The sequence below is a fragment of the Blennius ocellaris genome (assembly GCF_963422515.1).
Source record: "Blennius ocellaris genome assembly, chromosome: 12".
Taxonomy (NCBI): Eukaryota; Metazoa; Chordata; class Actinopteri; order Blenniiformes; family Blenniidae; genus Blennius; species Blennius ocellaris.
In genome coordinates, this window is record NC_137661.1 from 5,049,359 (window position 1) to 5,108,879 (window position 59,521).

At 43.5% G+C, this 59,521-nt stretch overlaps 2 protein-coding genes across 4 annotated transcripts; both read right to left on the bottom strand.

Annotated features, from left to right (window-relative positions):
- Positions 1 to 5,707: 5,707 nt before the first annotated feature.
- On the bottom strand, positions 5,708 to 8,710 carry gfi1ab (growth factor independent 1A transcription repressor b; the record flags this gene model as incomplete). Its single annotated transcript, XM_080506014.1, has 6 exons — positions 5,708 to 5,886; positions 6,020 to 6,185; positions 6,270 to 6,407; positions 7,258 to 7,694; positions 7,997 to 8,185; positions 8,599 to 8,710. The coding sequence occupies 6 exons, from the start codon at positions 8,708 to 8,710 to the stop codon at positions 5,708 to 5,710; spliced, it is 1,221 nt and encodes a 406-aa protein (XP_080362140.1).
- A 4,182-nt stretch (positions 8,711 to 12,892) lies between these two features.
- evi5b (ecotropic viral integration site 5b) lies at positions 12,893 to 58,345 on the bottom strand. 3 transcript variants are annotated; one of them, XM_080506007.1, is made up of 20 exons: positions 58,138 to 58,345; positions 57,582 to 57,786; positions 44,347 to 44,603; positions 35,445 to 35,634; positions 32,308 to 32,532; positions 32,139 to 32,213; positions 31,770 to 32,039; positions 31,509 to 31,598; positions 30,401 to 30,498; positions 29,404 to 29,464; positions 29,259 to 29,312; positions 28,291 to 28,323; positions 26,344 to 26,505; positions 25,531 to 25,662; positions 24,746 to 24,886; positions 24,506 to 24,664; positions 24,214 to 24,360; positions 24,002 to 24,097; positions 17,946 to 18,041; positions 12,893 to 14,750 (listed from the first exon to the last, which is right to left on the bottom strand). In XM_080506007.1, exons 3-20 carry the CDS (start codon positions 44,520 to 44,522, stop codon positions 14,394 to 14,396), a joined length of 2,562 nt encoding a protein of 853 aa, XP_080362133.1. In that variant the 5' UTR covers positions 44,523 to 44,603; positions 57,582 to 57,786; positions 58,138 to 58,345; the 3' UTR covers positions 12,893 to 14,393. The 3 variants fall into 3 exon arrangements, with proteins under 3 accessions (XP_080362133.1, XP_080362132.1, XP_080362134.1); XM_080506006.1 differs by lacking the exon at positions 57,582 to 57,786; XM_080506008.1 differs by lacking the exons at positions 26,344 to 26,505; positions 28,291 to 28,323; positions 57,582 to 57,786.
- Positions 58,346 to 59,521: the final 1,176 nt, after the last annotated feature.

Here is a 59,521-nt window from a genome sequence, read left to right on the forward strand (position 1 = left end):
GACAAATCATTTGATCCCAGCTATTGGCTTTGGTTTGACGTCGTTCTGTTCACCATCTCAAACCCAGGAAGTTTGTAGGACGTGTGAGACTCGAAATGAAAATATAAAAAGCGCAGTGAGCGTGTCACTGTGTTCAGTGTCCCACTGCAGTTGTCTGAGCAGTGTGTATAAATAGTGTGGAGGAAGTGTGATGCTGCATGGAGGAAGCTTGTTCTCCTCCCGCACATGTTCAGACTGCCGGCCGCCTCGCTGGTGTCTCTTGTTATTATTTTCCTCTCGTTCTGCTGCCTTTTCTTTGCCGAGTCATGAATAATTTGTGTCTACGTCTTGTTGCTCCATGACAGCTGTGCAGTTGGTTTGCAGTCTGTTTTTCAGATCAGGTGAATAATGAATAAGGCGGTGCAACAAAAGAGCCGCGTCCTATATGAGTTCCTTTCCTATGCGCTCCGCTGTTGCGTCCTCTGGCCAGGAGACAGGTGAGCAGTGGACGTCACGCCGAAGGAGGAACTTTTCAACGTTTCCAAATGAAAATAAAAGCAGTTCACTAGTCTGTGTTTTAACTTTCCTGTTGACATGTTAATCTGTGCTTCGCTTGCCTTCAGAAATCCTGTATCTCTGATCAGGGCGTCTCACTCTGCAACTTGTCAAACCTGTGTGAAATCTGCTGAACACAGCACCAGAGCAAATACCTCATTATTATTACAATATACACAACAGGGCTGTGCACCCTCAGGCCAATAATCACATTTGCCTTCTTTCTCTCTATCTACCCACTCACAAAAAAAAAACGTTTGCCAGATGTTTTCTACAAATTGATGCCTGTCAGGTGTGTGTTTGTTTTGTTTTCGTTGGTTCACGACATGTTGGACTCATTCTGCTGTATGAGGCCACAGTTGTAAATCATCAGGGGTCATTTTGAGAGCTGTTCCCGATTGTCTCCTGTCTCTTGAACCTTTTTAAAGCTTCATTCAGGAGTTATTTTTAATCTTGATATACAGTAGATATGTTAAGAGTTGTTTCATATCCATGTTAAGCTCTTGCCCTAAAACTCGTGTGTCTTTTAAATATGGCATCAGAGTAAAAGCGGATTGAACAGGCTTTTCCATAGTATCCAATTTATAGATTTGTCCTTATAACATTAAAATAAAAAACCTTTATTAACACAAATGACTTTCTCTACTTTGTTGCGTTGTTCGGTTTGTTAAAAAATAAAGTTTAATATTGATATTCTAAATTCTTGTACAAATGTTGATGCTGTTTCATTAGCCTTATTTAACGCACAGGTTCAGATAATTGGGTGCCTGAGGCCAAATAAAATGTTATTTTGGCCTTAAGGAGCAGAAAATTGTAATTTGTCGTGGCCTTTACATCTTAAGACACCTTTGAGTTTGAGTGATTTTGTGTAATTGTGGTTTCATAAAAAACTATTTCTGTGTGTCATCTAGAGGTTAGTGTCGTTTTCTGTCATCACATTTCTCACAGGAAGCATATATACAGTGAAAAGCATGGGTTCTAACACAGAACCTTGTGGAATTCCATGACCCGTGTCATTATGACCATTGACCATTGAGTCATTGTCAACATGAATAAAGTATTTATTGTCTGATAGAATGCTCTCCAGTGCAGCACTGAGATCTAACAAGATGATCCTGAAGCCATGAAGCCATGAAACCATCACCATCACCAGTGCTGTTCCTGCACTCTGGATGAAGTTGGTGGACAACAGTTTCATGTTTTCTTATTATAGCTTGTTTAAAGATATGTCAAATAGAAAGTATATCTAAATTTGCAGCACCACAAATCACATCTGTGTTTCAAGTTAATGATATGATACACTAAATATTGCCACACTATTAGGTACATTAATTAGGTTCGTTTTTGGAATAAATATGAAAGGAAATTAAATTTCAAAATACTGAGGCTAAAAATGGTGTTTAAGACCAATAGAAATGTTTATTTGTGGTTAATTTCTTCACTTCAAAACCCTAAATAGAGAGAATATGAGCACAATTCAGACTGAAAAATGGAAAAAATCTAAGCTGCCGACCACCATGTTTTAATTATCTAAAAGTAACCTGAATGTTTTATCATTTGAAAATGTTTCTACTGCTGGTGGTACACTGGAGTCGCAGCGAACACACAGCACATGTTTCTAACCTGCAGAAATATGTTCAAATGAAGCTGTCTTTTTGTGGGAAACTTTACCTCCATTTCTTTACTTACGATATTAGTTTAGAAAAGATCTTTTCTTCTTTGGGAATTTATTTCATGGCGAAAAAGAAAAAGATCATATTATCAACGGGGGGAAAAAAAATCAAAATCAGACTGTGTCTGTAAAGTTTCTGTTCTATAATTCAAGTTCTAATTCAATAATACATCAGCCCAAACCACAAACCCCTCCGCCCTTGAACTTTCTAATTGCACAACTGTGTCTGTCAGGAAAAATGGATGCACTCATACCTCTGCATGTGCAGCCCGTGAATACTCAGCCGTTGTGCGGCGGCTTGTGTGAGCGCCGAGTCGTCAGGCCTGGATTTAAGCCTCAGACTGCATTGCTCTGATTACTCGCCCACTCGAATCGATCGAGCCATCTTCTATTCATATTTGATATGCCTTGGGGCAGTAGGGTAATGCTTTAAAAAGTAAAGGGGGGCGGGGGGGGGGGGGGGGGGGGGGGGGGGGGGGTCCAGCCATACTCTAGGAGGAAATGTGGTCAGTCATTAATGGCTCGTTTTGCAGATTTGATTCTTTGACTGTGCTGGAGCAGCCGTGAGATTAAACCCCCGTCCAATGTTTGTGCTCATAAAAAGAAGGGTTGTCCACTACGGTTGGCCTGAGCTGGCGTCCACCTGCTCTCCGGTTGGTTCGCCTCTCAGGTCAAAGGTCAGGCTGCCAGCATGAAGCGTCCTCCTAGTGTAATGGCACTTAATGGCAGCGTCATTCCAACAGGAGAAACCTCCCCAGTGGCCACCCTCCATATCACACAGTCTCAGCACACAGCCTTGCTTTTTCAGGGCGTTTACTATCACAACGTCCAACATTAAAAAAAAATATATATATATATATATATATGTTTTATTTGTAAATTCACTTGATAAGAGTCACGTCTGGGAGTTACCGGGAGGACGTGAGTCACCGTTTGGCACACAGCAGCAGTAAATCCTCTAAATGAATACTCCTGTTCTCCCCCAGTCTGTTCGTCTCTGCCGTTGAAATATTCAGTGTTTTCACAGGCCTGGCTGTTGTACGATTTTGGAGGAAGTGAGGCATAAAAAAAAATCCTTGAGAGTCAGTGATTTCAATCACGTTTTGGTTCCTCCTTCCTCTCCTTCTCTTTTGGCTGGAAGGTGATGGGGTGGTGAACAATAAGGCTTGTAATGTGATTCACAATATCAACTGACTTCAGCATTTTTCCAGCTAAATCTGTCTGTCAATAATACAGACAGATTTAGCCGTAATACCGTGAAATTAAAGTTCGATTTATGGAGTAAATGTACATCAAAATGAGCACAAAGGACAGATAACAGATTGTGACACCTCTGAGGGACTCACTATTGGAAAGATTCAAGTTTTAAGATTGACAGGGAATCAAAATGATTAATTCATGTAAAAAAAAAAAAAAGGTATTAGTTTTAAAAAAACACATTGTTGGTGAAAGTTACAATTACTAACTAATTATTATATGTTGTTTAGTAATAAACATGTTCTTTAAATGTGCTACTCCCATTATATTGACTGGCTTCATTAAGATTGTGCAGCAGGACTTTATTTATATTGATGGAATGTGCTGAGATGTTAAAAGATCATGAGAACAATAATAATAATCATAACTTGTGATTTAATAGATAGAAATAAGAGTTGAGGATCTTTCAGACCTACGATAAAGTCAGATGATTAAATGTTGTTGATGAGTAACAGTGCTGCTAAATTTCAGCACCAATAATCACAATGTGATAAAACGTTCTAACTGGATAATTTGACATTATTGCTTGTCATAATCTGTTTCCAGTTTTATTCCAGTTTTATTTTCAGATGACGTTGAATTCTTCTCCTTTGGACAGCGACACAATAAGATTACAGCCATAATCTCACTTAGCCTGGTTTGTATTCACTTCGAAGATTCGGTTTATTTTCTTCTTGAAACAAACATTGAAACTCTCCAGTGCTCAGCCCAATAGCAGAAAACTCCCACTTTGTTGGTAGTATACTAATTTGATGTATCGCTTTGACTTGATTAAAAAAAAAAATAATAATTAATCGTTTGTTTTGTCTCTTCTGACACAAATAGTAAACCACAAAGTTTATTTAACCATATTTATTTATAGCCTATTATATATGCAACAAGGTTTTAAAAAAACAATTCCTGTGTCATTCGTTTGGTTGATAATTTGCTATTATTGACTGTTTTTTTTTTAGGTGAAAGTCATCACAAACTGATTCTTCTCATTTATTAATTGATACCATGAATGTGTCTGCCCCGGTAGGTACTAATATTAAGAAGACCTTGTGTTTAACCAGTCCAGCGGCGCCACTGCTCGTGACGTCAGCGTGCGTGAAGCGGAGGAGATGAGGCTGCTGCGTCCCGGGCCCAGCTCTCCTCCACCAGCTGCCGCCTCCACCAAAACCCGTTTCTCCGCCTCTCCTCCAAAATAACAGCCATGAGGGTAAAACATTTGGTTAACGGTGAATCTGCTCAGATTGTTTAAGGTCCAAACACGCAGCTGTGGTGGCCACAACAAGAAGGAAGAGCCTGCGGGCGTTTTCCCAATCACGGCAGCGAGATGCGCAAACGCCCGACTTCTCTGAGTTTAACCTTTAGTTCAGTTTGAGGAAAAGTCTTCCAGCACGTCAACTTGACTTGTGATGCCCATGAAAAGTCTGTTAACGAATAACTAATATAAATCGATCAGCATTGATATTAATAAAGTCAACATACCAAAAAAAAATTTTTTTTTGTTGTTGTTATATTTAGAATTTTACGTTTTGACATATATTTTTTTTACATTTTGATGATTATACTCCATTTATCTTCTCTCGTCCAACAGGCCTCCTCTCATCACTCCACTGTTTGATATCGTGGCAACTTAAATCAAATCAAAGCATCCACACACTCGAACCGCAGGAAAAAGGCAAGATGCATTTATTTCGTGACCGGCAAACCGTTCATTTCCACGAGAAAATGTGCAAAACGAAAACGAAGGAAAGGCGGTTTTCCCCAGCTCCATGTAGAGGAGGGTGTGTGTGTGTGTGTGTGTGTGTGTGTGTGTGTGTGTGTGTGTCTGTGTGGAGGGAGGGGGGCAGTTCTGATCCATGCTGATGGTTTGAGAGAAGTTGTTTTGCCAGCATGTGCAAACAAATTCCCTCCGGTGTATTGGATAAGCACAGATTTCCATCTTCCAGCTGCCTCTCATGACTTACGGTTTGTTTTAAAAACCCTCACAATATATATATTTTTTTCCTAAATATACATAAACGTTTGCTTGGAGAGTTCACAGCTTATCTCTGGTTTTCCCGGGGCTTTGCTCAGTCATTAGTGTTGCTCGACCCTCCGAAGGTTTTCTGTAAAACGAGAATCTTCCTCAGAGCGGAGAGGACAAACTTCGTTTTGTTTTGTTGTTGTTTTTTTCCTTCTTCTCTGTTTTAGGACAGACTGAACGCACACAATCTGGTCAGATAAGCACCAGATGACTCGTCCGCCTCTCCGCTTCTATTTCAGCCCGTGCTGAGTCTCCTTGTGCCGCCGCAGGTCCACCTTGCGCTGGAAGCCTTTGCCGCAGAGGTCGCAGCCGAACGGTTTGTATCCGGTGTGTTTCCTGCTGTGCGTGATGAGGTTGGAGCTCTGACTGAACGCTTTCCCGCACACCTGGCACTTGTGGGGCTTTTCACCTGCGGGAGGGGGGAAAGAAGAAAAAAAAACAAACAAACAATGAGCGCAGGAAGAGCTTTTACGCACAAGCGCGCGCCATTACGCACCAGTTTTGAACGACGGCGCAGTTTCCCACCAGGTGTGTTGTTGTACCTGTGTGGATGAACGTGTGTTTCTTCATGTCGGACTTCTGGTGGAACCTCTTCCCGCAGTACTGGCACGGGTACGGCCTCGTGTCGGAGTGGATGAGCAGGTGAGTGGATAGCGTGGACGAGCGCTTGAAACTTTTGCCGCATATTTTGCAGTCGAAGCTTCTTTCCTGCGAGGTGAGCGACAGGGGTCAGTTTGCAGTCGTTTACAACCACTGAGGTGCGGGATGTGCGCACTGCGCCTGATCTTTTACCTGAGAGTGGACGGCTTTGTGCTGCTCCAGACTCACCGCGTGCCCGAAGGTTTTACCGCAGATTTCGCACGCAAACGGCCTGGTGCCGCTGTGTGATCTGCGGACGTGCACCTCTAACCCATGTGGAGTAGAAAACACCTGAAAATTAATAACAATAATTATAAATAAATTAAATGGCTGATTCGTTTTATATTTGGGGTTTTTCAGTTGGATTTATGCAGCCTGCGTCATCTTCCTAATTATTCGTATCAAACTACGACAAATATTACATTTAAATTATTTACAGCGATTGATGTGAACATTAAATATTTGCGCATTTTGAATATTTGGTAGATTCTTATTTGTTTCCAGTATACAAGCCTTAATAACGTTTTCTATTTATGTTTGTTCTTTTTGTTGTGGCTGATTGTATTTTCAGAAATGTCCAAAGAAAATGTAGAATTTACATGTAAATGAGGTATTTAGTTTAGAAGGAGAACGAGTTTTTAGGTTTAATGTAGGCTTGATAGAAGCATCCTCATGCCTCACAAGGCCGAGTCGATATGCACACACACGTTGATGACGTAAAATGTCAACAAATAAAAATGCGTACAGTGAAATCAAGATTAGTCAATTACTTTTTTTGCGTGTGTCTGAACAACAACAACAAAAACTGTGGCAGGTACTTAAAAAAAAAAAACATTATTTAGTCCATGATTTCACGTTCTACAAGGATAGCACCATGGACAGATTATCACTCACTCACTCACTCACTCACTCACTCACTCACTCACTCACTCACTCACTCACTCAACGTCAGAGCCGTCATTTAACCACAAACCCATATTTGAGAAGACTCAAAGAAAAACGCTTCCAGGGCATTCAAACTGTGGATTTTCTCACCGAGACTCTGAGGTGCTGAGTGACACTTGGTTTATAGAATATCATTAAAACAAATCAAACCTCAGGGAGTCTTTCTGAGAATAGACTGTCTGTCCTCCGTCCTCACCTTGCTGCACTTCACACACTTGTAGGCCCCGTTGAGGACGAGGCTGGAGCACAGCAGGTCGGACTGGGCCTTGGCCTCTGGACTCTTCACGTGCAGTCCGGCCTCTGGAAAAAGCAGCGCGGCGGCTGCCGCTGCTGCGGCCGCAGCGTGTCTCCGGTAGTCCCCGTACGAGTCCTCCAACACGAGAGCGCGCTCCGTGAACAGGGCCGGGTGCGCGCTTCGGTCCCCGTAAAAGGCCATGGCTGCCGACGCTCCTCTGCCGCCCGAGTTCACTGCAGGAGGAGGATGATGGTGGTGGTGATGGTGATGGTGATGGAGGAGGCCCTGCTGCGGCCTCACCCCGGGCCCCGGGAAGCTGCTCCATGCGTATGGCCGGAACGGGACCGTGAAGGGCTGCGGCTCATCCGCCAGAGGAGAGAGGGATTTGTCCGAGTCAACTTGGAGAGGAGAAAGATGAAATTTTAATGACGAGCCCGGGGCCGGAGGGCAGGGAGGAGGAGGTATTTCCAGGAGCCCACGATGGAAGGAGTCATGCAATGTCCTCGCAGGGAATTCCCGTGTGACGATTGTTGCGCAAAACTGATATCAGATTATAAATGATGGAACAGTAAACACGAGACAGAAGCAAATAACAAGAAGGAGGGAGATACACGTGTGAAATAATCTCTCTGAAGCGTGACATAAAGTTACCATCGTCATTTGATTGCGTTTAAAGCACAGAGACTGTGCGCACTGGTACCTGGAGAGACGGAGGGGGACGGGGGCCTCCAGAAGTCCTCGTATTCCGGGGAGCGGCCGCACACGCTGTCGCCGCAGCGCAGCGGAGACTTGGAGGGGAAATCCGTGATGTCGTCCAGGTGGGAGTCCGGGGAGAGGTCGTACCGGTCCACCGACGGGTTTGCGTCCTCTTCCGGGAGCTTATCAGCCTCTGAGAGCGGAACCAGGACAGTAACTCACCCTGCTGGACCTTTGTTTGTATTTCTATTAAAGTGATGCTGAAGGTGTTTCTACATTATTACTACTGGACTGGAAAATTAACTTCACATATAAAACGACAATAGTAAAATGTATTTTAATGGGAAACGTTCTTATAGCAAAGTGTAAATATTCCCATGTTTTAATACATTTCTTCTCGGCACGTAACGGATAGATAAATACCTCCCCTTTAAAGGATTTTCAGATTATTTCCTTCTCAGTTAAACGGTGAAATTGTATCACATCGGCAGCGTTTCAGATGATATTAATTTCAAAAGCATAATGTTTTTGGATGGAATAAAATAATATCGAGAAACGAATATTTAAAAAGAAAAAAGGTCTGTGGAGAACATTAAAAAGAATTACCTGAGCATATTTGCGCGAGTATCGTGTCCAGCCTGCTGTGATCGTCCTCAAAAGTTCTGGGTTGGTGGTAACTGTGCGCCTTTTTACTCTTCACCAGGAAGGAGCGCGGCATGTCTGCGGCACCGGAGGACCTGGTGCTGGTGAGGGTATAACAGTGATAAACAATAATCCTCCAGCCGCGGGGTTTCTCCTCCGTGTGACTCGCTCCGCTCTGCACGAGAGAAGTCAGTACCACAATATTTAAACGCCTCAACCTGACGCACGGAGTATGCGCAGAAGGCGCGCGGCCCGCCTCCCAGGTGTCCGCGCGGACAGGTGCACCCACGAAACCAAATCGTTCCACGTTCATGAACTGATTCGTTCCTGTTTCGTCTGCGTGTTCTAAAGAAAATTCGGATGAATTGAATTTAGGCTTGTATATTGATCTTTAGGGAAATCACTATTGAAGCATTTCAACCACGAGGGACTTCAAAAGGTGAACATTTTAGCCGAGAATTTTTAAAGTCCAAAAATTTAAATATTTACACCTTTTGATTTCAGTGAAACCTATATAGGAAACATCATCAAATCAAGCCGAAGTCTGGGTGCAACATCAGAGCTGAAACTAAAGAACCACATTAAGACAATTACAAAAACGAGCTGATCGCCATTTATAAAATATTGAAAAAAACGAAAGGATCTATTTTTAAGCAGGCTGGAATATGGTGAGGGTGTGATTGCAGGTCTCAGCTCATTCAGAGTCACCGACACAAAGAGGGTGCAGCACATTACTGCACCTGAGCTTCAATCTGGATCCACTTCTAAACTTCTGCTCCAGAAAACTTTGACTGGTTTTGGGCTTTAATGCATCACAGACTTACTAGTAGAATATTAAACATCCAGACCTCTGAGGTCCCCAAGAGGAGGTTTACTAAATGTTTATAGAGTCAGAAGAAACAAGGTGAAGCAGATTTTAGTTCCTACTTCCTCCAGACACACTCACTTCCTTTAAATCAGACCTTAAAACTATTATTTCTTCAGGATTTCTATGAAACAATAGATTGTACTTATTATATTGTCTTTATCTTGAAAAAAAAAAAAGCTTTGGCTTTATTAGTTCTTGTTTTTATGCTGTTCTTAGTCACTTTGTTTGGATATTTAATAAGCACTTAAGATTATAATTCTTAGTAGCCTTGTTTTAATGTTTTTCCTTTATTTCTATTCTGTGATTTGTTTTGTGTCTGAATGGTGCTGTAAAACCAAACCTGCCTGGCCTCTCCTTCCCTCGTGTGGCGTGCAGCGTCTGGTCCTCAGTCTGTCTCTGCTGGTCCATTTCCTCTGTGGATGTCTGCTTGGTTCTGTGTTCTCCTGCATCATTCCCTCTATTTTACGTTGTTTTCTGGATTATTTTTTTTGTGCCATTTGTTTTAATAAACTTTCCTTCACATCTGGCAGCTCTCATCCATCCTCCTTCTCCACTCTGTAGCACACATTTTAAATTATAGTGCTTCAATCTCATTATTCCTCGTGGATTTCTGTAAGAGGTTAATAAACCTCTTTGACCCGTCTCATTCAGGATTACTACTCCACATTGTTGTTTCATTTGTTCTTAAACGTGCCCCCGCACTGGGATTTTCACATGTTTTACTGCTTCAATATGGAGTCACCATTTTCCATAATAATCCCACGCTCAAACTAAAACTATCGATCAGGTCACTAACTGAAAACATGATTACGTTTCATGAAGTAAAAAAGCTCCACTGTATTTAATAACAAAATAAGTTCATGCAGTGGATCAGTGATGGAGGGCCTGTTAAGGGCTAAACGTTCCTGGAACCCCCGAACGTGGCAGAGACCAAGAAAGACCATTGCTGATGAAAAAACGTGAATAGGAAAAGGCTCGTCTTTACCACAGAGTACCTGGACAAATCACATCCTTCTGGGGAAAATATGTAGTCGATGCAACAAAAATACAGCGTCAAATAAACCATTTTCATTGATAAATGACTCCAATAAAAAGATCTTGATTGTCTGAATTAAAAAGATATTGTGCAGGTTGAATAAGAAATGAAGGTGGGCCAGTGGTGGTGAGCAGGACTGTGTATTGTGGGACGACCCAAGACTTCAAGAAGACTGGCAGAAGAAATGAAAAGAAGTTTGGACAAATCACTGCCAATCTTCTGGGCTTCACGACTTCCCCCGATCACATAACTGAGGAAAAACAACTTCTCTACATGAGATGGTGGAAAAGAACAAGTTCCTTTTAGCAGCAAGAAACCTGGAGAACCAGAGTCAAAGGTGGAGACTTGCTGTCGTTCTGGTCCGGGTCGGACCGGAGGAGAGGAGGAGAGGAGGAGAGGAGAGGAGAGGAGAGGAGGAGAGGAGAGGAGAGGAGAGGAGAGGAGAGGAGGAGAGGAGAGGAAGAGAGGACAGGAGGAGAGGAGAGGAGGAGAGGAGAGGAGGAGAGGAAAGGAGGAGAGGACAGGAGGAGAGGAGGAGAGGAGGAGAGGAGAGGAGGAGAGGACAGGAGGAGAGGAGGAGAGGAGAGGACAGATGTATGTTAAAAAAAAATAACATTAATATTAATATGAGTCAAAAGGATGTTTTATTTCTCTATGGCCTCACTGACAATGAGACGTGTTTACAGTCTGTGTGTGTGTGTGTGTGTGTGTGTGTGTGTGTGTGTGTGTGTGTGTGTGTGTGTGTGGGTGTGCGCGAGTGTGCGTGTAACCAGACCATCACCTCCACTGTGCAGTGTTGAATATATCAGGACGTCTGCATGACACCAGGTGATCCAGTGTTGTTGTTTACTATTGCAACATGATTTGTGAGAAACATAAACACGAGCAGATGTTTTCTTTGCGTTGTGAGATTTGTTATTGCAATTTTCTTTTTTGGACAAAGTTTATCTTGTTTATCTCTATGAAAATACTTTCGATGGATTCAAATCTTTCCTGCATTCATAAAATTCTGCCGTTTTAAAATTGCAGGACAAGAATCCAGTGCATTGAAGTGATGTGTGCACTGCTACGTGTTGATATTGTGATGATGATACAATGTGCAGCCTCAGTGAGAACGCTTCCTCTTCAAACGCTTTTCTTCATGAAAAGATGGAAAAAGACTTTTTAGATGTAAAAATACCAACAGTGAAAGAAAGTGGAATCCCTCTCAGTCATTCAAGCTGCAAGAACAAGTTTCACCTCATGGAAAAATCAAAGTCAGTAAAAAAAAGCATCACCTTTAATTATGTAAAGCTTTTCTTTTTTCCCCACAAACATTTGTTTTCTGAATCCATGCTGGAGCAGCTGTGGTGCTGCTCTGTGGGACACAATCATAAATCAAACAATGAACTTGAGGTGATCCAACAGAATGAAGGTCGTGTGTGTTTGAGTGTAAACTTTGTGTTTGTTTCCTCCCCCAGAACAAAAACATGTCTGAATCGACGATGGATGCAACTTAAGCAATCGCAGCAGATTTATTCAATCTCCACAAAGGTCGATTTTACTGACGGTGAACATTTGTATTTTTCCTTTCAGAAAGTTGTACTGCAGCTTCATTATGCCAATAAATGTGTGTGTTTCCAACGTCTGAGTAAATAACTGGCAGGAAATGTTTGATTAGACGCTTGAATCCTGCATCTTCAGTATTTTTGATTATAATCTACATACATCCAACACTGGAGCAACAAATCCTGCCAGTCCTCACAGTCAAATACGCAGTAATTCTATTCACATGTTTAATAAGCACAGGACCTTCACCACCAAAACAGCCATTTGTACAAACTTCCCCAAAGAAGACACTTGCAATATGTTTTGCTAGTTTTAGCAAATAAAACAAAACTGCATTGAAGAACTGATCACATTAGTTCATATTTTAGTTTTCAAATAGTTCAAGGTACATTTACTGAATGGAGCAGACTTTTAAAATTCGGGATCAAACCTTTTCCCAGCACCGTTTTATTCCCTGCCCCTTGTGGAAATAAATGATCGTGAGAAACCTTTCAGTTGTGTTATTAAAAGCACTGTTTTATGACTGAACCTGTACGTGTAACTGAAATATTGCCACATAGATCTTAGTGCAACACCAGAAACTTACCAGTTCCACATTAGATTAGAAAATCCAACAATTTAACTAAAAGTTTGCTTCTCTCGCATGAAAAGATGAGTTGCTGAGGCAGAATCTATAAGCGGCCCAAGAAATCACTTCCTGAAACCAAATAAAGCTCAATCTAAGCAGCTAATCTTCAGAGGAAGGCAGAGCGAAGGTTTCTGTCGGAGCTCTCGATCGTTCAAAGAGACGTGAAGACGATGGTTCATCAATTTATTGTGAAGTTTCTCTCTCTCCCTCTCTCACACAGACAAACAAACACAATCTCATTTAGTTTTCCAAAGTACACCGACCGCTCCATAGTGTTGCCACGTGTCCCTTACTGCACTGCAGGCTCAAAAAAAGAAAGTGCCAGAACATGTTTGTCTCCCGTTACTTCATCAAAGGGACGCCGTCGCCTCAAAGTCACAATAGTTTGGCGCCCCGAGGAGTTTAGTGTTCAGCCCAGACCTCCGGAGCACGAGGAGGAGTGGAACTGCCTTTTGGAGGGAAGTGGAGGAAGGAGCACTTCGCTTTGGTTGAACTCGACGACTCCTGATTTGTCTTGGGGTGGCGGCCATTTTCCCCGCGTTCCCTCCCCGGCTTTGTCATCCGTTCGTGTGCAAATACGTGGCGGGAGGAAAATATTAGTCATCGGTGGATCTTCTCACCCTGAAAGTAAAGAGTCTGTACAAGAGCCACGGGTCAGTGGCCGGCCCTGCTCGGCACTTAGCGGCGCCCTCAGAGCGGCGAAGCGACGGCTCCTGGCGAGAAACGGCTCGCCTTCCGACCGGGGCGTCGCGGGAGCAAAGCCCGTCACTTGTCTTAAAGGGGACCCGCCGTGTTCAAAACCCATCGTTAAAAGTAACTTTGGCGACTCCCCAGTGTCATTTGCAGTGAGACGTCGAAAGGATAGGTGGGAGGCTGGCGTCAAACTACACCAGAGCCGTCGAACAAGACGCTGGTACCTACAAAAGGTATGAGCTTTTCTTTTTGCACGACAAGTCCCCTTTAATGCAATAAACTAAGTCCCTTTTTGTACAACATATCATCGAAGACGCAACAAATACATATATTCAAGTTCAAAAGCCAAAAAACCCAAAACTAAACACAAACAAAACAAATAAAGAACAAGATACACATTTACATATCTACATGTGCGCAGACGTCACATTGACCTCGAGGTACAACAGCTCCTGGTGGAAGGCATGCGGCTTGTGCTAATAGAAGGCCAAAATACTCACTGCTGGCTGACAGAGGCTGCTTTGATACCAGGCTCCGACCAAGATAGAAATATATTCATAGATATAAACACACACACACACACACACACTCACACTCACAATCACACAGCTGTGCCTCCGCCGCGGCGAGTAACGGCATCGGTGCGTCGTCTCATCTTTGTTTATAAAATGCCTTTAAAAGAATAAAAATGAATGGTTTTATTGCTCTCTCTGTCTCTCTCTCTCTCTCTCTCTCTAACGGCGCCGCCCTTCTCCTGTCCTTCACCTTGGCGTCGACAGTGTCTCTTCATCCTCTGCTTCCAAACGGCCCCGCCAAGCAGGACCAAAGAGAAAAAAAAAAAAACCCCAAATCAAACGGAAAGTAAAAGAAAAGAAGTGTGATTCTCAAGATATGAAATGATGATTCCTCCACTACACGCCGACACGCATCCTCTGAAATGGCTGCGAGAAGAGCCCCGCCCCTCGGGGCTCCACCCCCCCTCGCTCTCACACCGTGGTGGACTTGCTGCTTTGAGGCACGGTGAGCCTCAGGGCCTCCCCGTCCTCCTCCTCCTCCTCCTCCTCCTCCTCCTCCTCCTCCTCCTCCTCCTCGTCCTCCTCGTCTTCGTCCTCCTCGCTGTCCGTCACCCGGAATTTGGGGCGCAGTTTGACGCGGCCGCCGTTGCCTCTCGTGCACGGGGCCTTCTGGAGGGCGGGGCTCTCCACGGCGGTGGCGGTGGCGTCTTCGTCCGAGGACTGGTAAGCCTCGGCCACGCCGGCGTAGTGGTTGACGATGTGGATCCCGTCAAACGAGTCAAAGGCGGCCTGGTTGGCTAAAGACCTCTGACCCTTCAGGCAGCAAATCTGTCAGGGAGCAGGAGAAACGTTAGGAGCAGTGTGTGTGTGTGTGTGTGTGTGTGTGTGTGTGTGTGTGTGTGTGTGTGTGTGTGTGTCACACATGAAATACACCGTCACAGGTAAACGTTGATGAAGTTGAGATCAGGATATGATTCGATATGAATACAAACACTCACAAGATGATGTTCAAGTTTTTGTGCTTTGAGTTTTGTTCCGTTAAAGAAAAACTCTTTTTCACCTGTAGCGTTCATCGTTTTTGATCATTTCCGGGTTGTCGTTTGGTTTTTTTCCTGACTTCTGCTCACCAGGAAATAATGCCGCAGTAATAAAGTGAAATATGAGGCATTTTGTTTTGAAAAACCACCAGAATCATGATTCTCTTTACAACTGGACGCCGCAGCGATAAATGATAAACTAGCATGGCGCCATGACACCTCAGACTCAGGTTACACGCTTACAGCGGAAACGCAAAACCATGGTTGTAATTTGAGTGTTTGAAAAGACTCAGACTCCTATTATTCTCTGTGCAATTGTGTGTTTCCATTACAAAAACAACCAACAGCACCCACTAGTGGCCCGACGTGAAAACTACATCGTTTGCGGTGTTTCTGTCGTTGTGGTGTATACAGTCACCCGGGCTCATTTTCAAAACCACGTTTTTATTTGAAGCGTTCTTAATGTATATGAAACCCTGTACATTTCCTGCAGGAATCCTCCATTGTTATTATTATTATTGTAGATTTACTCACAAATATACAGAGAAGCTAACGACTGTGTGGCGGGACTTAATGTTTCAGAAAAGGTAGTGTGTATGACTGGTAACGCCGATGAGGAACTCCAGAAAACACACGACTGACGACAGAGGGAGGCAATGTTTTCACGCGACGACATTTCAGGTGAAAAACGCACGGGTTTTTGTATTTTTGTTTCGTGCTGACACAGCAGAAACTCTGAAAACAATGTAGTTTTCCTGGTGGGCCACTAGTGGGTGCTGTTTTTTTGTTTTTTTTTAATAAATGAAAACATGTGCAGAGAAAGAAACGCTATAAAAATCAACGATGACGAGTACGACATTCGTTTGACAACAACGTTGGATTATTATTCCTGTGGCATCAACAACAAAACTACCAGGAGAACATGGACTAGTTGTTATTGTCCATCTTCTCGCCATTTGCAGGACTGTGGGAAAGAACATGCACAGTAGCAGCGATTCCTCCGTCGACACCGGAGCCTTCTTCAAATAGCTACGTTCTGCTTCGTTCACATGACGACTAGATGGAGCGTTTTCTACAAGTTGCACCTCGACAGTCGTTCTCAAAAACGGGACACCCGAAACACGACGAGTGTTTTGCGTTTCCACTTGAAAGCGTGGCGTGAACCCGGCCTGAGACACGGGGCGACATCACAGGTCTTTGACAGGCGTCGCGTGCGGGGAGAAAGTCAAGCAAACCCCAAAAACACAAAGGGAAACAATACGAGGCCAGAGCCCCGGTTCAGACTGCTCTGAGACACAGCTTGTCTGCAGACACACTTTCATTTCAGGGTCAGTGAAACTGCTTTTAACTTCCCCCAGTGTGAGCTGCACCGGGTTCTGCTGATGAGGAGCTGATGAGGAGCACAGTGGAGACGACCATCAGAGTTCAGGGAAGACGCTGGCAACTACAGGTGAAGACATCTTTTTATTTTCCAAACTAACAGAATATGAACTTTGATGAGGTTGTCCAGGTGTGAAATTAACTACGTACATTTAAAAAAAAAAAAAATGTCCACACTAGAGTTCCTTTGGTGACTTTATCCCACACTTCTTGAGTCGCAGTTATGATTCTTTTCTACACTTCTGAACTTTAAGTGTGACATTTTGTCTCTTGTTCTGACGCCGACCGATTTTCTCATCTTTGTTTTGGTTTGTTTTTATTAAATTCCTAATAAAGTCCCTTTCAGACACTCGGTAAGCATGCACGGACACTGACCGTTGGTGTGAGCGTAATGATTCTTTGTGGCCTCCACACACTGGGAGCAGAGGTCAGAGCAGCTTCGCTCATAATCTGCCCACAAACACAAAGTGCTGCTTTTCAGAGGAAATGGAGAATTTCACACATAATGACGCATGTTGTGTGTGTGGGTTTTTTTTTTTTTTTTTTTAGTTTATTTTTAACCAAAATGCCAAATGAAAAAAACAAGTTTGTTTATGGCTATTTTCTCTCTTTCGTCAGACACGACCCGGACCCCATCGTTCGCACGGCGTGTTTCTGCCCTTTAAACGGAATAATCGGGGAAAATAAGCGGAATAAAAAGACGGCCGTGGTTTGAGCTTCCCGTCGTTTTCATGCAGACGCATTCAGGACAGTTTGGTAATAAAGTGACTTAGATGGAGTGTGAAGGAGGGCCGGGGGAGGGGGAGGGGGAGGGGGAGGGGGAGGGGGAGGGGGAGGGGGAGGGGGACGGGGTTCAACACCGGGATGTGTGACGCACACGGAGGCACCCACATGTGAATCAACTCACCTGCGCCGGCCTGCCACAGAGCAGACATGTTGGAAGAGACGCGATCAGAGAGCAGTGGGCGACACACACAATTACAAGAACAAGCCTGCGTTTAGTCACACCTGTCTAAACTTGGCAACCTGCTGCCTTCCTGTTGTCACCCTGCAGAAAGGAAACTGTGATCTAATCGGCATTAGGCTGGGCCGCCGTCACAATTTCCAGCATCGCAGCGCAGGTTGCGAGTAAACTGCGAGGGCAGGAGGACGAGGCGACAGGGAGAGTGGCGGCCTGCCGCTCAGGCTCAACGGTGACCTAAAGCCACGGCTTCAAAACGCCAGGCGGGGGTCGACCACCAACAGGACCCAGAATGAACCCCAGCAGAAGCCCAAGTAGTCCGTTACTCGCTGTCTAATGTTCTGGGATCCACGCTCATGCTCAAGGTGCAGAGTTCCACACAAAAACAAAGCCAACGTGTGGAGATGTCGAGTGAATGTATCTGCATGAGAAGCGCGGCAAGCTCCTCACAGGAAGTCTCTGGGTGTTGTTAACACTTCTGCTAATCTGCTAGCCTCAAAGCAAGGCTGCGGGGAATGTTGTGAAACCAGGCTTTAGGTCAAAGAGTTAGCAGCAAGAAGATCTGAGCCCCCGCCCCCGATATCCCCCTGACAAAGAAGAGTCGCGAGGAAAGCAGTGTGATTATTGAGTTCCAACCAGCCTCACCTCATGTTTCAGCTCTGAGATCTGGTCTTTGAGGTCACGGATGTACTGGCTGGAGTCGGTGTGGTTCAGCTGGCCTTGAACTTTTCCTTCTTCTTTCTGTTGAGAAGAAAAGACGAGGCTCTCGATGAACTGCAAGTACAGGAAAACCTGACGTTTAAATATAGTGATGGGGGGGGTGAACATGTACTCTGATGTTCCAACGTCAACTCAACTGAAATTTAAGCCATCAGAATAATTAATGCAGCAAAAACTAGAACGACACACTTTTGCTGTGAAATGAAGAATGAAAAATAAAATAGAGGTCCAGGCAGAAAATAAACCATTTTAATCCGACCAGCACAGGAAGCGCCAGAAAATAAAGGCCAGCCTATCAAGTGGAAACACGGTGGAGGCGCCATCATGCTGTGCTTCCACTGGAGGAATCGAACAAAGAAAACGTCTCGACGCTGTGAGAGAGCGAAAAGTCCTGCAACCAAATATCCATCCGACATGTCCTTTAACGTTCTGATTCTATACAGCAAATTGTTTTTGTGGCCAAATTCTGCAATGTCGGACTTTTTAAACTGGGCGGAAGAAACGCTGTGACAGGAAATCCTCAGAATAGCAAGAGTGATCTGAAATCGCAACGTCGTGTCCCGATGTGTTTAACGGTTTAAAGAATACTTGATTGAGCTTCCAAAGATTAAAATAAATGTACAGTCTTAAACCTTTGCAAAGATATGATTTAGGTTTTATGGCATTTCGTACATATTTATATTGGTACTAACCATCCTTTAAAAAAAAGCAGTATCGGTGCCTTTATTATATCTTCAATTAAAGAACTGACTGATATTGAAAATGAAGTCAATGGATTCAATGTGACGTACTGGTGGCTCCACATGGAAACACTGAAATAACAAAGAATTGTTGGCATTAAAATCAGCCAATATATAGAAGAATGTAAACAATATTACTAAACCACCAAGAGCACAGCCATGAAGGGAGAATTCTATTTGGTCAAAATCTTTCTGGCAGTAAACAAGGAAGTATTTCCATGCAAAAGCCACAGAACAACAACAACAACAATGGCTGAACACATTTGAAGTGACAAATATTCTGAGGCCAACTTGTTGTACACAACCTGACACTATGCCATGAGACACACGTTTTATTATGAAAAACCTCCGGGTGGTAAATTTGAAGTGTGATTTGATGTTTTGTTTACGGAGGAAACTGAAATTTAACAAAGAATCAAGCGTCACCCCTCACGGTGCCCACAGCGGCAGATGTCGGTGGCGGGTGTGCGGCGGGGGGGCCACTAACTGTGTATTTGTGCTGGATTTCCTCTCGGGGCCCCGGGGACGAGGCGGCTCGCTGGCTGCCAGTTAAAAACAGCTCATGTGATGGTGTTTACTGTCCTCGCTCAAGACATCTGCAGGCATGGGGGGGGGGGGGGGGGTACACAGATTCTTATTTCTAACCTCCGTCACCCCCTTCGAGCCGTCAGCTCAGCGGGGAGAGCCGCGACGCTCACAAACACCAGCAGAGCGAAGAGGAGGATGCTGCCAGGGGCGTGGGGATCTGGGCTGGGCAACACCCCAAAATACATGCACAGAAAACACACTTTCCTGTGGTAAACAGGCGGATTATGTTTTTTGTTTTTCCCCCCCCTCTGAAAGGGAGAGGTCTGAACAACGGTGAGCTTGTTTTTGAGGTTTGGCTCCTCTAAAACACTTCAACGATAAAGGCGGGCAGATAATGAGACGTGTTGGTGTTCAGCAGGTGTTCCCCCGCTGCTGGCCTCCACCAGTCGCAGCACCAAACTGATGATTTGACCTCCTGAATCACAGCTCAACAGAAGAAAAGCAAGACTTTGTTGCGGGATTAAAAATTATTATTATTTTTTTTTTTTAAAGCTGAATCAGTATTTGCCGTTGCAGCATTTCCTCTGTGTGTGTGTGTGTGTGTGTACTTTTATTTTTTCTCGTTGGTGTGGCAATATCAACATCAGCTCAGAGTCTGCAGCAATGCCTCTGATGGATGTGTGAATATTACACCTTGAGCTCCACGTGCAGCTGCGTCTCAAATAACAAATATGATAACATCTGAAGTGTTATTACACACGCACGCACGCACGCACACACGGAACAAGTGATCACTTGAAATCATCCAAATCAAGGATTGGAAAGTTGTGAGTGATTAATTCCTTGTGGGTCGGAGATGAATGAGGAGGCAGACGCCATCATGTGAGCCTCCTGAATTCATGTCGCTACATCTTAGTTTGTGGCTTTTATAGAAATGTACCTGGACGTCAGAAAGTGCAGAACAGGTCTGTTCACTTGATTTTATCGTTTGTTACTGAATGAGTCTGAATTACTAAATAAATAAGTACATTACTACGGTCTCGGGGCCCGTTTACATGCCCACAAACTTTCATTGTGTTTTGAGCAACCGTTTATACAACAAAGGTGCTCGGAGCCACTGCAAGTGCAAGTTTTTGAAAACTTTCCGACTCCGTCGCCATAGAAACGGTGGAAACACACAGCTACCACGCATGCATACCGCGGCCGTTGTAAACTGTAATAAAATGTTAACAGTTCCTAATTGTATTCAGAAATTAAATATATTCGACATGAGGTATTGTTCTGGTAAATATGGCCGTATTATCTTCATTTTTCTGTACTTTCTAGAATTCAATTTGCTGGAAAGTCAGCAAATACTCTTGTTTGCTCATAAAATATTCAGGTCTGTGATTTAATGTAACTTAGTGTAATTGTATGAACTTTTTGAATTTACACTCAGTGTTGGTGCATAACTAGAGAACCTCTCATCATTTTGAAACCAAAATGTAGAAGGTTTTTTTATTTTTTATTATTTCTTATCAATCTTTTTTTACCGTTTAAAAACACTTAGTTGAAATCTGTCGGTGAGTCATAGAAACCTCAAAAGAAACCATGCATGTCACCTTTGGTAGGGTCCCTGTTTCAAGAAGAGAAACCACTTCCTCTCAGTCACACAGCGAGTGGTGCTGTGGTCTCCAACACAAGTCTCGGCTCTGAGAGTGACAAAGCCCTGCACATGAACCACCTCACCATGTTTTATCTTCGCCTGCAATATTTCCCTCCGTTTCTCAGTGATTATCGCCACTCTGCATCTGCTCATCAAATCTCTGCACAATTTGTCTTTGAGAGTGACTCTGCACAGAATCGCCTGCCGCTCTGACGAGGAGCGACACCGAATCTGAATAGGACACGAAAACTGAGCCGCCAGCCTCTGATGAAGAAGCAGAGAAACACTGGCATTTTTCTATTAATTGAAAAAAAAACAAAAAAAAAACGTTTTCAACCACAAGTGGGGGAGCTGGTAACCAAACCACAGACCATAAAGGCCCAATGTGGCACAGTGATTTCAGGATTTCATGCATCTCTTGCACTTGACAGAAGAAAAAAAAAAAAAATCTGCAACTGCAAGAGAGCGAGAGAGAGAGCGAAAGAGAGAGCGAGAGGTGTGACTGAAGTACTAAGCTGCTGCATGTCTTCTGCGCGTTCACCTCGAATAACACTTTGTCAAACATAGTGTAAAGAGTGTGAAGGCGGGAAGCGAGCGCCGCTCACTGCTACATGTTTACGCTCCATCACTTGGTCACCAGACTCACCAGACCTCAGACCACAAGTGGAGCTCCCAGTAGTCTGCTGAGTAATGTTACTTCATTAACCTGGGGAGAGATTATACTGTATTAAGCTACTTGGATTGTGTGTACATGTCAGTAATTACACACCCAGAATACAGGAAGAGAAGAGACAACTACGGTATGTCCTCCACCAACTTGTGTCTGTTGCCAGAACCAAGAACATCTGGTAACAAACGTACAGAACTAAGATGATCTTGCAGCAGACTCATGAGGTTTAAATACTCAGGAGGGAGTGACACAGGTAGATTGGGGTAATCCGAGGCACATGGTGAATCTGACAGAAAGGACAAGTGACCAGCGACGCAGATAAAGCAGGTGAGTAACAAAATATAACAGGAAATGACAAAAAGGTAGGAGACGTGGACTTCACACAGACCTGACAGCAAATCATCAATCAGTTCTTGTTGTAATGTAGTTTGTGTGTGTGTGTGTGTGTGTGTGTGTGTGTGTGTGTGTGTGTGTGTGTATAAACATATATATATATAAAGGAGATTTTATATAGGTGCTACACTTCTAAAGAGTAATGCAGTGAGTGTGACCTTAAACTCAGGAAGATATTTACTTATCTGAGTTCATACCAGGCAGGCCGACAGTCTGCATCATTTCCTCTCTCTTGCTTCTTCTGCCCTCCTCTTATCAAGCTAAATCTGCCTTGTGCCGCGCAGTTAAATAACAAATAAAAAAAACCTCCTTATATAGATATGATAATCAAATCAGAAGTCCAGTTTACATTGCAGTCATGAAATCAAAGTTTTAATCACTGTTTTTAGCCATAAAAAGCACAAGAAAACACCAAACTCTTATGAAGGTTAAAAAGAAATAATGATATTAAAATGTTGAAAGGGCTTATTTTGTCATGAATTAAGAAAAGATGTCTACATGTACTTTGGAGACCAAAACAGACGCAAACATGAAATAAAATTCTCTGAATGTAAATCAGTGTGAATTTATCTACATTGAAACGAACCAGTGGTTCCCAACCTTTTTCTTGAGGGACCCAGATGTTCAATTTCAAGCCTCCACCACATCCTGCTCTATTACTGAAGAAAAGCTGAAGGAACGTCATCACACACTTCATGTAAAATACAGTTTTTGTTATATTCTGCATCGTTGAGTTCCTGTGCTCTGAGGATAAACTCCGTCTCAGGGTGTTTAGTGGACGAGAGCTGATTCAACTCGCAGTTTCAAACTTTCACTCAACCGTTTTTCACCACCGGAGATGAATTCAGCACTAATTTAGTCCAGTTCTTACAGGAAGTATAATCTATGCAACTCTCTTCTTTTGTATCGATTCATTTTCGTCTTCAGCCTGACGCTCTGCCAGTTTTTTCTCATGCTGCTTACATTTTTAATAGAAACGCTTAAATTGATCAATTTTGTGACATAAATTAATTAGATTCAGACTCGCCTATTTTTAAGATGTAAAAAAAAAAAAAGAAGCTCTATCCTTTAAAACCGGTGTCAAACACATTTTAGCTCAGGGGCCACATACATCCCCAATTTCATCTCAAGTGGGCTGGACTGGTAAAATAGTTCCAGAATAATATTTATATTTAAGTTTTTCTTTGTTGCGGCATAAAGCACGAGTGATGAAAACTATATTTTCACAAAACCAAACAATTACTATGGAAAAGCACTACAATCTCAACATGAAATCAATTTTAATGAAACCTCCTGCTGCAAAATACTGTCAAATGTCCAGAAAACTTGTTGCGTTTACTACTCTTTACTACTACCATTTAAATAACATACTGTTTCAACCAATTCACTGTTTTCTTTGAAATGTTTATGATTTGCTCGGTGGTTTTTTGCAGGCCGTACTGGATCCTCTTACGGGCAACGGGCCTTAACTTTTAAACCCTTGCCTTAAAATCAAGACGGCTTCATGACCTCCAATCATTGTCCCTAATTTACAGCAACTCTGTACACACATTTAAATAACATACTGTTTTAGTGTTTTAGGAAGTTTTATTGTGGTGCTGTTGGGACTTGACTTTTACTTTAATCTTGTGTCTAATCTGATTGTTTTATTTTCAAAATACAATTATGAATGTATATTGGACTTCTGCTTCGTTTCAGGGCTCACAAAGGCATGAGTCAGTTGTGTTTACATACAACAGGGCAGGCAGCCCTCAAACGCCCTCAACAGACCAAACAAAGAGCAGTTAAGTGTCTCTGCTGGCGCTCGAACCAGAGGCCTGTATTTGTTTTGGTCACCCTTGTTGTTGTGGAGTGCTACATTTGTTTGGGGGGTAAACATGGCGTTCTCCTGCGCTGCGTGTTGGGACTCGCCGTGCGTTTGCCAAAAGAACCCGACACGTCAACTGTGAAGCTGCCGATTGGTGGAGGGACGTTGGTGACCCGTTGTGCGGTGCAGCGCCGTTACCTGAATCTCCAGCTCAGAGATCTGCTGCTGGAGTTCAGCCATGGCGGCGATGTTGTCCGCCTCCCTCAGCCTCACCGCCATCACATCCTCCTTACTCTGCACACATCAAGTCAGAGAGCAACGCCGCTCAGTTCAACCCTCCCAACAGCTGCACGTCGCTTGTAACATGCTTCCTGCAGCCGGCGGCGCTGCGGGAGGCAGCCTGCTCGTACCTTGCACTCCATCTCTGCCTGTCTCCTCTTGATCTCCTGCAGCTGCACGCTCAGGTCTTTGTTTTGCGCCGTCAGGGTTTGCATGCGCTCGCCGAGGCCCCGGCTGTCCTGCTCCGCCCGCCGCAGCTGGTTACCGTGAATCTGATTCTGAGAGAGTTTCAAAAAGAAGAGTCATCAAATGAAGCGGAGGACTGCCGCCCCCTAAAGGCCACGAAGTGACGATACACAGAAGCGATTCAGGAGGACAGAAATCCACGAATCAATCTGAAGCCCGACGGGTGGAACCTCTGACCTGCGTCTCCAACTCCATTATCCTCTGGCGAGACTCTCGGAGCTCCGCCTGAGCCTCGGCCTCCCGCAGCCTCACGGACATCAGCTCGTCCTGCAGCTCGCTCAGCGTGTTCTTCTTGGGCGTGTCCTTCCAGCGGCCGGCAGTCCGCGCCAAGTGACGCTGCAGAGGGAGGAGGAGTCGGGTTTGTAATGTGCGGCCCCGGGGCTCGGTGTGACGTCCGTTCCTGCAGCCGGTGCTCACCTGCCAGTGATCCTCCAGATCTCTGACCTGCTGCCTCAGCTCCTTCAGGCCAGTCAGAGCCTCGGCTTCCCTCAGCTTTACCCCGATCAGCTCCTCCTGCAGGCGCGCCACGTTGGTGTCGTCTGGCAGGGACGTGTTTCTCTGCAGAGGAGGAGGGGTGAGGGGGGGGAAAGGACCTTTATGTCTGATAGCGTCATTCTGAAGACGTTTTTCACTTGTGTTTCCTCAAACACCGACCATGGCCATCAGAAAAAAACAACATACTTCCGACTTAGGTCATTGTTCTTATTTTAGAATGTTCTTGGAGGATAATGTTTTTCAGTTTAAAACCTCAACTGTGGATGGAAAATGTTTTCCCCCCGTTGTTTCTGCAGGGATCATCAGAAAGGCCAAAATTGACAAACTTTTTTTTTTACTGAAATCCATAATAAAAGAGCAACGATTCTGTGTTTTGTTGTCCATTGGAAATAAATAAAAACTTTAAAATGAGTTGAAAGTAATTGTAAACTCAGCTGTCTTTACCAGGCGTGAAAGAAAAGGGGCATGAATGTCAAGTAGGTTTTTGAAAATCGAATGACAAAACTAGAAAATATAAATAAGCTTTTTGTTGATTATTTCAAGAGTCACATGATCAATATGTTTAAATTGTGATTGTTCTGAAAAATGCCTGCACTTAGAAAAAAAATCTGAAAAATAATTAAATAGTCTTTCGGCATGGTCGTTTTTTTTTGTTACAGATCGTTATTGGAGCAGGGCCAGTAGTTGTTGTACTTGATCTTTCTTACCTTCTCCATGTCGAGAACCTTGTCTTGCATTTCCTTGAGAGCGCACTGAGACTCCGCCTCCTTCAGCCGGGCCTGCACCAGCTCCCTCTCCAGCTGCAGGATGGACTCCTCTGAGATGCGGTGGGCTCCTTTCTACAAGAACAGGGTGGCTGAGTCAGCAGATGGCGGCGCACCACCAAGCACCAACTGACAGCCATTCACCCCAGTTTATGAAGAACACACTAATTCCATGTGTACTCATTTGTAGAATAGACCTGAGAGCTTTGCCACGCTCCACTTCAAAGACTCCTCCTCCTCCATCTTAGCTGACATCAGCCATTTAGCCCTTCGCGTATTCATCCATGATTCATGAGCGCTCATTGTGAAGCAACACAGCAAATTATGTAAAACACGGTGCTGCCCACACATTAGCATCTGGAATACAGCCTTTAATAATTCAGACTGTTGTTATAGAGGGAGAGAAGCATGTGAGCACGTGTGAAACCTGGCAGCTTTCGGCATGGCTGCCTCCACGTTCATGACTGGGGGTGGTGGCGGCGCCGCGTCGGACGTCCGTGTCCCAATTTCAATTCACGCGTGCTCAAACAGATCGGTACCCAAAGCAGGAAAAGCACGTATCTGCCAAGACCTTGGCGCTATTGCTAAGTGACTGTGTGCGACTACCAGGCGTCCCGTGAAAAGATCTGAGCTCGTAGCAGACTTGAACGGGCCAGTGTGAGGCTTTAAGATGTCCCCAGTCTCAATATCACACGTCCACAGCAGAATCTGAGCCAATGCAAGCTGCCAGGCTGGGGACTCTGAGGCCCTCCTTACCGCTTCTGGCTGCTGCTGCTGCTGCTGCTGTTGGAGCTGCCTGATGGTGTTATTGGCCTTCTCCAGCTGAGCAGTGGCCTCCTCGCTCTGTTGTTTGATTGTGGTCAGCTCCCGCTTGACCAGGTAGTTTTCCTCCGCCTCCTGAGCTCGGGTCACTTGTCCCTTTGGACGTAAGCAGCCGTAGGTGAAGAGGGGGATGTGGGGGTGAGTTTAGCAACGGCGTGAGGTGAAACAGATGGAATTGGCGGGTAAAAATCAGAGAGGATGAGGAATCAAGGGGTTTTATGGACCATGCTTATTGGAGCTGTAGCAACTTTCATTTATCTGCCAGGGTAGAAGGGTTGTTCTCATTGCAGGGTTTTTATTACAAAAACGACAAAAGGAGCAAAAACAATTGATACCTTTTACAATACCGTAGTTAAAATGACCAAAAACTCCACAAAATGAATGAACATATAACTCAAGAGCCCGGAGAAGCAGGGAGGTTTCATTATTAAAATATGTAAAACCAGAATGCAATGATGTTAGATTCCTAAACTTTAGATCAAGCTGAGGATACTACAAGGAACAGGGGGGGGAATGTGTGCCACAATATGATATCATAATATGACGAGGAACCATGATGGTATTAAAAGAAACCAACTATTGCAGGTCAAATTTGCTGCTGGATCAGTTTTACGTGTCATAGCATTGATTTCATATTGAAAGTTTAGGGGTTTTGAGGACAGAACAATGCTGCTGGGATACACACAAAAATGACATTGTTTTGGCACCCTTTGGCATCGTTTTGCTCAAATAAAGCAGTGATCTGATTATGTTGCTCCAAAATCTCACAGACTAACAGGAGCCTCCACAGACTGCAGGTCTGGTTTGGTGACAGAGTTGTACATTCATAACGGGCCGGATGGTCCCTCCCCTCTTTATCATGATCCGCCACTTCAGTTCTTCCTAAATGACGTTTGGTTCAGAAGGTTTCAAGCTCCTCTTTGTGAACGACAGAGGTTCTGCGTTCACAGACGCTGGTTTCTAGACCTGTACTGAACCGAGTCTCATTTTACTTACAACAATTATTGTGACAGCGTATAAACATTTACATATTTTTATTTTGGTGAAGAAGGGTATGAGCACAATAAAGGTAAAAAAAAAAAAAAAAAAATCATTTTGAAAATGTTTGAAATCTTCAAAGAATGATAGCAATTTTAAACATCAAGCTATTTAATGGCACCATTTGGTGCAAAATACGGTAAAATGTTATTAACTCAAGTCTTCTATTTGTCATATTTGCAGCATTCATGTTCATCTTTTAGCATATTTAATCTGGCTTTAATAGTGAGAATACTTCACATGCTTGTGATGCTGTTGCATCAACGATCTCTTATTTTCAAGTGTTGTGTCATGTCCACGACTCTTACTAAAACATTCACTGCACATCTTACTTTTATACCATACAAAGGCATCCTCCAGGTCGCACTCAATCCTTTGGTTGGCAGGAAAGAATCTCTTTGAGATGGCATTTTCGTATTAATCATATTATCGGACTGTAGGCTTCCAGTTTAGTTTTTTTTTAAGTGCATTTTCTGAAACTGTTTGGAAACATGGCGTTGGCAATAAACTCAAACAAGAAAATAGCTTTTTATAGCAGATCTTTGCATTCTGGTTTCGTTTATAAACGATTCTTTTAGACGTGGAGCTGTATCGCTAGATCATTTTAAAGCGCTGGTATTTAAGAAGTATCTGTGATTTTGACAACCCTGCTTGCTAAGATGGGTATTTCATGCACTTATGAAACAGCGTGATCAGCTATCATTATGATGAGGGTTATCTCGGATCCGTCCCATTATTCCTGCCCTTCACTGTGCTGATTGTAGGCATGCACTGCTACTGGAACAACAGAAGGATGGAAGGAAGGCGGAGGGTGCAAGAGCAAGGAGAGAATGAAGAATATACCTGGATCAATCTATCTGCCAAGGAAGCACTTTCCTACAAAACAGAAATATGAAGAAGAACATGAAGAGACAAGAGAGAGAGAGAGAGAGAGAGAGAGAGACAGAGAGAGAGAGAGAGAGACAGAGAGAGAGAGAGAGAGAATCCAGAAGACAGTTTAAAGCACACAAGAGCACAACTGATTGTTTCAAATGAAATGCAATGTCCATTTTCACACCGCAGACACCAACTTAGACGTTCAAATTCAGGGGCAAGAAAAGGAACATTGCATGCAGGCCAAAGTTAGAAAGGTGCACAAACAAACAAACAAACCAAGACAAGGTGGAGAGTGAGGCAGTGCGGATGACCAGAGAGATTGTCAGACGGGCGTTTGGCGGGGTGGGAGAGCGAAGCGCGGTCCTCGTTGTGACCGGGGGTGAAGCGTCAAACACCCGAAGCGTGAAGCCTCGACCTGCTTCACTGCAGCTTTGTGACAGATATCGGTTAGTGAGGGGTTAAATCGGACAGGCGCAGAGGCCGGGGTGTGTGTGTGTGGGGTGGGGGGGGGGGGGGGGGGGGGGGCTGGTGTCTAGTCCCCAGCGTTTCCTCCCGGTGGGCAGTCGTGGCAGACCTCATGCATGGCGCCATCCCCTGGCAGCAGCGGTAACCACGCGCCGACACACACAGTGACACAGTGCTACCACACATGCCAGGTGGTGTGTCAAGCATCAAGCGGTTGCGAGTTAGTGATGTCAGAAGACACGGTCACCATGACAACCTCACATCTGAGTCCAGCCATTTTTTTTGTGTGTGCGTGTAATAACAACAAAAGTCACCGAAGCAGTCTACGGGTGTTTATCGTGTAAGAGGGCTACATAACCACAGCCCAGTTAGTGCAAGACCAGGCTCTGTCATTAGGAGAGATGCATGATGGGATGTGTGAATGCATGGCAGCTGGATGGGTTAATGAGGGTGACGACGGGATGACTCACTTTTTCTAGCGTGTCTATCCTCTGCTTCAAGAGCCTGTTCTCGGTCCGCAGCCTCTGCAAAGAGAGCCGGTCACAGAGTGACATTAGAAAACCATGGTCGCGCCTTCGCTACCGGTAGATGTCCGCTTAACCCCTTTTCACGCACTTTGATCTCCACCTGCTCCTCCATCTCCTTCGTTTTGATTGTAGTGTAGTCTTTCTCCAACCTGAAGGCAAAAACATAATCATCGGTGAGATTGCTAGAAGTTTTAAACTCAGACAAGTTGTATCTCTGCACAATTACTTTTTGTGGATTTGTTTCTTTTTAAGGATGCACGATATTGGATGTGTGCCATTATCAGATATGCTGATATTTTAAAACAACACTTGCTGATGCCAATACTGATATAATCCACCTGTGCTTCCGATGCAGTACTTAACACTGATTACATCAAATCACAAGGTAACTATGATGCTTTCGCCGACCCGCTGATGGGACTGCAGTTGTTTTGTTGCAGCTCTTAGACCAGAAGGCATGAGAGGCTTTGGTAATTGTTAACCATTTCTGGTTTGCAGGAAAAATTGAAGTGCACTTTATAGCTTCACAGAACTGGAAACGGTCTCCATACCTAACTGAATAAGTCTGAATTAGTGGGCTGCAGGTGATTCACAGACTTTGTGAAATAATTGGCTTTCAAGAACAGGAATATATGCGGTTATATAATGCTTAAAACTATAAATGTAAACTCAAAACTGAGCGAGAACCAATAACAGTCATGTTCATGATGCGCAAACCAACCACACCTGTACTGGTTGGATTTCCAGAACTCGAAAGCAGCGGGTTTGAACTCTTCCTCGCATAACTGACGTTATAAACATTCATTGCAAACAGTGAGTTTGTCATCAGCTTCTAAAACTTGAAAAAGTCTTCACAGAGCAAGACATTTTTTATTTTCCCTCTTTTCTACTCATCAATGTCATGAGGCTCCCCTTTTTAGTGATTTATTTTAAGCGTACTCATGACGCGCTCTGTCACCCTGGTTGTTTAGTCTGAAGTTATGCAACAGGTTACAGAGAAGTTTGCAATTGGAGGCACAGGAAAGAAAGCTGGGAATGGATGAATACTTTGTTTTGAAAAAAAAAAAAATGCTGACTGTGCTCACTTTTTCATCTTCTTGGCGTTGTATTTGACTTGATAAGCAGCCTGGATGACCTTGTCTGGACCGCTGTCCAGCTGGTGTGGGATGACCCTCTGAAAGTGCTGAAGGACAGAAAACACAGGAAGAGAATTTCTTTTCTTTTCTTTGTCTTTTGTTTTTTTTTTAATGCTGCCACTCAGCTTGCAAAAATGTACCTGGGCATTTTATAAACTGGGAGGTCATTTTCCTATGTGTGCGTGTATATTTATAATTTTTGTATATATATACTTAAATTTTTTTTATTCCACCCTTCTACACAAGCTCAAGTGAAAAAAAAATATGTGTCCAGACAAAAGCTGCCAGTGGAAACAGGAACCATATTCCAGTTATTTGTCCCTCAGTGTGAGAATCCTGCTGAGTCCCTTTTCAATTTCATTCCGTTCTTTCCACAACAGAGAGTTCAGATTGTCCCACATTTCCTTGGAGAAAATTCTCCTTGTTCACAATCTGATCTGGAAAAGATGAAATTGTTTATCTGATGTGTAACTCCCGCCACTAATAGCAGTGATGGATTTCACTTTCTTTACAGTTTGACTACAGCAAATTAAAAATGAGCTCATTGATGTTACTGTAAAGACGCCTGCAGCACGGGTCAGTGAAATACAAACAGAAATGTTCTGGTCGTGCCAACATTTAAGATGCCGGTCGGCTGAGGGAGCAAGAGAGAGAGAGAGAGGACTGCAGCCCCCCAACCATTCCGAATATAATGGATAACCAACTGGCTAAAACTTCAATAACTGCAATGAGTGTGAGATTTCAGTGTCAATATCTTGCGTTGTGATAGGCTCATGAACGCATGGAAGACATGTGAAATGCAGCTTACAGAAAGTGCAGTTAACAATGTTGTAAACAAACTTTTACCAAATCCACCATGTAAACAAACAAACAAACAAAAAAATCCAACTTGTAGTTTTCGTTCTAAATTTGACATCAATGTGTTCAAAAAAGTGTGTTTCATCTGCATGGAGAAGAATTGCATTTTGAAGAATATAAAGTCTGAGCGACAGTCTTCAAAGATCTGATCAGCAATCAGGAGTTCCTCCTCTTACATGTGACGGTGGTACAGCTATACCTGTAACATTCCCTCCATGTCGAGCTGGACCAGTTCAGCCTGGTTCATCTGAAGGATGGCCAGTCCCACGCGGAAAACGATCTCCAGGCCCTAAATAGAGCAAGAGCAGAAATGAAATCAGGAGAAGACTTCCAGTGTGTTGCCAGAGGTCGAAAAACAAGACGCGGCAGATCTGAACTGCAGCTGCTTGCTTTCTCCAGCAGGTGGCAGTAATGGATCATATTTTGTTGACCAAACCCTGCTGAGGAACTTAAAACTGACCTCACACATGAAGATGTCAAAGATCCTGGTGGCGACGGGCAGAGGGAAGGAGGTGAGGAAGATGGTGAGGAACCAGGAGGAGGCGTACATGGAGGTGTGAAAGCTTTGGGCCTGGAAGTGCAAGTGCAGCTCGGGCAGCTGCTCCTGGATCATGTTCTCAAACTGGTACATGCAGAGTCCCAGCTCGGCCATGCTGGGCTTGAAAAGCTCCCGTAACCTGTAGTCCTGCATCAGCTTGACGAACACGCAGAAGGCCTCCTCCTCTGGCATCTGGGAAACAAGAATCCGCCTCCGAACTCAGCGTCTCAAGCTCTCAAAGAGAAACTGGATGAATTCCCGCGTGCATTTCGTGGAAAGAGAAAGTCTTACCTGCATGAGCAGCAGTCCGACAATGAAGGCACTTCCCTGACAGTAGCCGACCTCACGGTCCACTAGTGAATACGCCTGAGGTGACACACATCAGATTTGGCGATCGAAGCTTCTCTTATCTGTAAATGGCTGGCCAGCCAGGCTCCTCCCTCACAATAAGAAGTCGTACCTTCATGACATTGAAGAGCACCTCCTGGCCCAGGCTGTCCTTCTCCTTGAAGAACTCGTGCTCGGGGTACGTGCGAGCGATGTCTCGGCGAATCAGCTTTTCACACGGCGACGTCATCTTCAGCAGCTCCGAGTACTGGTCTTTGATGGGCATGTTCTGGGCATTGCACAGCAGCTGCCACACGATCGCCCGGAAGTGGTGAGGAATTCCTTTTCTGACCAGGTCCTGGAGACGAAGTAAGGAAAAGAGGGAGACGGGTGTTTGTTGATGTGATCAAAACCAGGCATGTCCTCCATGACCAGACAGTTGGACCTACATGACTAAATGTGTGTGCACAGAAGATGGTCCTGGACCGGGTTTGCATTTATCAAGAACTGAGAAACCAAGACCAAATCAATGAGGAAAATAGAACTGGCACGTGAAGACTTATTTGGGGGTTGGAGTTAAATGCCTTAATGTAATGTGAAGCAAGAGAAGTAATGTTTTCTATTACTGTTAGTCAAACTTTAATCACACACACCATCTGGAAATGTGACAATCTAAATATTTGCTGTACAATAAAACACACTCAAAACCTCGTCTTTTTTTTTTTTTTTTCTTCCCCCCCAAGGAGTCATGCTTTTAAAAACACTCAACACCACAAGTGCTATATAATATAACCATATATTTTGTATAAGGGGTGTTAAAACATGCAAAATGCAGGCCACCTACTACCACTAAAACAAGTATATCATTTGGAATTATTGTATTAAAAAGCAGAGTGTGCCATGGCATTACTGATCTGGCCAAATTGAGATCACACTGGGCGCCTCAACTAAAATTACTCCCTTTACAAAATATGTAATAAAAGAACTTTTGTCTTGCTTCTGGGGTCAAAAGTGGGGTTTCGTCCCCTTTGGTCGGCATCTAGAGGTGCAAGTGGGTGCAAATTTAAGTTTAAGTTTGAGGTTGAACTGTAATTTGTAATTCGACCTGCAGACACACACAAGTTCACACACAAGTTCTGCAGAGTCTTTGTGCTCCTGTATTTGAACTTGAGTAAAGCTTCATCTTTTGTGCACATTTTTTTTTCATTCAAATGTGCAAAACTGCAGCGTTCCAAGACTGGCTGAGCTGATCCCTCTTTTCAAAAAGAATCCCGAGTGCTCTCAGCCCCTGCAGACGGCGCTTTGAACCCCGAATGGAGCCCTACAGGTTTTGTTTTCCTTCTGCACTGTTTATTATCAGAAGCTTCCCGGGGCTCCTCAGCTGACTCACACTCTTCAGCTTCACAAATGACGTGGGGTGAAGTGTAGTGGAAATGTGAGGCAAACTGATGTTTGTAACCAACTTTAATTAGGCTTTACTATTCATTTTCTTTATTTATGTTTTAAACTCGGTATAAAAATAAAAAGAGGCCCAACTTTTTTAGATACTTGCATAAGAGAGGTCGTACTGCACTGTGTGGTGATGAGGGATGGACGTGGCGACGCTCCACCCTCGCACATCTGACCGTTTCAGCTCAGTGTGCATCTCATAATATCACATTTTCCGCTGCCAAATATTATCCTGTCACTGAGGCCCATTGCACACTCATTTGTTTCCATTCATTAGTGCTGATACATTTTGATTGAGCAATTTCCTGTTTTGCTCTCTCCCTCTCCCCCGGTGCATCTGGAGCAGCAGAGGTCCACCCACACAGGCTTTCAGCCCCCCCCCCCCCCCTCTGGTCAGACAACACAAACCAGGCTTTGTCAAGCCCTGAAACAATGCATTCTGTCCGATTTCCACCGTTTGGTCTACCGCACGTACCGAGAACGAACATCGCAAATCAGTCACCTCACTCAAACTGTACAGATTTGACATCAACATAACATGAAGACGCCACGAAACAGAGAGCGGGATGGGGGGGGAAACATCCATTTTCACGAAGAACTCACCAAGCCATGATTAATTTCCCACACTCGCTGCACCCATTTGCTGATTACTACTTCGGTTTAATTACATAAGAACACCAGTCGTGTTCACGGGCCCTGCGAACACTTCCCCATTTACACATGCACAAAGCAGCAGAGTTCCCCCTCTGCAGATGGCAAGTATCTACATTAATACAAACGCGTACATGTGGGTTTCTGCGAAAAACAAAAAAGGCGGCAAGTGTATGCTGGGTGATCGTGGGAACTGAAAAAAGTTTGAACTCTGAACCCTACCTCAGTGTGAGTACGGTAAGGCTAATACAAATAAAGAGTCTTTCGGGTTGGCTGAAGCTGTTGGAGACATTCTAGTTGTTCTACCTTCCTTGAGTAATAGAAGATATCCGGTAGTTTTATCTGATATGTGGCTTCGGCCTTTCATGAGTGACGTTCCTCTCTGGCTCCGTCTCCTCGCGGTAACTTCAGAGTAAAAGCGGATATGCTGCGTGTTGACAGGAGGATATCAGTTGATGTAATTACATCGGAGCACTTTCAGGAGTACCTGCGCACAGACCCAATACACTATGCCGGAATTGCAATTAATGCAAACTTAAATCAACTTTATAAACAGAACTAAAGTGAGAACTGTTTCCATCCATTTCTCACACAAGGCTGCTATGTGACAGGAGGAAACTCCAGGTTCCCTGAGGGACGCCTACGCAGTGCTGACACAGCATTATCCTACACACAAAGTCGATGTGTTTACACTCTGTTTATATCTGGACATGTGCTTAACACGGGACTTCAGAGAGTAACTGTAGAAACAAGCAAGCTAAAATTAGCCGTTAGATGGCGGCGTCTAAAATAAGTTCAAGGGCGACACTTCAAGGTCAGTGGGGACGAAGATGGGCTTAGAAACTACCCCTCGCTGAGGAAACGGTCAAGCAGGTGTTAAGGGTAGCCATACTAGCTTTAAGAGCAGAAATAATACGCAGTATGTACCCATAAGTATCATAAAAAAAACTATCTGACCTGTTTTATACAGTGATAATACTTCAGAGCAAGAGGGAGGAGGGGGTCTTCAGGTTCGAGTGTGAGCGAGTGACGATCAACTAGTAGTTTCAAAAGTAAAGCTGCACCTGAAGCCTCGGCTCCTCTTCAACAGAGCAGCTCAATGAGCTGCTGCCGTGCACACGTAAGCTCTTCAGCAGGGCTGCGTCAGACCCCAGTGGCCGCCCGCCTCACCTTAAGCTGCTTCTCCTTCTTCTTGCGCACCTCCTCCCACTCGTTGACGATGCGACCCCACAGGATCCAGGAGTCCTCCTCCAGGTGGGAGAGGTTGGAGGAGGCGGAGGAGCTGGACACCAGGGAGGAGCCGCTGTTCCGCCGGGAGCCGTTCATGGAGCGCAGCGACTTGCTGTCCGTCTCCAGCAGCCTGCAAGTGACGACGAGTGGGGGGGGGGGGGGGAAATATGTGGTTAACATGGTGTCCAGGCGTGATGCCCAGTGCCAACCGCTGGTGCGTGACACGTTATCTCCGTCACAGAACATCAGCTGAAGTGTTTCGATGATTTAATAAAGACCACAAGAGGTCAGGAGCATGTCAGCGGATTGGATGTTCTTAAATATTAATGAGAATGACAAAAGTACGACAGACTGTAAAATTAAGTTCTGCCAAACTATCAAGAGGAAAAAGCTCATTGTTTCAACACCAGCAACTTAATCACCAGAGACACTTGGACAGCAGAGTTAACCGATTGGTACTCACCAGTTTAACTGTTGGGTAGATCCAAGAGGATTTAACTCTGAGCCGAGCAAAACTATTTTAATAATATCCAAAAAATGGGAAAAGAGAAAGTCAGACTTTTTCCTTTTCTAACATTTATCCATTGCTTTCTTGTCGCCGCACCTTCTCCCACGTGTCACTTCTTCCTGGGGGAGCTGCACTACTCCTCACTCATTTTATTGTCTTAAATTAAAAGGGTCAGTATTAATGTTCCACCTACTGCCACCTGCTGGCAAGGAACGCCGCGTCAACGTCTTGATCAGCCAACACATTTCAGGTACAGATACTCAACAAATATCAAATCACTGCCAATTTATTTCAAGCAATTAAATGAAATTGAACAATTTTTAACGGATCACCTGACAACCTCTCCAGGCACACCGGTGGTTGAAAATCGCCGCAGTAGACGCAGTCGTATACTGGAGCCTTCAAGGCTGTTGGAGGCGAGTTTAGCGTGAACACAGAGGCTGTGTGGCGGCGGTTCATGGCAAAGCATAGCATCATTTGTGTATGAAGTAGGAATTAGACTCAATGCTATCCAATAAGTACAAGAGGCTAATAAGTAGCTAAAGATTAGGACTTGTACTCATCATTTAAAAAACTATTCTGGTGCAGTTCATTAGGTGACATTTCTAGCATAAGAACAGCATTGCTGCATGTGTCCTTACTGTTTTTAGGCTTGCAATGTTGAATTAAAAAAAAAAAAAATTCAAAGCCCACTGGGGTCAACTGGGCTGCAACATCATTTTCGGAGCAAAAGACATCCTGAGTGTGACCACAAGCATGACCAACACATCTGAGCATGTATGTCGGACCACGTCAAGGAAAATCACGTGTCAGAAAGATTTACTTCAAGTCTAATAACCAACAATTTCCTCATCTGAAGATTGGCTAAAAAGTCAAATGTACAAAGTGATCAAGCTGAGAAGACGTCCATTTAATAATCTGCTTATACTTCATCTGTGAAAATGTTTAAGACATTATGTCAAAACAAATAAGCTTTTGAACGACAAAAAAAAAAAAAAAATGTCCATTACTACATTCCAGTGTTTTTTGTCGCTGATAAAAGTTCATGTTTATCAGGGTCCCTAGAGAAGAAAGTTCTGACTGTTAAGTCAACAGAAGAAAATAGCAGATCGTCAAGGATTTCCCTTCACGCCACCGGCGCAGGCGACAAGGACGCTTTGAATTGGGTGTCAAATGACTCCAATGTAAATTGTAACAATCAATAATGCAATAACTGCCAATGATGTAGTAATTTGGGTCATTCTGAATGTAATAAAAGCAGTAATGTAATAAAAAAGATATTTTACAACTCAAGACTGAGACAGTGTTGCAGAGAATCCATCCGCAATACACTAATATCTCATTCACTGCATTTTCAATAAATTTGACAGAAGATCTGACAGAAAAGTTCGACTTTCCAAGAAAAGCAGTGCTATTTATGTATTATTTCATTATTGGCTGCAGTTATTTCATTTCGAAAGGATATTTTAATGCAACTTCAATCATGAAATAATGAATTACATTAATAGCAAAATGTTCTAATAATAGTGGAAGAAATGTATTATTACAGCGTTGGTAAGTCATTACATTAGTGGTTGTTACATATACGTCTGCTGATCAGGAGGCTAAAACAGTGTCTATAGAGAAGCGTCCTTGGCGCTGGCCAGTAAGACAAAACTCTTGAGAAAGACGAATTAAAATAGGTTCCTCCTAACGAAAAATTGGATTTCTGAAACTGCATTTGAAGCATGAACGGAGGACACGAGGCAATCGGGAGACAATTGGGCGAAAACCACCAGATCTGTGTGGCACAACGCAAAAGCTAAATCTGTTCAATCCAGACTCAGAACTGCAAAAGTGGCTCAAAGACAAAGCGATTCCGATTAGTGCCGATTAAAAAGCCACTTTGCAGGATAACAGACTATGATTTATTGTTTCGCCCTGAGAATCAAGCTGGAGAATTAAGAGTTGGTTCGCTAATAATCTCTCAATGGAAATCAAGAGTCAGGATTTACCTGAAAACGGCTCAACAGGTTATCTACTGTTTGCCTACAACCCGTAAACAAGCTGTGGGGAAATATTGTCTTTTTGTTGTTTGCTTTGGCTCATCCTATCAAAAGTCTACAAATAGCTGAAACAATTTATAGAAAGAGGACAGCTTTTGTTCATTATCGTGGCCCAAAATCCACCACTCGTAAAAGCGAGGAAAACATTTTACACATTATTTCAGTTTCCAGCCACGTTGAGGGGGGCCTGCTCCAAGAAGAGCTTCCTGTGTGTTCTTGCCAACCGGTTAATCTCACTCTGCTTTTATTTGCTGGTCCCTGGAGCTACTGACAGACTGACCCAAACAAGGCTCATCAGGCAAATAGAAGAGGTTCGTGAGTCGAGCTTTGCGTCGCCTTCTACGCAAACAAAAGGCTCAGACACCTGATCTCGGAAAAAAAAAAAAAGGAGGACCAGGTCGCGTCACCAGGCCCTCCTCGCACAACGGCTGGAGTTACAGACGAATCTGGGTTGCTTTGGAGGAGCAGTCCACAAGAATAGCCAACAGATAGTGCTCATATACACGTATTTAGAAGTAGAAATATATGAAAGGCTGTAGCTTGTAGGCTCACTAAAAGTGTTGGTTTGATTAAAGCATTGCCGTGGAAAGACTTTGTTACACATGAACCTGAGCAAACGCACCGCTCTGCTAATAATTCACAAACGGCAAACACAGGTCCGAAGCTTCGTGGAAACCAAAGAAGCTTTAGCATTTTACTTTTACATCGTGACTTCGACGTCAAAAGAAAATGGTAAAAAATGAATGGTGTCGTCTTACCAAGATAAACTCATGACGTACGTCACATGTCTGTTTTCTTCAAATTGTAGGCACGTCTGGTTTGCAGCCCGTGGCCGTCAGTGGAGCGCCTCTTCGTCTGTGTGACGCTGTTGAACCACCGCTCTGGACTTTTATCTGCTCTGCAGGGTACAAAGGCCTCGCCGGCCTGCAAACACACGCTCGGCAAGCAACAACTACATGTGTCCTCGAGGGACACATGAATGCCAAAGTCCTCCCCTCTGGTCATTCCACCTGCCCCAGACGCACAAAATGATAAGATCTCTGCATCAGGCGGGTGAAGTTGCGACCAGGAGCTGTGTGTGATGAAGCTCCAGCTCCCCTGAAAACACAGGTGTTCACATGCAGGTGTGCTCACAACACTTCTCTATTCAGCTGCCATCTCCTGTCACGAGCGTCGGCCAACAACCGTGGAGCAGTGGAGGCGGCGAGCGTTCACGACAGGGCACCGCCGTCCACTTTGCACAATTTCACTGTTGTAACAATCCACGTGTCTCACCCTCAAGCCGGGTCTCTGTGCCGTCACCCAGCGATCGAGCCATGGGCGACTGTCGCAACAGAGAAAGAATTCACTAAGCTGGCAACAGAGGAGCGTAACGTCACCCTCCGACCGAGCTCCGGCCTGGAAGGAACAATGGACGCGACGTGCTGGATTCTTCTCGCCGATACATTATTCAGACAGAACCGTGTGACAGCAAGAGCTGGGTGGTATTAGAAGTGAACACAAAGTGTGATGTGGAACGTTCGATTTTGGCAGCTGTATTTTGAGAGTGGCCACATATTTCCGCTGTAGGGATTTCTTACCTCATGAGGATCACTCTTTATGTTGTGGTTGGCTATCGATAATGATCAATAATTATCGAAGATAGTTATTAATAATTCCAGTTATCTTTTATAGTTAAAACAAACACTTTAACTTGCTCTATATCACTGGAAACAACACAAACATTTCATGTTGATGTTTTTTTGTTTTTTTTTTACTGCAGAGATTTTGAGATCATGGCGAAAAAGAATTCTCTTGAGATCCAGAGGTGAAAGTCGCCTCAAGGCTGTAGCTTCCTAAGACAACTGTACAGAAGCATTTATCTATTTTGTTAAATGTTATTCGTGCAACATCATCTGAAAATGTACATCTACTTCCACTTGGCATTTCTTGAAGAACACTTCTATTCTCCATTAATCCATTGGTGTCGTTTCACTTTCAAAAGCAACAGAAAACAAAAGCTCCACATCATGGCAAAAAGCTTTCAACATTCAGAATTTGGATGGGGGGGGGGGGGGGGGTTTGTTCTTGAAGTTACAAAAGAAAGAAAAAGTGCACATTTATCAGGCCACCTTGTTTTCAAAGTCCATATCAATGCGACAATCTGATCTCTCAATCGGATAAAACTATTACATCGACGAAGAAAGTGAAGCGATACTGCAGTACTTGTGAAAGCTCTCTGACGCAACTTGCCAAGTATGACGTCACGTGCCGGAAACCTCGCCCACGGGGAGACAGGAGAGTCGGGCCGGTGCCCGTGGTTGGGAGATTATTTAACATTAATGGGAATGAAAAATGGATGGTTATGTTCTGCCAAAATATCAAGAGGAGGAGAAAGCCAGTTTGTACAACACCAGTACTCCTAGGCCGGACTTGAACACACGAGCGTAATGGCGTCAGCCAACAGAGCAGCACACCTGATGGAGAGGAGGCAGGTTGCGCTCGCTGACGTATTTGTGACGTGAAGCGCGAGGCCGGAGGCGGGAAGACTTCTCATCTGATGAAGCTCCTGGTTCAGTGAGATGCGCCTCAAGGCTGAAGAGATTGCGCTTTTGTTTGGAACCTATTTGCCCTCCGGGGAGCCTTCGTCACACAGCCGTTCCAGAGGAGAACGGAAGAAGAGGATGTTTAATTTGTGCATTATTGAAAAAAAAAAAAAAAAAACACTGCAGAAGTTGGTGAAACAACTGTCGTGTTACAATGTAAACCGTTTGATGTTTTGATATTTTTGTTAAAGTTTATGTGATGAGAAATAAATATGTTACATTTGCTTTATTATTGAACAAATTAACATTTATTACCACAGAAGCACACATAAAAGTACTGTAATTGGTACTGTTGAGTACTGGTATCGATTCCCAGGTACTGGGTATCACTTCAAATGTCAAAGGTGCCGATCCCTATTCATGGCATTTATTAAATACCACTCTCACTTCTTGGTACCAGCAAAAAGCTAAAGCTGAGTATTTGCACTTGCATTCAAGTCCGATCCTTTCAAAAAGTGCTATTGGTGCATCTCTGAATGTAGCTATTGTCTGCTGGTGCACTTTGATGAAGAATCTAGTCTTAGAAAATGTATTAAACATTCAAGGTTTTCTACAAACAATTTTGTACGTGTTATTAGAAATACATTAATGTATCATCGGCAGCATTTAAAGACCAATAAAAGCCACGGTTGTTTAAAACTAACCGTAGCAGTCACACCGCTTTAGTTATCTTGGCTGAACATGACGGATCACATGTTTGTTTAGATTACAATGAAAATGACAAAGCAGGAAAACAACTAACAGTATTCTTTTCTCTCTTTTCTTCGAAACATAAATAAGGCAGCTAATCCCTAAAGAAAAATCTTTTCCTGTCATCTGAAGTGTGTGCACCCCCCCCCCCCCGGCCCGCCTGGAGTCTCCAGTCTGCGAGTTTACATGTCACGACCTGTTAAACTTCACTCACATATCTGAGTGTACTGTGTGCAGACGGGTAGGGGGAAGGGGACTCCAGCGAGACGTCAGAGTGGGAAACAAATGTCCCCCCAAAAAAGCATTCAAATCAATGCACTGAATTTTGTTTTTGAACAAATTATCACAACGTTCGACAAAGGTCAAAAATAAATGACTGAAACAAACTTAAGAGTTTTTAGTTTGTTTTAAACATGAATTAAACACGGAATGTGACTGGAGCCGGCACAACGAGGAGTCATTCCACTTGAAGAAGAAGGAAGGCTTGTTTGGGGTGTGGAGGAAGATAATGATAAAAGATTTCTGAGCATTAAACTGTGTGTAGACTGAGTCGAGCTGCACAAAGTACTGAGGGGAACAAGTTGTCGCCAGGTTAACGTGGCATTCGCCACGTTGTCATAGGAACACCAAAAGGTTGTTGGGGTGGCATTGGACCACACTGGAAAATGTGAATGTGGACTGTTGTGTACAATTCAATTTCACCAAATGTCCACACTACAGGTGTTGAAAAAACATTGGATATATAGTCTTCCAGCTTAAAGGTGAATATTCAGATGTATCGTCTGAACGCTCACTGCTAAAATGAGTATAATCCATAGAAAAAAAGGGTTTCCTGTCTGCAGTAATAATAAGGTAGCTAGTTAGACTGCTGCGAATGCGTTGATTATAGGCTGCAGATGTAGAGTATAACTTTTAAAGCTCCTTTGAATGGTCTCCACACAGCGAAAGTAAGACGGTAATAACTCGAAAGTGCAAAGAAAGGCTTTGCCCCAAGCTCTCTATACTGCTGGCGATGTGAAAATGTTCAGGAGAGGTCAAAGTAACTTGTGGAATATCACTTCCATACAAAAAACAAGGCTTCATCTTCCTTTACTTGTGATGGAAAGAAGGGACAGACTGAGTACATCAACATTTAAAAAGATGAAGGAGCTTTCCACCTTTTAGCATGAGAGCTGAAACGCCATCACAGCTGGTTGTAAACACATTTCAGGAAGCAGTGGACGCACACGACCCTCACTGCTGGTCTGGTCTGTCTATTGTGCATGTCATGACGGGTTTATGTTGAATGGTCACAGTTTGACTCCATTACATTCATGTTTTGTGTGAAAGTACTAAAGATCTCACTCGGAATTTAGGAAAAGAAATGAAAAAAACGAAAGGGGAGGTTATTAAAGCTGCTATATCACTGAACAGAACAGGCATCGATTAACTGAGCTATTCCATCATTTCTTCTCCTCCAACTCACTCACTCACTCACTCACAGTCTTCTCACCCTCACGCACCTGACCCGCCCCCCTTCTCCACTTTCAGCCAATCACGGGCCAACTCACTCTGCCACCGCGTTCAAATAACACAAAAAAAAGGAACCAACAGCAACAATAACACAACTGCAGAGATGCTACACAGATATATTGGCAGGACGTCACATTTAAATTTCTTAACTAGTAATCAGTAATCTGATTACTTTTCAAGGTAACCAGGGCAACACTGTTCGCGAGTAAAAATTCCCTCCGTTTAAAGTCCTACCGACGTGTTGAAGCTGAGAGGAATACTCCACATGTCCTCATACAGTGTATAGTGACTACATTTTATTCTGCAGTGCAACAAGTCAGGAAACTAGAAAGTAAAACTCTAGTGTACCATGGTCAAATGGATTTCCACGTTGAGAGGGCAACGTCACTTCCAACAAAAGTAAGAAATATGTAAAGACAGTAAATTATAAGAAATTATGCATTCCTATGATTGGTGATTTAAGATGTTAGTGGCGACTAAGGCAAATTAACTAGTGTAAAATAAGAGAACATTGTTCAAAAAAAAGTCAATATAGGGCACAATTCATCGTTAAGTATTTTAAACACTTTCTCCAAAATACACTGTGTATATTGGGAGCCATTAAAACCCTTTAATCACAATCTGGTTTAAAACTTCTGTCTGCTTGTGTACAGGCGCCAGGATAAGGACGGCTGTCTGCTGCCACTGTAGCAGGAAGACAGTTCAGTGGCTGCTTGTACATTTAGGGTAAATCCAAATGATGAAAAAAAACTATCTTTTTTCTCCCCAGCCTTCTCCAAAAAAATTCAGTCCACACGTCACTATGAACTCGGCTCAACACGAGGCTTCAGGGCTGTAGTACACATGCCAGGCCTTTAGGGGCGCTGTGACTCACCTAGCACATAGACATTTATAAGTAGATTTCTGCTCATACTCATACATATAATTCTAGTTCTATAGGTCTATGGCTGCACTCTTTCCATTGCTAGTGTCATGTAGCTTTATGCAGCTCGACTGAAGCTTGTAGTCCCTGTTTGTTGTGGTTATTTGATGACATCACAGACCATGGTGAGGGGAGAGGGGGCCAATTACATCATCTTTTTTCCACAGATGATTGTCTTTGCCGGGGTTTTAAAATTTCCCCACTCTGGGACCCATGTTAAAAAAAAACCTGTCTTCGTGCACCGCCTCATGTGGACGATAGGCCAAAAACAGCACGTTTAGGTTCACCAGTTTCATGGTGCGGACGGCCCGTTAAAATCTATCATTCACTACTTCTAATTGCTTTGCTGTAAATAAACTGTTCAGAGAATTCTTTACAATGTCTTTGTGCCTGTGAATCTGCCGACACACACATCGCAGACTTCTCAGGCCCCATTTACAATCTTTCAAGTGAAAACGCCTCGTTTTTACTTTGTTTCACAAAAAAAATTGTTTTGTCACTTGAAAACCTTGTTGTGTCGAACCGTTGTCCTCAGACATGGACACACTGCTCTGAGGGGCGCCTCAGAAAAGCTGCTCACCTATTCTGCTCCTCCAGCTTGGCGAGCAGCTCCACCTCATCTGGGCTGAGCTGTGCCGGCGAGGACGGCGTTAGGACAGACGAGGACGGAGACGTGGAGGGGGAGGTAGTCGCGGTGGTCTGCAGGGACGTGGGCGTGGTCTGCAGGGACGTGGGCGTGGCCACCTGGCTAGCCATCTGACTGACCGTGTGGGACACCGAGTTCTTCACCCATGAGAGAGTAGAACTCAGCTTTCCAGCAACTCTGTCTGTCGCCACCTGGAGGACAGAAACAGGACATTCAGAGTTCAGTACAAGCGCTTCAATGCTTTTTTAACAACCCTTTCCTTCCTCACCTGCACAAACGGCTTTTTAACATCTCGCCCACACTGACCAACATAAACAGTCAAAGCAAATAAAATATGTATGAGAGTACGCTGTTCCCGCAGCAACGTCAATACCCCACCGGAACCTCTCCTGCTACAATGTCAGATTTGTTAGAGACGCAGCTGCAGACAGGATCTTACCGATCGAAGCAGCTGCTTGGTTTACAGTCGGCACTGCCAAATAAATCTGTCCCCTTCTTATGCGCTAATCAATACCTTAAACAACTTGCTCGTATTCCAGGTAATGAGAATCGAGTCAAGCCCAAAACAAGACAGACAGTCATTGAGAGACGGTTCCTTTCATTTACAAGTAACAACTCCTGTGTAGACAATACACTGGGTTTATTGCAGGAGACTCTTACCCTCTTTTGGCCATGACAGGGATTCATATATGCGTCTTATTTATGAGAGAGTGGGTCTCGTGCTTCATGTCTGCACTGTGTTGTACTGGAATGCTCTTGGGACCCCTCAACTGGTGGGGTGCCGGGCAGTGGTGTAGTCATTTCGTATACCCACTTCCAAATACCCCCCCCCAATGCACCACTCAGCCGAACGAGCCTGCCTATTTCTTCCCTCGGATGATGATGATGCAGCCATGACCCACAATGCTCTGTCTTTAATTGACATTCAAAACCCAAACAAGAAATGGATAAAGGTCTCCTGATGATTAAGGTGCGCAGCAGACCACACAAACTCAACCCAACAACGATAAACACCGGTGTCAACATTTTCACTTTAAAAGATTGTGTGATGTTTGGGGTGTCTGACAGAAGGCAAACAGGCTTTTATGTTTCTGAGGTCATGCTGGTGCTTAAAATGGGAAAAATCCAGATTTTCAGTAATTATCTTTTGTACTATGAAATCCTCGTCATCCTATTTAGCTCATTTCCCAACGGATGGGCTTTAAAGCTATTTGGCATGGGATTACCTTGCGTATCATGACACTACTGGACATCTAAAGTGTGAGTGCAAACAGGCCTGTTGGGTTTCGGCCAAACACACCAACAGACAGCTGTATCATAAAGCTATGGTGCCATGTAACATTTAGCATTTTTGAGAGAACATGGAAATCTGGAGCCTAGACTCTGGGGCTCACCTTTTGTCTGGTCTTCCCCTGGTCCTTCAATATTATGATTATAATCACTGAACCCTGTCACAGCCCTATTTAAGAAATCCAGACAAATCTTTGTCGCAGTGTGAGAGAATAGTCAACTTCTGAGAATCGAGGTGACTGATACTGCTGCCTGAGGGGAAACTGGACATGTTCTTGCAGGCTGACACAAATATAAGCATGAACTGAGGGTGTAACAGTTCATCTATAACCCCATAGGTAAGTTCAACTCCAGTTTTGACTCACGGTTTGGTTTAAACCTCATTATTAAAAAAAAAACCAACCTGTTGGAACAGGGTGAAGGGCATGTGTGTGTGTGTGTGTGTGTGTGTGTGTGTGTGTGTGTGTGTGTGTGTGTGTGTGTGTGTGTGTGTGTGTGCATATGATGAAACAAAAATAGGTGACATTTAAAACCAACATTTATCTTCTTAAAATACTTCATATTTTCTAAGGATGTAATTGATTAACATTTTTGAATAGTTATTTGCTCTACAGTCAGACTTAAACATGGCTAATTGCACCTTTCTACCAGGTTCGAAATTCACTCATTTATCAAATTTCATTTGTATTGTACGTCTATATTAGTAACATTAAGGAATAATTTTCTGTGTATGGTTTAGTAGAGTCCAAAATAAAGTAATTGTAAAGTCTTAAAGAATAATAAAGATCTCCTGATTTGGATGTTAAAAGGGAAATTGCTCCAACAACAGCACTGTACACAAAATGAAGACAAAAAAAACCAACTCACAACATAATATGAAGTGTGAAGAAACACCAAATGTGAAAGGTTGGAATATATATGGGCATAACCCTCTTGCTCATGGTTCAAAGATACAAAATTCCCAGTACAATATAAACCAAATCCAGCTCGATTGTCCAAGACAAAAAATAAATGCTGCTCTGAGGTTTCCATTTTTACTTTAGTATTCAAACCTAACTGCTTCCTCACAACAGGCTGCCCAGCATGAGCAGCAGGTGAGCCATCCAACATGTTGCACTGTACACAAACCAAGAAGATGGTGGAGAGCGAGAGACTGTGATCTTCCACTGTGGTTTCACAGCTCGTTTTCTCCATTTGGTCCTCTGGAAAGTTACTAGTGAGCCGAGTCAAACCTTGGACCAGAGTTCACCTATTTGGTCTGCAGCAGAGGGAAGAGGAGCTTTCCCACCGGAACAAAGGAAGTGGGAGAAGGTAAACATGAGTCACCTTGAAACAGAACAAAAACACTACTGTAGAAGTGCCCCGATGCTCATTTGCAGAAAAAAAGGGAAAGAAATCAAAGAATAGATTTGATTGTATTTTGCCATTTTGTGTATATCACTCATTTTGTTTTGTAGGGCTGGACTTGAATATTTGGCCGTTGTGATGTTAATAATAATAATAATACTTCAGCTCTGTTTTTGCAAGGAAATAATTAAAAACAAAATGTGATCTTTTTTGTTTGTTGTAAAACAGCCTGCTAAAGAATTGAATTAAAACAATAATCATCTACATTTTGACGTCAATCTAGTTTACTTCAAAATCGGGATTCAAATCAGATCGTGGGTTGAGAGTATCCTGACATGTCGATAGAAAATACAATCAATATCAAAGCAACACTACATTAGAACTTTTTGTACTACTTGTACTTCTGAACCACTTGAACCACACCACAGTTGAGTTACAAAGAAGTCTGAGGCCTGCGTCACCTACGACATTCACATTTACTCCAATGGTCAGCTATAATGCAGAAACTACACTGTTCCTTTAAAAATAAAATCAATCAAACATGACAGATGTCAATAAATCCATACACCCAGGATCAGTTCTATTCAATACAACTGTACTTGTTCTTTGTCAATAACTGAGGCTCATGTTTAACGGTGGAAGGTATCTCAATGTGCAACACACCAGGACACTACACTGAATCAAACCATGACAGAATAATGAGAAACAGCTGACAACAGCAAGAACAGTTATGAAATGAGCCATCATAAACATGATTACTCCACTGTAATGCCATGACGAGTGACAGTACAGCCTCCAGTGTACATTCCTACCTGCTAATCAAAATGATCCAATCGCCGTCGTTTTCACTCGCTTTCCATGACAAAGTAAAGTTTGTGCTCTTGAAATTAACTCTCTCCAACGCATATCATTTCTTTCAAAGCTTTTTCTGCTCTTCTGGACCTTTCACCGACTAAGCGAACCACGTCTCTCATATGCTGATCACACACCCGGGAAGGGTCAAAGTGCTCCAGAAAAGACAGGCCTTCCTTGCGTCTCCTGCTGAATCAGAGTACGGCAGGAAGTGCATGACTGTAGTCAGCATGAGGAGATTCCCTCTCGCACCTGAGAAGGCACACTTGCCTTCAGTTTCACCCCGACAGGAAGTCTGGATACTGCCAGCAGGCAGGAAACCAATCGTTTCAAGCACTGTACAGGAAAAAAAATCTAAACTGCTGAGTCATTCCTCTGCAAGAAAGAGCACTTAAGGTGATCAGATACATGAAGGAGGAGGAGAGAAGAAGTGGGGGTGCCGGCTACAATTAGGACTTGGGGCATACAAGACTATATTTTTAGGTGAAAATGAATATAGGTGAATTTCGGTCCCGTCCACACAAGCCAAAACTCTCCCCGTCATTCGCGAAAAGAATTCCGATGCAGTACGTTCGGTGGCTTTTCCACAAATGCGCGTCTTGCTCATCCACACCTCAGAGCCAAGGCAGTGTTGGGATCTCACAGGACCACAGAAAGTTTGTTAATTTCTGGGGAAAGACAATATTCATTTGTCCTGATACACAGTCATGACACATGAATTCTGACCCAGGAATGTGATTGTCTTTCACACCTAGTGGGGGGGGGGGCATTCTGCAGGACCTTCCTCTCCCCCTTTCTGCTCACAAGACTCTTCCCCCAGGCATTCAGCCAGTCACTGATTGGTTGAAGCTCCCAGGTTTTGACACCCCCGAATCCACACGTGGAACAAAAGGCATTCAGCCAGCCTCCACTCGCTCTCTTGCAACGAAGACTCCGAGGAGGTGATTTGCTGAAGAGCTGCTTCCCAGCAGCTCAACTCACCCAGCGTTAGCACACAGCTAACACCAGAGGCCTGCAACCAGGGGCCTTCACTTCTCAACTCCTCTGCTGACCCGACCACGAGGGTCAGACCTTCCCCTGATCCAGAGACCAGCGCCTGCTGTCCAGGAAAACCAACCGGTTCCTCCAGGACGGGACCAGGGAAACGACACCTCACAGAACTTCTTTGTGTTTTCCTCAACCAGCAGGAAAACCATCACAGACCTGAGCGACCAGCTCCTCAGTCTGAACAAAGGGACAACCAGGAGCTGCAAAGAAGGACTCCTGAAACATCAACTCCATCTTCTTCTCCTCAGCCTGCAGAACCAGCAAACCACAGTTAGCAGGAGGTGCTAACTACAGGAGAAGACATCAGCTTCCCTCCAGCAGGACAACAACCGAACTCCTTCAAGGAAGTGGTAACAACTGGGCATTACCTGAGATTAGTTAAACCTGATGCTATGCATAGACTGTTTAACTTCATGAAGATGTGTTGATTCTGTTACAGTGATTGTGTTCTTTTGATAATGATATTAGGAAGCGCTATCAACTTGTAAACCAACGTTAGCTCTGCAACAGACACAGGGTCTGCATGCTAATCTTTGCTTTACTAACTTGTTAACTCACAATCCTACACATATCACATCAAAGACAACATCACACCGTAACCGAACACCATCTGATGACTGCTGACGTTTTACAAGACAAATCGCAGTCACATAAACTCATTCTAGAAATGGTCCTTTAGCAGAGACACACAGAATGTTCCATTGTTGTCCAGCACATGGTGGAGACCCAGGACAGACTTCCTGCTCTCTGACAACCTCCATTTGGAATGTAGTTTCTTGTGATCCGCCATCTTGTTTTGTAGTTCCATCACACGTCTCACACACACACTTCTTCCACATCTCTCTCTCTTTTTCTCTCTCCACACACACACACACCTACACACACCCAGCTGTATATAGGTAGTTAGATTCTGTGTTTTATGTTTTCATTGTAAATAAATATCATTTTTGGAATCATACTTGCTGTTTTATTAATGTGCACAAAGGTGAATGAAATATCGACCTCTTCTGTGTCAAGAACTCCAAAATCCTTCAAGCTTTACTGTTAATTCTGGTCATTGTAATTAATTTAACTATTAATTCAAATTCCTGATTAACTGTTTAGTATATCTTATGAGACTGATAGAACTGAATTGGCTATCATTTCCTGTTAAGACAGGTGGTGCTCCGAGGTTCTGATACAGATCAGATTAAATTTCAATAACATTATTAATAACTATCTTCGATAATTATTAATCATTATTGATAGCCAACCAAAACATAAATAGTGATCCTTATTAGGTAAGAAATCCCTACAGCGGCGTGTTAAACCGTCCACACTCTGGAACCTGCTTTCAGCCTCCTAAAACACTGCGCTGTATGGATGATCGGCCAAATAAAATGCGTTTGAATGAAATGGCGTATTCGTGTGGACGGGCCCTCAGGCACATGCACACCTCAGCCATACAATGACATCTATACAGATTGTAGAATTTCAAAAGGCCATTAAAAAAAGTACATGACTTGAAATGATGCTCCATCTCCTACAGAACTTTGCGTTCAGACATGGAAATAATGACTAGATACTTTTGTTCTATAAATGTGGAATCTACACAAGAATAGAATTCAGATCAAATATAAATGAGGAGGGATGTAAATGCATTCATGAGGGTCCCATGACCTAAACTCAAAGTCAACAGTTATTTCAAGCATCAATGAGGCAGTAGCATGTGTACACAAAAAAAACATGTTCTCCAGTACAAGATAAATAAAAGATGACCTAATTCCTCTGTTAAAACAGATACGGAATATACTATTCAGAAGAGGGCTCGGAGTTCTATTTACTCTGGCACAGGAAGAAAAAAAGGAAGTCGCTATAACAGCTTTACTACCGTCATCACAATACTCTGTCATCGAGTGTGCAGTGTGATATTCATGGACATTCATCAACACTGTGACGCTGCAGCTAAACAAACAGGTCCAGCACATCTACAGGCTGCCTGCTTTAAAGATCAACACACGGTGGGCAAATATACTAAACACCAGCCAACAACGAGCAACACCAATCTGGGCTCAAATAAAGTCTGCACAAGTGCTCCACTGGTGTGTTTAATAGGGAGGCCATGATACCACTTCTTTAAAGGACGAGGTCGAGTGTGAGCTCTAACATTTAGCGACTTGCTGATGCAGAGTAACGATAGAAGTACTTATTAAATGCCATAAAGCCTAATTCATACTCCATGTGCCAACCGTATACGAAGGCGACGTGTCGCTGCAAAACACCACCGACACGCGCCTCCAACAGCCTTATGGCCTCGCGGTTAAAGCAACATCGCGCTAAACTGCAAGTCAAAATGCTTCTGGTGATTAAGTTGCTCATGTTGGAACAACTTGCTTTCTGCTCTTGATAGTTTGGCAGAACAAAATTTACAGGCGGTCTTACTTTTGCCATTCTCATTAATATTAAAGAATGTCCAAACAGCCGACGTGGCTCGTGCTCTCTTGTTTACCTGCGGGAGACGTTGTTGACGGATGATGTCATGTGATACTTGCCGGGCTGCATCAAGGATCTTTTACTCTTTAAATACAGGTACTCAGTGCAGTATTACAAACTGATTCAAGATTGTCCTATGTAAACCAGTAGTGTCATATCAGTCCCAGTTTTCACGTTTTGTAATGCATCGTCATTGGCAAATTGGCCTGAAAAGCTTTGCTGATTTGTTTACGCAGTGAACTCATCACCATTTATGACCGCAGTGTGGAAATATTCTGAATCAGAAAGGGAGTCAACAGTGCAAAGGCTTCTTGTATTAGCTGCAATACAAGCATCTCAAGGTGGTAACATGGGAACTTCAACTCATCTAACTTGGTGAGACGTTTGAAAATGACCCAGGAATGTGATTGTCTTTCACACCTAGTGGGGGGGGGGGGTACCCTACACTGGGGTCACTAAAGCAACAGATGAAAAGGACACTGAAGTAATGAGCACTGGACTTTATCAAGGGCGAAAATACATGTGTTGTGACTATTGAAATTATTAAAAAAAAAAGATTATAGCACTTCTGAGTGGAATGAGATGTGCTTAACTGACGTTGTTGAATTTATGGTCTTGTGATCATTACCCAAGTAGCACATTTGGAGTAACGTGTGAGTAAATATACAGTCCAGTCATCTCCAGACATAATGTGACAGATTTCAGCGTCCAGGTGGCCCATTGAGTCCTTCTGCTGGGTGGAGACAAATGTGGCAATGCTTCCCTCTATAAATCCTGGACAGAGAGATTGTTGCTGCTTTGATTTGCCAAAGAACTTAAAGGGGCCCAGAGACGCAGCACGCATAGCTAATGAAGTCCACAGTAATGCAAAAAAAAAAAAAAAAAAAAAGCTCTAGCAAAGCAACTTCAAGGCATTTGGGGAACTGAGAAAGACTGAAGGCAGATTCAAGAAGCATTTCCTTTGTCTTCAAAGCACCCAACAGATCTGAGACCAGACACAAACTCTCCACATAGACTTTTATAGGACGTTTCGTCTTTTATATTAGCTCTTGGTTCATCTCTTGAATATAGAACACTTATCTGGCCACACTGCTAAAAATGATAATCATCTTCAGGGATACAATGGCCCTATGAGCATTGAGAAAGTGTGGTAAAACACTGCTTACACACACACACTCTGAGGTGGAAAGGCCTTTCAGCTCACACGCTGAGAAAAGCGCTCATTCATGAGGTGTACAATCAGCATTTCACTGGTCTGGCCCAAGGCTCTTCCTCCTCAGCTTGGAACTGCATAATGAGAGTTTCCAACCTTACAAAAAAACTGGGCTTACAGTAAAGAAACAATACAAATGTGTTGTCGTCAGCCTGTGCGAGGCTACGACGCCAAGTGTGACACATTCCTGTTGAAGTATGTTGTAATGACGACTGTCCGCATTAGTGACAGCAGTACGATTTTCCATGGGCTACTTCTCTTTCTAAGCTCTCGGCTATGGTCCTGCCATTAAGCCATTGCTTTATGTGCAGTTACAAAGGCCCACAGATGTTTCACAACAAATCCTTCCCACAGAATATCAAGCATAGACAAAGGCCAATAGCGTGCGTGCGTGTGTATATACATATATATATATATGGTACTCATTATTAGGTGGTGTAATCTACATACACACACGCTCCACCACTCCACCTCTGCCTGGCTATAACACATTATATTCAGCCTATAGGTAAAGTTGCTGCTTGTTCGCCTCCACATGATGATGTCACGTTCCCGTGTCACGCACAGCTTCAGACTGACAATGAACAGTACCTGTACAAATTAAGTTTAGTTTGAGGTCTAGCCAGATGGAGCCTGCCCTGCTTTGTGAGAAAGCCGAGGCTGAGTGACGGCACTGTGAAAAGGGTCTATTTGGGGAAAAAGGGATAGGTCATTATGTAAGAAACACAGTTCACATAGTAACCTAGTTTATTTAGAATATATCCTGTCCAGGGGGAGGAGGCTCCAAGGTTGGCCCAGGACTCCATGGAGAGACTATATCTCTGGTTTGGTCTGGGACCAACTTGGGGTCACCCCCAGCAGAGCTGGAGGAAGTTGCGGGGTCAATGTTAGGTTTCTTTTACTCTCTAAACTGCCACCCCGACCCTATACGGACGAAGCAAGAAAGAAGATGGATATAAGGATGGACAGTCCAGTTCAATATATGCCTTAAAATTAACACCAATTTTTTGTTCTACATTAATCCAGCTAATAATTTCCAATACGGTCCAAGTATAATGCCATTTAACAATGTGACTGAGCACTATCATCACCCTATTATATGCTTTCAGATAGGGCGTGGCGATATGGCCTTTTTTTCAATATCTTGATATTTTTAGGCCATATCACAATACGCATCTCGATATTTTGCCTTAGTCTGAAATCAACACTTTTAATGCATGCAATCACACTAGTGTGATGATTTTTTGTCTACATTAAAACATTCTTGTTCACACTTATTGCATCTAAGATTTAACTTAGATGCAATAAGGGGGAAATCACAAAAAAAGTGCATTTTGCCAAAGCAGTATTTATTAAACTGCACCATCATGAAATTGTCATGTATGTATCTATTTTTTTCTCAGCACTTGAGCATGCAATGCAGGTAGAGCTTTCTCAGCATATTGGATATTAATATTTGCCACCAGGCAGATTATACCTTGGGCCAAGTGTGTTTTCTACATCTGGACTTTTCAACCACACTAACTGGGACCATGCAGAGGGTGGAGGAGACCCCAGCCGGGGGTGTTGCTTCGGGGTGACAAGCGCGCTCCGCTAGCACTCTGCTAAGCTAAGCTACCGCCGGGAATTGAATACATGTGACTAAAAGCAGTGTGATACTCAAATATCTGCGACAGAGTCATATTCTAGAACAAGCAGCGATACATAGAGTATATTCGATATATCGCCCAGCCCTACTTTCGGAGATCTCCGCCTGAACTGAACTAATACGTGGTCTCACACCTGGCATGGCCTGAATGCAATGAAACCTTAAGGGTACCTTTGAATACAAGACGAGTTGTAATGCCTCAGTAAAGGAATACCATAGTAATTTCAGCATTATCCGTAGGCCTCAGTGACTCATGACAACACCAACTATGACGCGGCAGAAACGCAGGTAATTTGACTTCAAATCCCAAAGGTGACAGTTCAGCCCCTCGTCTCTGTCCACAAGCCAGAGATTCCCTCAACAAAACACTGAGCCTCAAGTTGCTGCTGGTGGTAGAGTAAGTTCCTATTTATGGCACTTCTGTGTGCCATTGCCATGAACGCAAATGACTGTAAAAGGCACATTCACGCTGTGCTCACACTGCACATCTCAATTCTCAGTTCCCATTTTTTTGCCGAGATCAAATTTCTTTGCCAGTTGTTTACGTTACAACTTCACTCCAACTTCCATCCGATTCCAGTGTGAATGTGCACCCGATGTCACACACAGGACACCACGTTTACACAATTGCTGCATTTGTGCAAAAATAGCACACGCTTTTTGTCATTTTATATTAAAGGTGTAACATTGAGCTGTACATTTTATGAGGAGTTCTCCATAACAACAGCATGGGGGCCTCAAGAACAAAGGCGACATTCTGTGCAGTATGTCAATGTTGGACACCCGACTGAGCCAGGCAAACATCAGGTGTGTGCAATGAACGGTGCCATGGCGATCAAACCGCAGCCAGTCATCCAAGGCAGAAGCCAGTGAAGCAAGAGACGTGTACCAGTGACAGGCTGAGGACCCGAGAGACTGTGGCCCCGTTTACATGACAACGATGTCTGGATCCGTGAAGTTTTTATCCCGGCTCCCAACGTGGAAAGTTTCTTTCACAGACGCTATTCCGTCCTGCAGAGACTGATGGAGGCTGTGAGCGCTCTTCTCTCCCCCTCCCTCCCCTTCCTTCTGCTCATCCACTTGTAAATAAACATGGCGGACCCGTAGTGGTATGACTCGCGGTCAGTATTCTAGTTTTATCGTACATATCAGTAGTTTTATAGTTGTGACTCACCCTGATAGCATCTGGTGTGTCACCAGTCCATACGGATGTTGAGTTCTCTCCATTTTCTTCATGATTATAGCATATTGTTCTCTGCACACATCTGTGGTTTCAATATAAAATCAAGCAACAGCGCCAACCCGTGGCCTGGCATACTAATGACATCGTTGTCAGTGTGTCCGCTGCTGCAGCGTAAACACACTCCTATTTTTAATGGATTCGGTGTCGTCAAGTGAAACGACCTGTACATAAATCTGTATCTAATGAGGTGACATCGAAGAAATTCAAAACGTTTCAATGCGTTTGTTCATCCATTAACAACAGTTTAGTTCCATGTGCCGTTTTATCCTTGATTTGATAAAATAGCACATTTCTCTATAAATGCATGATTTGGTCAACAACTCTTATTTACCCAAATATGAGACGTTGTGCTGCATCTGGACCAACTCAGGCTGATGTGGATCGGTTTTGAAGTTGTTGTGAAATTGCAGCACATGAAATTATGAATGTAAACCAAAGCAAGAGAAAAAAACTTTTTGTTTTTTGGTTTCTTTGAGATAAAAGAAACCCATTTCGCTTGTACTGCAGTCATGCATAGATGTGGTGACTGGGCCATCAATTAAATGGGATCTTGAATTTTCTGGCCGCCTCTGGGGCAGAAGTGTGACGCCATCTCACTTCAATGACTTAAAAGTTAGATAAAATGTAAGGTCATCTTTCACACTGAGGTTTACAGTGGAGAATATTGGATGACACTTATCTAAATTAGGGTCACATTTAGTTTTAACTAAATCTAACTTTGCTGTTCAAACTGTAATAAAAAAATATTGGATGCAGGTCACAATAGAAGTCTAATTTGAGCCTCAAGCAGTGTGACGCTACAGTCAGACAGCTTTAAGTTTAAGACTGCTGAAGTAGTGAAAACACACTTTACATGGTACTGTTGACCATGATTTGAGGTTGAACTAAGCCACATTTCCACGACGATCTCAAGTCAAAACGCCAGATTTTCATTGCATTTCGGGGGATGGTTTAGGCAACAACAGTTTAAGAACTTGGAACCTTTTGACAATGGAAATGCTGAGACTGCACATGCACAACATGGCAATAATTAATAGTTTTTCAGCACAGTAGATGGGCAATAACAACAATGGCAGCCGAGTGACATAACTCCCAGTCCACAGTCTCCTGGAATTTTGTAGCTTTGTAGTTAACAGTCACTTGTAATAACAATCAAACTTTGTCCATACGAATGTCCATGTACTCAACATTATAAATGTTTATAGTGTACTGTTCTCTGTGTGGATGTGTGTGTGGTTTCATTACAACAAAAAACAAACAACAGCAGCAACCACAAGTGGCCCAACATGAAAACTACAACACTTTCAGTGTTTCTGCCATTTCCATATTAATGGATATCATTTTCAAAACTTCTGACGTCAGAGAAACAACTTACTGATGTAGAAATGGGGGGGAAAAGCAATACTGCTGCTTTGTGTTGGCACACATTAAAGGGTGTCTTATTATACAGCTTTTCAACACTTTCACATGGGTCTCATTGGTTCAAAAATGTTGAAATTCAAAGTTTATTGCTTCAAATGCACCTTTTCATCTATTTCAATATTGGATCATAGGAGCTGCATTCAGAATCTGCTGTGTCTGTGCGAGCTGGACTGACTCTGCCCACACAATGGGGAGAGGACGAAGTACTTCCTCTGGTGGTGCCATGTGCCACAGCACAGCTGCCTAATTGTGACGTGTCAAAGGGATAATGACATCATATAGGGTTTGATTTCTGAGTGGCTCATTGGAACAGACACTATTGAAAAAGTTAAACAAGCCAGGGAGAGAAATGACACTGTCCTCACTATGTGTCCCAGGTACGGGGACACATATGCTGGAAAACCACTACGAAGTGACTTTTGCACAATATGACCACTTTAAACAGACTGAGAACTGCCACTTAAACTTTTAATTTGACGTTCAAAGCGCCGGCGACGAGATGGGATGAAGCAACTGACTGCAGACGCTATTTAAACCGTGTTGGGAGCGAGTATTGGACCCGGCGAATAACAACACAGGGAATCTCTTTTGGTCGGTACTTGTTGCTCACACAGCTGAGGCCACTTGCAGGTCACCTGTGTGCAGTCGGAAGTTCCAGATAGCCTCGGCTGAGCGCTTTAAATCCTCTGATTAGACGACACACCGCGGGCTCCCCCCTCCAGCACACCGTACATGTGGTAAACACCGGAGCTCAGCATTCGTCCCGGCTCCTTGTATGGGCCGCTGCTGTTGTTGGGCTCCGGTGCGGCTCGAGCATCAAACGCAACAGTCCGAGGTCTTCTAGGGGGAAAAAACACTTCAACTCACACTAAAGAAAATCTAAAACCGAGACCATAATCACACCACGACCTGCATAAACCACTCTTATGTGTGTGGAATATGTGTTGTTTTGATGCCAGCAGACACTTAAATAGTAAATAGTTGAGCGGTAAAGCGTTTAGCTAAAAGCTAACAGTGCTTAAAAGTTGAACTATGACAGTTTCCAAACCAAACACATCGACATCAGCTTCAGCGAGTTTCGCCGCTCGCTTCATTAAGACTTAGCGGTCTTTTCCAGTAAATAGACAGGGCCCGACGTAATGAGACGAAAAGATCCCATCCCTTTTTTTTCTTTTTTTTTTTTTTTTTTACCTTGAAGCGTTTTTAACGAGCCGGGGAGAACCTCGATTCCTTCCCATGCACGAAAAGTGTATTCCGGCCGAGCTAGGGGAGAGAAAGGGCTTCGCTTCTCAGCGTCTCTGACCGCGTATGTGCATAAATACAGGTTATCCAGAGAAGAGTCCGCCTGTGTTTCCAGTTGAACGCTAGCCAGCATTAAGTTAGCTCGCCTCCACTGAGTCCGCCGTCCAGCCCGTGCAGCCAGCCGTATGTTACGTGTACACAAATGTCTGCGGAGCCCCGGCGGCCTCGAGTGTTTACATCCACGGAGCATGCGCAAAAGAGGGACCGCACCGCCATCTGGTGTTTGCACGTGGCACTGCACCCCACACGCATTTGATTACAATTAGTCGCACACACTGTGAAAATACAGTAGCGATAATTTTACTTCATTAACCTTTCCTTCAAAATCCTGTCTGTTAACTTTTTAAAACGACCAGTCATTTTACCTTTCGTGTCTACCAGTCATTTTACTTTTTAACTACTCGTCCTGTAACTATTTCAAACTACCAGTACTTGATTGAACTACCAGTCCTCGAACGTTTTGCAAAGTACTAGTCCTTTAATTTTGAATGACAAATCCAGTCCTTGAATCTTTTTTTCACCTTCAAACTGCTAGTCCTTTAACCTTCTTTCAACCAGTAGTCCTTTAACTTTTTATAACTATCAGTCCTTTAACTCTTTCTTGAAGTACCAGTCTTTTAACTTTCTTTAAACTACCGGTACCAGTCCTTTAACTTTGTATAACAGTCCAATAACTTTTTCATCAACTACCAATCTTTTCACATTTTTTAACTATAAGTCCTTCAATGTTTTTTTTTTAGTTACAAGTTCTTTAACTATTTTAGAATGCCAGCGCTTTAACTTTTTCAAAGTATGTATGTATGTATGTATGTATGTATGTATTCATGTATCATGTATTCATGTATTCATGTAATCTTATAATTCTGAGAACCAATATTTGAGTTTTGACCCAAATAAGTCAAAATTCTCAGAGAAATTCTCAAATCCTGCTCAATGAAGTAAAACATTGAGTTGTTGGTGAGCTCAGCAGTGGAAAATGAGCAGAATTATTTAAAAAAAAATGTCTTCATGGTTTTGGTATTTTACTTGGTTAATCAACATAGCAGGAAAACATATCTGACTCCTAGTATGTACCTCATTTAGGGCCAAACATTCACCTCATAATCTGACAAAACAATACAAGAAACAAGATGTAACAGGAAAAATATCCTGACCACCTCACCACCTCTAATAAGATTTCCTTTGTTACAAACTCTTCAGAGATTTAGCTCAGCTTTCACTCACTGTATAGATTCTTCAAGTCAGAGACAAGACTCCTGGATTCTACAGTTAC

Coding starts and splice junctions, on each gene's coding strand:
- evi5b (XM_080506006.1), bottom strand. CDS start 44,522: ATGGCTAGCCAGGTGGCCACGCCCACGTCCCTGCAGACCACGCCCACG. Junction 29,313..29,403: donor AGGAGCAGGTGGAGATCAAA/GTGCGTGAAAAG, acceptor CTCTCTTTGCAG/AGGCTGCGGACCGAGAACAG. Junction 26,506..28,290: donor TGGCAGATAGATTGATCCAG/GTATATTCTTCA, acceptor TTACGTCCAAAG/GGACAAGTGACCCGAGCTCA.